Source organism: Rhineura floridana, chromosome 8 (assembly GCF_030035675.1).
Source record: "Rhineura floridana isolate rRhiFlo1 chromosome 8, rRhiFlo1.hap2, whole genome shotgun sequence".
In the NCBI taxonomy this organism is placed as follows: domain Eukaryota; kingdom Metazoa; phylum Chordata; class Lepidosauria; order Squamata; family Rhineuridae; genus Rhineura; species Rhineura floridana.
The window spans coordinates 33239613-33300573 of NC_084487.1; the positions used below are offsets into that span (position 1 = coordinate 33239613).

Below are 60961 nucleotides of genomic sequence, written 5' to 3' on the forward strand. Positions count from 1 at the left end.
CGAAAGTATGGGTGTACTGTGATGTTTAGCAGATGTAATCCTGTGCCCAGTTTCCTGGAAGTAAGACCCACTGGATGTATAGGATCGTACTGTTAATGGCCATTCAATACTTAGCTTGAAACATTTTTATCCCATCCTTTCTGAAAGGAGATGAAGTAGATATACAATGTTCTTCCATGCCATTTCATCCTCACAACAACCCTGAAAGTTAGGCTAGGCTGACAATAGCATGACTGACACAAGGTAACTCATGGAACTTCACAGCTGAGTGGGACTTTGTATCCAGCTTTCCCCAAACCTCATCTAACCCACTAACTACTCTGCCACGTTTGCTCATTAGTTAATCCTAACTTATGAAGACCTTATAATGGACCAACTATGCAGGTACGTAACTTGCTCTGCTTCCTCAATAAAAAATTTCTTACCTTTTAATAACCAAATGGTGAAATCTTGTTCTTCTTTCCAGATACGCAGCTATTTGTGTGTGATTACACTTGCTGTGGCGTTGTCTTGGGGCCCTACCTCTATGTATCAACTTTCCTCATAGCCTGAAGTACTTCCTGCTTTAAAACCTCGACCTTTCTTTTGAGATTTCAGGTTTAAGATTTTCAGAGCAATTATTTCCTGCTTTTGGAAAGCAGGTGGCTAAACCTGCAGTATCTTAACAAGTGTATAATCATAGGTTACATTACTTATTTACTTATTTTAAAATCACATTTATGGGGGGGGTGTAGGGAAGCTGGATTTTCATGAGTCACACACACACATCACCACAACACCTGTTTTCTCTTTAAAGGGCAGCATTTAAAAGAAATTGGAGAAGGAAGTACACTAGAATGACAAAAGTACAATCGCAATACCCCACCAAATGCCCTGTTCACAGCTGTTTTGAGTTGTTTGTTGTTGTTGTTGTTGTTATCAATTGCTTTTTTTCCAAGAAAGGTAAACTCAAAGCAACTTACAAAAACAAGCATTAAAAAGATAGGTGGAAAATTAAGGCCCAAAAGCCTGGGTGAATCAGAATGTTTTGCCTGACACCTAAAAACAGATAGTGATGGTGCCATGCATGTCTCCTTGGGGAGAGCATTCAGTAAACAGGGAGCCCACCACTGGGGAGGCCCACTCTCCTGTTGCCACCCACCACTCCCTCCTTGGAAAGGGCATGTGGAGAAGGGCCTCAGATTACGAATGCAGGGCCTGGACTGGCTTATGTGGGGAGAGATGGTCCTTGAGGTATTGGAGCAATGCTAAAATAAAATAAAAGGAGGGATGCTGTTTGTTAGCATCTGCTAACATCTACTACATCGACTACATCTAGATCTAGATCTACTATATCTAAAGACCAAAAATAAGGATGGGGGGAGAAAATACAGAATTGCAATAAAATAAAATTAAAATACAAAATGAGAATAACACAAAAAGACTTGGCATTCTGTTTTGAGCATGATGTATTTGCCCAGTAAAGTTTCTGGCAGCTGCAGTTGATTGAGGTGGAAACTTCTGGAAGAGAGAATATCTTATGACTAGAGAGATAATGTTGCATTTAATGGAGAATTTTTATATATCTACATAAACATAGATATTAGAAGGTATATGCTTAACACTATAAGACAATCACAAGGAATAAAGCAACAGGCCCACAGGTCTGTGAGACCCTTAAGATTCAGTGTTCACCATCTTTAGAGGGGCAAGTAAAGTTCAATCTGAACTTCTGAACTCCTGAAATGAAGCGAAAAGGCCTGTGTGTGATTAATTTTTGATTAATGAGTATATTGTTTATGAGCAAGTAAGTATGTATACATATAATTAGGAATTAGGAAAATCATAAAGAAGCAACAGGTGTGTTCTGCCTTGAACTTTCAACAAACCTGACTTAAGCAGTAACAGGTCCTTATATGGTTAACATTGGATGAATGGTCATATTGCTTAAGGGGTAGCTATGTGGAAGATGTTTCTATAACAACAAATGGACTGGGCAAGCCTGACCAATCAGGAACAGTGGTAACGTTATGGGCTGGGTATGCATGGCAAAGCAATTTCAATATTATAAGGTCATGTTTGGGAGTAATAGGCCCCAAAACATCAGTCAAGGGGACAGCAGAATAGTAGTAGCATTAGTCAAGCAGACAGAACAAAGGTACAAAGAAGTTTGCTTATGATGCATGGTGACCTGTACACGTGTTCTTGTAACTAGATATTGGGAGAGAGCTTGGAAAAGTTACTTTTTAAAACTACAACTCCCATCAGCCCCAGCCAGCATGCCCACTGGATTGGGCTGATGGGAGTTATAGTTCAAAAAAGTAACTCTTCCAAGCTCTGTATTGGAATACCTAATATTATCCGATTGGGCTAGAAATTAATGTGTAAAGTGTAACAGCTATGTAATACTGATGTGTAGCTTTCTGATTGGTGTATGTTAATTGGTGTATGTTAATGTCCCAGAACTGTATAAAAGATCCATGCAGACAGTGCCACATTGCAGTCCTCACCAGACACTCTGGGGGGACTGACCCTGCATACACTTGTATCGAATAAAGGCCTACTTTTTTGATGCAAGCCTGTGTCAATTTCTTCAGGTCCCCCGGTCCAAGGACCCAAAATTCCCCATCACATTTGCCACAAAACAGTCCCTGAAAAGAGCATCCTCACGGTGGGTTCTCCACACCCCCATGGTGATTTTTACAAATGTTTATCATATGGGAACTGCCATCCCATCGCGAACCTCCATTCTCTTCCCCCAATAAAAAAGAGTTTATTGTTTTATTGCTGGTTTGCCACCCCGCAATCCTGTGGAAGCACGAGATATAAATTTATTTATTTATTTATTATGTTCTTACATCCTTTGCAGCCATTCAATATGTATATGATGAATGTGCATGAGAGGGCACCCCCCCCGATCTGTGTGCATTCAGTGTATAGTCTGCTCTGCACAGACCTTATGCATGGACAAACTGTTAAATCTAGGGGGAGTGAAACTACTCTTCCCTTTCACTTTCTTTGCCACCATCTGCGTTTCGTGGAAGGTGGCAAAGGCCACAGCACTTTTCTGGGTGATTGTCATTTTCCTTCCCTTGGAAGCCCCCTCTGTGTTGATGTGCTGTAGCTCAGTAGTAGAACATTTGCTTTGCACACAAAGGGTCCCAGGTTCAATCCGTGGTATCTCCCCATAGGGCTGGGGATAGCCCCTGCCTGAAACCCTGGAGAGGCACTGGTGGCGGTGTAGACTCTGCAACAGTGAGCTAGATGGACCAATGGTCTGACTTGGTATAATGCAACTTCCAATGGTCCTAAGATGCTATACAGCAGGGGCTAGTCCATTAGAGCTAATGGGACACTGTCCTTCCATCCTCAATCTGCCCTCAATTATCCCTTGCCTGCTGGCCTGGTCAGTCCAGGGGGTAGCCCTGCCTGTCAGCTTCCTCCTCAGGTTCACTTTTGCCCTTGCAGAACTCAATAAGGAGGAAGATGGGGACAAAACTAGAATTAGTTGGCTCTGCCTGTCATTGGCTCTGGCTCCACCTACTGTTGGGCTCCCTGCCTCCCACCCTGCCAGTCCCAATGGACACCAGCTACTACTGATGCTGCGTCATGACAAAGCAATGTGCAGAGGGGGCTTCTGGGAGAAATAAAATGGCAGCCACCAGTAAGTGGCTGCTAGAAGGAGCTGCAGCCCCTGCTATTATTTCCAGTAAAGCCCCACCTTTCACCCCATTTCACACACCCCAAAATTGACAAAATCATGTTCACATCTGAATAGGGTGATGAAAATGGAGGAAGGGGATGTTGGCTCAGCACTACAAACTGTACATGCATAGGCAAATGTAGGGTCTTCAAAAATAAGGCCCTGATTATGTGGATGAGCCTAAGTGTGTAGTTTCTACATGTACAGTGCCTGTGCATGCAATAGTGAACATGTGCTATCCGTCAGTGCACATCACAATTCCTTCCCTTCCCATGATGTGGTCAATGTACAAACATGGAATATCTGTCAAGGGCTAAAGGGACAAACAGCAATTAAGCACTTAAGGCGCATAGAAGGAGGCCTTTGCCAGAGCCCTTGCATTTGAACTTCCAGGGAAAATGCCCTTTGCCAGTGCATTAAGAGGAAAGGGCCACTGCGTAGAGCATGTGCTCTGCATGCAGAAGGTCCCAGGTTCAATCTCTGGCATCTCCAGACATGGCTGGGAGAGGCTCATCTGAAAGAGTTGCTGTGAGTGAATGCAGACGACCCTGAGCTACATGGACCAACATATACTCAGTATAAGGCAGCTTCCAATGTTCCTGAGAACTGAGTCGGTGTTGCTAAACCTTCAGCTGTTGTTCATATGGCCCTTGTTGTCAAAAAGGAGTTGCCAGGCATGGCTATAGGAATTTCAGTTTCATGCCAGCCACATCTATTTAGCAAGCTTTATATACCACTTAATTTTTTTTTAAATCAAAGTGGTTTACATAAAATATTTATTAAAAGTAGCAATAGAAACAGACTTTAAAAATTGCAGACAAAAAAATATCAAAATATAGATAAAATCAACAGGTTTTAAAAACAAATGTACTTTAAAAAACAAATTATGTATCTGGGTAGGTCTGCTTTAACAAACAAAAATATAACAAAAGCATCCTCTTGAAATTAATGGGCAGGACATTCCAGAGAATTGGTCCAGCCACACTAAACTATTGATTTCTCACAAGTACGGAATGAACATTAAATGCCACCTGTAATGAAGCCAGTTCTATATAAACTAAGATTCCAGAGGGGCAGCTGTGGTAGTCTGTTGCAGCAAAACCAAGAATTTTCCAGCACCTTAATTTGATTTATCTCACCTTTTCCTCCAAGGAGCTCAGGGCGATACACATGGCTGTCCTCCCTCTCCATGTTGTCCTCACAACTACCCTGAGGTAGGTTAGGCCAAGAGACTATGAGTGACCCAAGGTCACCCAATAAACTTCATGGCTAAGTGGGGATTTGAATCCTCATCTCCCAGGCTCTTGTCCAACACTTTGACCACTACGCCACACTGGCACTGTTCATCTTGAAAGTGTCATAAGTCTCTTTGTTTGTGTTTACAATACAAGAGATTTATTTTTTTTAAGAGGGGAAAAGAGAGGAAGTATTTGTTTCTGGTCTGCAGCTGGTGAGCCTTCTTGTTTACATCTAGGTTTAATCATTCAAGATCCAGATCAGCCTGTTTCCCATGTGACAAAATCTCCAGCTAGTTAGTGTTAAGCTGTGGAACAATTAAGATAATATGCAGGTTCTTATAGTGACATTTATATGTTGAATGCATCCAGTCATTCCTGAATCCTGTTTGAGTGCTTCAGGTGCCAGGATAAAGAAATGTGATATTGAAGGAGACTAATGACCATTTTGTCATCTGATCAACCATGACCTTGACCTAAATCATTATCTTAGCATGTTTTCTTTGGAAAATCTTCACAAGGTGGTAAGGGAGAGAGCCACACACAAGTTGGTTTTGAACAATTTATTCCTTTATGTTATCAAACCAAAGAACAAGCAGTTTTGATTCCCCCCCCCAATACATGGGCCATGTGTTGCTCACACCATGTCATTTGGGAGTAGAGAAGTAATGGCCTATTACAGACCTAGGTTTTTCTGAATGGGTTTCAACATGCCACATCCTCTTACCACAACTGCAATTAATATTGTGAACACAAGGCTTCAAAAGGAATCCCTACATTCCTATAAGTTAGCAGCTGTAAGAGCAGGAAATTAAAGACAGGAGTATGTGAGCTCTAGACCTAAGAGTACTTACAGGAAATATGTCCCCATTAATCTTAGTAAGCCCTTCTTCTGCTTCCACCAGGGATGGGGAACCTGTGGCCCTCCAGATGTCATTGGACTTCAGCTTCCACCACCCACAGCCAGCATGGCCAAGGATCAGGAATGAAGGGAGTTGTAGTCCAACAAGGTATGGAGGGTCACAGGTTTCCCATCCCTGGCTTATGCAAATATTGGAAAGGGTTGCTGTCCCTTTAATAATTATGTAAAAGGTAGAATACTGGAAGGTTCAGTTTGTCCCATCATAACGACCCAGTAACAGGAAAAACTGCAACTTCTGAGTTTAAGTCTATGCAATTATTTAGTCACAGAAGTCAAGAGACCAGAGCCTAAGCTCTAGATATGGTTTCATTCTGGAAAAGATTCTTCAGGCCTGACCTTTTCTTGCAGAAGCAGAATGAACTTTCTGATTGATCCAGGAGCTGTTTCAGAATCTAGATTTGCTGTTTCTTCTGGAGTAATCCCTAAGACACAGTGGGTTTATTTGGCTCTCCAGCATTGTAGGCTATACTGGGCATGCACAAATGCCTCCTGCACAAGTGTGATGCTTTACTAACATCACAGGTCACATTAGCCAGGAGGCCTCTGTCTCATTAAAACTGGTGCTGCAGCCTACGATGCCAGAAAGGCATGCGCCAAGGTCATTTGTCCTTGCATGACACAATGCACCACAGGAAACTTCATCTGCACTTACTTACTCATGGGACATGCAATGCAAGGAAAGCTTTCTGAACTCGCAATGAAACTATGCAAGTGCCATTATATTCTGTTGTGGTTCTGCAGAGGGCAAAAACGCACATCTACTGGCAAATTCAATTTGTAACAGAGTTACTTGACACCCCTGGTAACTGGAGGTACATAATGTTGCTGGATTTTGGAGACTAGGAGGAGCCACACTTTGGCCATACAATTCAACATAAGCCTGCTTCTTGGCCAGTAAGGGCTGGTGGTTCCATGTCAGTGGAATCCACTCCAGGTTTTAGTCCAAACTTTCAAACAGCTGTCCAAGGTGCTGACTATTCCACTGACATGGAGCCCCCAGCCACCACTGCTCTTGGCTTGGGTGTGCTACAGTAGTGGACAGGCTGTATTGCATTCAGAGAAAACAAGGGCCTAGTTCTCACTGAGATGGTAAAACTGTGTTTGGGCTGTACCACTACAGAGTGCAGAAGAGGCTCAAAGGACTAAATGCGCCTCTCTACAAAAAAATATTCCCTGCATCTTGAAAGCTGACATAATGAGCAGAAGGCTAGGCGACAATCCTTTCCCCTAATATTAAGGGCCAAACTACACATTACATTGGACACTCCATGTTTTCAGCAACCAACATAATGTTATTATTTTGTTGAAAGCAGCCACGGTGGGCAGAGGCAATCCCAATTTGGATCAGGGCTGCAGCATGGAAGCACGTGTGTCTAACTGCTATTATCCACAGAAGAGAAAACCTGCAGGCTTAAACATGTACGTCCTCCCCAAGTTCCTTAGCTGCAGCTACCAGCTATGATGAGGGTAGGTGAGGATCTGCATCATGGGGAGGGGGAAAGACCCTGTCCTCCATTCCAAATCCCTCCCAACCTTGTAGCTACTTTAACAAAAAGAAAATTACACTGGGAGCTCCACACATGAAGCTCTGTTGCAGTCTGCCCTTGGCCCTTTACATGGAGGGGTTTCCCTCCCTTTTGGTATGGAGAGACAATCTTGAGGGTACGAAGGAGAAAAGAGCAGCAGCAGCAGCAGCAATCTTGAGGATTTTAGACTTCCATGCTCTAAACCAGTTTCATTCATCTGTTCTTTCTATGATGGCCTTAAAAGAGAATGGTGTAAATGCATAACCTGACCCAATGTAGAATTTGTTCTGGAACTCCACCCTAATGGGAGGGAAAAGAAAGATTAAATGTTCTGTGTTCCACGAGGGGTTAGTTCCGTCTCACTCATTGGTTCCCAAACATTTCCTCCCAGTAACCGCTTGAAATTTTATGACCACTTCCTGCTTTTTCTGCCTGTTGTAGCAATTGTAATGTGCTGTGCTAGGTGCTCTATGATTTTTAACTGTATTTTTATTGCTGCTTTTATTTCTTATGCCGTATTTTCCTGCATTACAAGCTGCATTCCACAGGATTCAAATTGTAAAACAATCAAACACAATAGAAGAAATAAAAGAAGTAATAAAAATACAATTAAAAATCATAATGGATATTTAACGCGGACGTGCCACGGACCACCTGAATGAAGCTAACAGACCAGTGGTGGCCACGGACCACAGTTTGGGAACCTCCGGTCTAGTTTATTATTTATAGCTTACTTTTCTATTAAACAATAATTAAAGTAGCTTACAAACGGAAATACAATAAGATTATTATTATTATTCCTACTACTACTGTTATTATTATAGCAGATTAAAATATCCATTAAAACAAGAAGTAATAAAATGGCAGAAGTTATATAAAGGCAACAGTTCCCTACCAAGGGTTGCGGAAGGGCCACCAGCACAGAGATCTTGGCAATTACTGTAGATAGAATTTATCTCTCTGTGTTTGCCTTAGACTTAGAGCAATGCCTGATCACAGCAGGGGATTTGACAAAAGAATGCTAACATTTATCAGAGATGGGCAGTCTGTGGCCCTCCAAATGTTGATGGACTCCAACTCCCATCAGCCCCATCTAACATGGCCAAGAGTCAGGAATGATAGGAGCTGTAGTCCAACAGAGCCATAGGTTCTCCACCCATGCATGAGATCAGCATTCCACAATGTTGTGTCCCTCTAGATCAGCCTTTTTCAACCAGTGTGCCTCCAGATGTTGTTGGACCACAACTCCCATCAGCCTCAGCCAGCATTGCCAATGGTCAGGAAAGATGGGAGTTGTGGTCCAACAACATCTGGAGGCACACTGGTTGAAAAAGGCTGCTCTAGATGGTTTGGGCTACAAATCTCATCATCCCTGATTATTGGCTATGCTGGCTGGGGCTGAAGGAAACTGGTGTTCAAAACACCTACAGCGCACCAGCCTAGGGAAGGGTACATTAGAAGATGGTTTCTTGTGAATATGGTTCATGAGGAATGTTTGGGTTGGAAAAGCCATCAGAGTTGGAAAAGCCATCAGCCCCCACCCTCCAATGTCAGTGGGGCAGTGAATCTGCTTTGGGTTTTAGTCCAAACTTCCAAGTAGCTATCTGAGGTGCTGAACACCCTGGACAGCTCCTTGAAAGTTTGAACTAAAACTTGGAGCGGATTCACTGCCCCACTGACTTTGGAGCCACCGTACCCCCGCCCACAGTTGTTTGAGAGAGAGTGCATGAAAGAACAAAAGAAACAATTTTGAGGGGAACTCCTAGTGGATGCAATTCCACACTGGTAAGTGCCTATGGTAAGCTGTATTTAGGGGCAGTAAGGGCAGCAAAAAAACAATATTTTGCTGCCACTATCAAATCATCAATCTGCCGCCCAGCGGAGCTCTTCAGAATTGTCTGGGGCCTATTACACTCTGGCCCCAGGGACATGGTAGAACCATCTGAGGCCCGCTGTAATGAATTTGCTAGGCATTTCCAGGATAAACTCTTTAGCATCCGCCAGGACTTAGACTCCAGTGTTATAGCAGGTGAATCAAGCGAGGTATCCAGAGCACAGCGGTGTCCCAATTTCTTGAATGAGTTTCAGTTCGTGCAGCTTGAGGACGTTGACAAGGTGCTTGGACAGGTTCGTGCAACCACTTCTGTGCTGGATCCTTGCCTTCTTGGCTAATAAAAGCTAGCAGGGATGGAACAGCCGGCTGGGCCAGGAAAGTGATTAATGCCTCTCTGCGAGAGGGGGTGGCCCCTGGCTGCCTGAAAGAGGCAGTAGTGAGACCACTCCTGAAGAGGCCCTCCCTGTACCCAGAAAATCTTAATAACTATAGGCCGGTAGCAAATGTTCCATTCCTGGGCAAGGTCCTTGAACGAGTGGTTGCAGGCCAGCTCCGCACACTCTTGGATGAGACTGATTATCTGGATCCATTTCAGTCGGGTTGCAGGCCTGGTTTTGGCACAGAAACAGCCTAGGTCGCCCTGTATGATGACATTTGTGGGGAGAGAAACAGGGGGAGTGTGACTCTGTTGATTCTCCTTGATCTCTCAGCAGCTTTCGATACCATCGACCATGGTATCCTTCTCGGAAGACTGGCTGAGTTGGGAGTGGGAGGTACTGCATTGCAGTGGTTCCGCTCCTACTTGGCAGGTCGCCTCCAGAAGGTGGTGCTTAGGGAACATTACTCGGCACCCTGGACTCTCCAGTATGGGGTTCCGCAGGGGTCAGTTCTGTCCCCCATGCTGTTCAACATCTACATGAAACCGTTGGGTGCGGTCATCCGGAGCTTTGGAGTGCATTGCCATCAGTATGCTGATGACATGCAGCTCTATTTCTCCTTTTCATCTTCTTCAGGTGAGGCTGTCAATGTGCTGAACCGGTGCCTAGCTGCGACAATGGACTGGATGAGGGCTAATAAACTGAGGCTCAGTCCAGACAAGACTGAGATGCTGCTAGTGGGTGGTTCTTCTGACCGGATGGTGGATGTCCAACCTGTCCTGGATGGGGTTGCACTCCCCCAGAAGGAGCAGGTACGTAGCTTGGGGGTTCTCCTAGAATCATCTCTGTCACTTGAGGCTCAGGTAACCTCGGTGGCACGGAGTGCCTTCTACCAACTTCGGTTGGTGGCCCAGCTACGCCCCTATCTGGACAGGGATAACCTGGCTTCAGTTGTCCATGCTCTGGTAACCTCTAAATTAGATTACTGCAATGCACTCTACGTGGGGCTGTCTTTGAAGACGGTTCGGAAACTGCAGCTTGTGCAAAATGCAGTGGCCAGACTGGTAACAGGGACCAGACGGTCCGAACATATAAACCCGATTCTGGCCCGCTTGCACTGGCTGCCTTTATGTTTCCGAGCTCAATTCAAGGTGCTGGTTTTGACCTATAAAGCCTTACACGGCTTGGGACCACAATACCTGATGGAATGCCTCTCCCGATACAAACCCACCCGTACACTACGGTCAAGATCAAAGGCCCTCCTCCGGGTGCCTACTCCGAGGGAAGCTCGGAGAATGGGAATAAGGGAGAGGGCCTTCTCAGTGGTGCCCCCGAAGTTATGGAATGATCTGTTTGGTGAGGTGCGCCTGGCGCCAACACTGTTATCTTTCTGGCGCCAGGTCAAGACTTTCCTCTTCTCCCAGGCATTTTAGCATGTGTTTTATATTGTTTTAAATTTTTAAATTGTGTTTTAAATTGTTTTTTAAAAGACGTATTTTAAATTGTATTTGTTTTTAGTTACTGTAAACCGCCCAGAGAGCTTCAGCTATGTGACGGTTTACAAGTATAATAAATAAATAAATAAAGATGCAAGGATAGAAGCAGAGTGAGCAAGCTGTGAGCTAAAGGTTGGGAGTATCTTGTGCTGTAGCCGCCACTCTCTGGAGATCTGATGTAAGGTAGTAGATCTATTGCGTGGCAGGAGTGTACACAGGGCTCGTCTCCACCTATGCTCTACTTGTATAATTGCAAGTAAACTAAACATTACAAATGCTGCATACACACCATACATTTAAAGCACATGACCTTCCCCAAAGAATCCGGGAACGGTAATTTACGCTTCACAGAGCTACAGTTCCTAGCACCATTAAACTACAGTTCCCAGTTTGGGAAAAGTCATGTGCTTTAAATGTATGGTACGTATGCAGCCAAAAATACCAAAAGTCTCCTATCCCCTGTTCTGCAGGACAGTGTCCCTGACTGGGGACATGCAGAAGTATTTCCTTTTATTATTATTTTTATTGACCCTTTTTCTCCTCAAAACCCCACCCAGGTTACCTACCAGTGAAGCCTCAGTGCATGCAGGAACGCAGAGAGGCCCTCCATGATCAGTAGAATGGCTACAGTCAAAACAGCAAAGATGGCAAAGAGGATGAAGACCGCAATGAGTCCTATCCGGTTACTGAATTGAAACCCATTTATCATCACCTGGCCCCAGAGGACCTCTGAGAGCTCTGGAGAAGCAAAAGAGAAGAGAGCACAGAAGAACATGGCAAGTGAGAAATAGTCATGAGCAACAATACAATGAAGCCCATTCAGACAGGAGATTCTTGTACAAAGGATAAAACCATAAATCCCCCCTGCCCCCAGTTCTGGGAATTGTAGCTCTGTGAGGGGTAAACTACACTTCCCAGGATTCTTGGTGTGGGGGGACTTGCTTTAAATGTATGGTATTCTGTAGCCAGCCTAGGGCTCCATCCTCTTTCTTGTAATCACACTCAATATTTGGTGTGACCACAGCTCTGTAAACCAATCAGATTTGGCTTTGCAGTGATGTCACCGAGGGCAAACAGCCAGCTCAGAGTGAGGACAATGCTGCCTGCATCGGTCATTTGGGTGAACGCAATCAATTTGGCCACTGATCACCCTTGCACTGTATGGGCGAAACGTTTTACATCCTTTCAATTCAACTCCACCAAATTGCCAAAAGGGGTGGTGGTGTTTTGTTCGCACTGCCAAAAATGTTCATAAAAGTGCTTCCCACTTTGTGGCTCACTTTTAGCTTAAATGTGCTTAACTTTGTCCCCATTGTGCCCATTGTCATCTAGTTCCTAATTATCTGTTACCAATTTAGATCCTCCATGGCACAGATGGAGAACCTGTGGTTCTCCAGATGTAGTTGGCCTTCAAGTCCCATCATCCCGGTATGGCTGATGGGAATTGGAGTCCAAAAACATCTGGAGGGTACCAGGCTCCCCACACCTGGTCTGTGGGGATGCCTAGCATTAATATTGTCTTATCCCATGCTACAACGCATTTGCTACTCTTAAAGGTGAGCACCACAACCCCAAAACTCACGTGCATGAGCCAAGCTCAGCGCCCAGAGCCGAAGGTAAGAAGCTGTGTTGGAAATGCAACCGAGACAATATTCAATGGTGTGAATGGCCTGGTGAACAAAGATGTCTCCAAAGTTGAACTGGAACAGATTTTAAGGGGAAAAAACACAAAATATATTGTGGCCAGGGGGATTCAAAGAACCCCATAATTGGTTCTCCCTCCCAAAATATTTTAAATTTAGTTTTCTCAAACAGCAGAGCACCACCACCACTACCAAAACTGCAGTCATTCTTGAGTTGTACTAATGATGTTGACTTCAACAGGAGAAGCCACTCAGCCCATTGTCCAACTGAGCCTACACACCTGGGTCTCAGAGTGACGAAGAGTTAATTTCCACAACTATTATGGAGGTGCATAGTTACCATGAGGTTTCCCACGGTGAAATGGCCTTGTCACCACTCAAATTATAAGGGGATAACAGAAAGCACAGTGCCCTTAACTTTTTTGGAAGCCCTGTTACCCTACTGTGTTTAGAAGGCTATGCAGAGCATGATTCTGAACTTGGAGTCAGGGGAGTGGTCAATCAGATGCCTTTGGGAAGCCCACAAGCAGGACATGAGCACAGTAACACCCTCCTGCTCATGTTCCCCAGCTGACATGCCCAGAGCAACAGATAGCCTTATCAATGATGAATTTGTCTAAGCCACTTATGAAGCCATATAGGTTGGTCTCCCTATCCACTTTCTCCACAGCATGCATAATCTGATGTAGCTGTTATGTTATGGCTTCTTTCCATGCCGCCTTTTGGCCAGAAAGGACCCCAAGGTGGCCCACAAAGAATACACACAAATACAAAATACAAGTAAGAAAAGAACAATACAATTTACAAAAAATTAAGACAACAAGTTATTAACACTTTAAAAAAGCTGAGCCATGTCTGTCCCCTTCTCCTTGCCGTCTAGTTTCTAAACTAAAAAGTCTCAAATGTAACTCTCTCACAGGAGAGTTTTTCCAGCCTCTTGATTATTTTGGTTGCCCTTTTCTGCCCCTTTCCCAGCTCCAAAAGATCCTTCTTAAGGTGCAGCAACCAGAACTGTTCACATCCTTCCAAGAGTGGCCACACCACTGTGGAATTCATTAAGAGTTCCCTCTACCTTTCTCCTTACATTTTCTTATTAGAATATGCAATGTAATATAGAATTTCTTTAAAAAAAAAAAGACAGCAAAATCTATGTAATCATTGCAGCCAGTATTCTGTCACAGCATACTCAGCCACACCATTTACAGGAGCACAGCCATTTTATTTAGACTGTACGTCTTTTGGGGCAGAAACTTGTTTTTATTGATTTACTTTATGGACGGTGCCATGGGCATCTGATGGCGCTATATAAATAAATGATGATGACGACGACAACAGTTGATGTGGGGTTTGCAGTGGCAAGCAAGAACACACCATGCATAGGAACATATGAAGCTGCCTTCTGCTAAGTCAGTATTGTCTACTCTGACTGGCAGCAACTCTCCAGGGTCTCAGGCAGGAGCTTTTCCCAGCCCTACCCAGAGACACCAGGGATGTAACCTGGGACCTTCTGCATGCAAGGCAGATGCTCTACCACTGAGCTACAGCCTTCCCAGCCCTCTTCATGCAAGAGAAGGAAGGTGTGTGCAAGCTCCCTTTTCACATAACTCAACTGTTCTTCACTCAATGGAGGGGGATTCAAGGAATATATAATGCAAGTTGCAGTGGCCACTGCTTGCTCTGATGTCAGTGGAGCAGTGAATCCACTCCAGGTTTCAGTGCAAACTTTCAAGGAGCTGTCCAAGGTACTGAACCTATTTTGGGAGTGGGTTTCAGCACCTTGGACAGATGTTTGAAAGTTCACACTAAACCCTGGAGAGGATTCACTACCCCACTGACATCAGAACCACCAGTTTCCACTGAATGCAAGGTTGTAGAATTCAGGCTGTATTTATTAGTATACGCACATAGGCACAAAGGGTGTGTGTGTGAAGGACAATGTGCTATTTTACAGTCTTTCCTCAAGTCTTCCTGTTCCCCAATCCTACCTCTTCCTCATGGTCGTTATGTCCTCCATGCTCACCAGCACTGTGGTCTTCTTGAACTGTTTTCTTAGAACAGTTAGACTCAATGATCTCCACTTCAATGTCTCCAGTGGGGCTCTCTGACAGTCCAGGTGAAACCAGCTTAAGAGATGTAAAACAGAGAAAGGCCGTTGTCAGCATACGGAGAGCCCTTTGGTCCCCTACTTTCTCCAAAAAGCAGATCCAGCAGAAAGTAAGGACATAAAACGAGCCTACTGGACCAGCCCAACGGCCCCTCTACAGCCCACAAGTAGGACCTGAGCACAAGGGCACCCTATCTTCCTGCGGTTTCCAGGCATGCTTCCTCCGACCATGGAGGCAGAGCATAGCCATTATGGCTAGCAGCTGAGCTGGGGGACCTTTTTCAGCCCAAGGCCAGCATTCTCCGATGTGCAGCCTTCCAGGAACTGCATGCCAGTGGTGTGTGGGGCCAGAGGTAAAAGTGGGTGTGTGGGGCAGAAGCAAAAGTGGACAGGACCTGATGCAACAGAGCAACGGATACCATTCTTACTTTTGCACAGCAGGCTACATTAGAGCCACTCAAAAGTTGAGAGAATTTTACATTCACAGAACCACACACCCCTCTTCATCCCCCATGAAGACACGCAAGGGGCATCATCGCAGTTCAATAACAGATTCCATCCAGGCAAAAAGGAGTCAAGCGGGGGAGGCATGGAGCAGGGCTGGTGTGGGGCTCAGCTTGGGAAGAATCCAGAGGGCTGGATAGAGAGGCCTTGGGGAGCATGTTGGCTCCTAGATCTGAGGTTCCCCACCCCGGTCTAAAGAGACTGAATACGTGGATTACATAGTAATCAAGACGTGTATTCCTACATGCATGAAGCGATCCATTTCTCAATCATGTTTCTGTCAAAGAATTTACTAGCCATCAATTACACATCTTAACAAGCTAGAAAAGGTTCTTATTCTTAAGCAAGGCTTTGAATGATAAATGGACGTGTAATAGTCAGCTGCTATGGGGAATGTATAAATGTGATTCAAATGTTGAAACAATGAATAACAGGGCAATGAAAACTATCTTTTAATGAAATCACCATCGAAGAAATTAATTTTGCATGTATAAGACAGACAGACAGACAGAGAATGAGAGAGAGAAGGCATTTGTTAGCAAGTCATTTTCAGTGGTTTAAGGGTTTTGCCATTAAAATACGGAGTTGCATTAGAACAGTTTTCATTTCAGATTGACTGGATTCAAGAGCCGTGTAGTCTAGTGGATAAAAAGTTAATGATGGACCAAGAAGACTTGGATTCAACCTTCTGCTCAGACATGAAGTATATTGTAGGGCCATTGATTAAATCAGTGTTTCTGCCAAAACTACCTCACAGGGTTGTTGGGAGAGTAAAACTAGACAGCCCCATGCACACGGCCTTGGGTCCTTGGGAAAAGGGTAGGATGCACAAGTACCAAATAAATAAATCCAATGTGTTTTGTATGTAAAAATCGGGGACAGTGTTACTTGTTTGTTCTGGAAGCTCAATTTGGAGAAAGGCCCGTAAATATATAAAAGTATTACCAAAAGTGCATTTCATTATATGGAGGCCAGTTTATACATTCAGCAGAACCTTGAGGAAAAGGTCTCATTTACTATACCACTTCTGGATCCAGGTTGGGGGAGGTTCATGATTGAACAGTCTCCCCACTGAGGGAGGGAAAACCCTTCCCTGCATATAGAAAAGTAGTGCATCATGAAGAAGGGTTTAGCCGACCCTGTCTCTGAGATCCATTTTTTTCTATCTGTAGAGAATTTTCTTTTGTACACATGAACATTCACAGATGCAAATCCCTATTCCCTGGTTTCCTAGAAACCAGAGCTAGTGGCAGTACCTGGCATCCTTAGGTAGCTGCCAAGGGGCCATCATTCCAGAGGTTCCACCCCCTCTGGTGCTCAAGTTGGAAACAACACTACATTGAGGCATTTGCGAGGAGGTCAAGATGGGGATGGCATGCAGGCACTAGTTGTAGTTTCTGTGCAGCACTACCACCAATAATAAGCCCAGAGGCATGCCAGGGGAGCACTGGATGAAACTTTGCTGTGGTCCTCTTCTAACCTGGAGCCAGCCCTTATGGAAACAGGGAATAACTATTCAAGCAGTTTAAACTGGTTTGGTATATATGCTTGAATCCAGAAGCAGTTATCACAATCAACTATATAATTGTGTTGCTTGCCACATAACCTTGGCTGAAGGGCAGTCTGCTGATAATAACAGGGAAAGTCCCACTGTCCCACAGTTTGGATTCCAAACTGCCTGAGGCATCACCAAAACATACTGGGTTCATTCAGATGTAACACCAAATTGTGGTTTGTTTTAACTCCAAATCGTTACTTGTGTCTCAAGCATATAGGTAAACCATGATTTGTGCTTGATCCTTCTTCCTCTGCCTTCCTGGAATATTCCCAGATGTTATCCCAATTGGCAGCCTTTCAAGATAGAGCAATATCACAACTCATGACCAGTTGGTTCAGAAGTAACACCAAAGTATGGTTTGCAAACCAGCTTCAAACCATGTTACAGTGCTGCTCAAAAGTAGATAAGATTGCCCTGGAAGGTGATTGTCAAGGACTAGCTCCCAAAACCTGGGAAGTGTTGTCAGCAGTTACCCAATGTCTTGGTTCTAAAACCAACCCTGCAAGGTAGTATACTGCCACCACTCCTTATGTCCAACCAGACTGGGCCAGTAGACTTCCAGACTTTACTGGAGATCCCTTCAATTCCAAAGAAGAAAAAGCTAAAAAACTGATTTTCTGCTTCCTGAGCCTTAGGCTAACAAAATTACCCAGTAGCAGACAACCAAGAAGGAAGGAAACAATAAATTTGTCCTAGCTCTATACATATCAGAAAGAGCATTTGACCCAACAGGAACAAAACACACAGCACAGCAGAGATCATCAAGGTATCAGACAAAAGTGTGAGGCACAAGAACCAAGAATAGGCCTAGCTTTACACCAAAAAAAAAGCATAGGAACTAGATGAATCTTACAGTCAGAAGGCTTCTAGCCTGGAACTTTCCAGCAGTTTGTTATACTGCACACTGGATTCCACGCCCCCACTAATAGGAAGCGACCAGCTGCCACTGCTTCCCGGTGTATGATTCTATGCCTTCAGAGCCTGATTTTGGAATGGCTTGCAAACCATGATTTGGCATTGTGTCTGAGCCATCCCAGCATTATCTTAATTCCGTCCTGCAGAAGGACTGGTAAATGTCAGATAAGGAAAGAGAGGACTCAACTGTGGGAGTGGCATTTTTTCACTCCTGATCTTCATTTAAGCTAACTTGACCCCAAATTGTCTTTACCCAAGCAAGGAGGCAAAATGTTACAAGACATCTTTGTACTTACCATACGCTGAGCTCTCTGATGCCTGGCTCGAAGGATGAAGGGCTTAATCAAGAGCATCCAAGGAATAGAAATCAGGGCAAAAATGACGAGAAAGGTTTGTACTTCTTGCTAGGAGGAAAGAAGACAGATAGAAAGATAATCAATATATACATATAAATCTGCTTAAAGCAAAGTTCAGTGTCCATTATCTTTCAAAAAAGGAACTGTGCTGTAACACTGCAAAATAACAGCACTGTCCCATTCAATGGAATTATGCAAAGTCTGGATTCAAAACCTTATCAGATTCCTGGGTGGGAAGGAGAAGGTGAGTGCAGATGACAGTGTCACCACACATTTTGCCACATAGCTACAACTGGGATTATTCTTACTCCTGGCAGTATGGTTTAGGTCATTGAGATCCCAGAGCTTGCCCTGAGATAGTTTCGATGTGCATGTATTTAAAGCAAAGATACAAATTACCATCTGGCCATATGTCTGCACATAATGTGCAGTAGTAAAGTCCTTCTTACCACATATCAGCATGCTACAGCCCTCTTTCACTCACTTGGGAGGTACAATCCATGGATTTTTATTATTTATTTATTATTTAATTTGTATCCCGCCCTTCCGCCCAGCAGGAGCCCAGGGCGGCAAACAAAGTGCTAAAAACACTTTACAACATCATAAAAACAGATCTTAAATACATTAAAACAAAACAGCGTTAAAAACATTTTTTAAAAACAACTTTAAAAAAGGGTTAAATACATTATTAAAAAACGTATTAAGCAATTCTAACACAGATGTAGACTGGGATATGTCTCAACCTAAAAGGCTTGTTGAAAGAGGAAAGTCTTCAAAAGGCGCCGAAAAGATAGCAGATAGATAGAAAGATAGCCTGCCTAATATTCAAAGGGAGGGAATGTGACAGAAGTGTATGTGTGTGAATATCACAACCACATGGGTGGCATTAACTGCACATGTATTTCCACTGAGGGCCATCCTGCTTGCAAGGGATGGCAATGATCAGATAGGAGCCCCCTCCACTAACTGCTCAACTCACATGGCTGTAGTATCTACATGCATACCTTAGCCTCATCATATACTGTTATATCACTGGGAAACTGCTGTATGGGAAATAGACCAGAAGATTGGTGAGGAGATAAGATGGCCTGTGACAATTGTTCCTTCATGTTTGATTTTCTGGCTGTCTGACTTGACTCTCTAACTATGAATTTAGCAGCCAGGCCCTTTAGGAGACTGCAAGCCTGTTTGAGGCTTAACTGGCTATTTGCCCAAAGAGATTGTAAGCTTGCTAGCTTAATTAGGTGTTTTCTTAAAAGTAGCCACCTGTTCAGGACAACATCCTTGAAGTTTGGGAGAAGTCCTTATCTGTTGAGGTGGATAGTTGATGTTCTTGGCTCATCTGCAAAAATATTCATAAACGTTGATAAAGGTTGGGAATCTGACCTTCCAGCCAGATGCAACTAATTAAGTTGGTTCAAACTAAGTGCAACCAATTAAGTTGGAGCTTAACAACCAAGAACGTGACCATCACGACAGGTGTGATTGATGAGGTTGTTGTTGAGAATCAGCATCCAGCCTTTGGAGCTTTTAATTATATACAGTAAGTACCAGAGCTTGGAAAAGTTACTTTTTTGAACTACAACTCCCATCAGCCCCAGCCAGCATGGCCACTGGATTGGGCTGATGGGAGTTGTAGTTCAAAAAAGTAACTTTTCCAAGCTCTGGTAAGTACCTAATATTTGTTTGGTGCAGACCTGGACCGGTGAGGTGCTACGTACTAGCCATTAGCTGGGGTCTCTCCGTTGTCATTCACTTGGAGATCCCAACAACTAAATGGAGAAAGTAAGCTCAGTAGATTTTGCTGTCTGTATCCTTTTGCCTGCTACTGAGTAAAATCTTTGACTTTCACCTACCTGTGTGTTTATCGCCTCTGAATCCAGAAGAACTCTTGCCAGTTGGCAATACAACTGCTTCCACACACACAGTGTGTGTGTGTGTAAGTTGGTTGTAGGGATGGGGAAGCAATTCGCTTTGGTTCCCATTTAAAGCCAAATTTATCAAATTCGCACTTTCCAAAACAACATGAGAACCGAACCATGGCTATTATTTGAAATTCACACATCCGAATTTTGCAGTGCAGTTCTCCAACTAAGCAATGTTTGCAAAACATCATATATTAGGGGGAAGTGTGCATAAAAATGAAGATATTAATGAAAATAACATACAAAGATGCATTATATTGGGAGAAATAGCTTGCAAAAATGTGTACATTAGTCAAAACGGCATACAAAAATGTGTTGAGAAATTCTCACTAAAGTGCTAGAGAATTTTCATAAGTTTTTTTTTAATTCAAATTGCTGCAGATATGTGGAGAACTGAATTGAAGATTGGAAAATGAAAAACTCAGAGAACCGAAACGGACAGATCTTTCCATCCCTAGTTGATTATCTATATGGGCTCATTTGCCTTAAAACTGTGGGGGGGGGAGGGAGTTGAACAGTTTCTGCTTCATTTTGGGCACCTCCCACTGCAGGTTAGTAGCATTTACAAGCCTTTTGCAAGAGAATTCAAAGAGACTACACAGAGATGGTGACAGGTAGCATTGAGTGGGCAGGATCTTGCCACTGAGAAATTTGACATTTATAGGCCCAAATTCATATAGAAAATGTTCCTTCTTTCTAGCTGCCTTAATTTGCTCGCCTTGCCATCACTGCCACCCCCACCCCCACTCTGCAGTACCATTTCCAGATCCTAGTCTAGTTTATTGTCATTCAACCTGAATGACTGGTTTAAGTCAAGCCAGCTTACGTAAGTCATTAGAAAGCCATTTTCGGTGCTTATTGCTCATTCAGTTGCAGCTATGACGAAAGCCTTCCACTAGGGCGCTGGGTTCCATTTTTTAACAGCACTCATCAGTCTGATGAACAGGACAGTTGTCCAGAGCACCAGGTGTATAGGAGGTAGGGATGGGAAGTTCTGTCAGTTTTGGTTCTCTCAGTTTCTCATTTTTCCAATTTTAAATTAAGTTCTCCACATTTCTGCAGAAATTTATGATTTTTTAAAAAAGATCCTCATGAAAATTCTCCAGCATTTTCGTGCGAATTTCTCCAAATAAATAATTTTTATATGCAGTTTTGACTTAATGTACACATTTTTGCAAGCAATTTCTCCTAACATAATGTTGGAAGTGGGGCAAGAGCAACTCCTGTTTTGTTCTTTTGTTTATGTTCCAGAAGGGAGACAGAGCTAGGGTCCTCCAGATGGATAGGCTTGTTTACCTTTACCTGTGATGCTCTGACTGACTTCCTTCCGGCTGCTAGACTGTGACGTCTTTAGGGAAGCTTACCTGCCCCTCCTCCTTCCGCCCTTTCTTTTTTTCTTTCTTCTCTGACTGTCTGGGAGAGAGGAGACATCTCTTTGTCTCTGCTCTCTCCAAGCCATAAGGCTAACTTCCACACCTGGGCGTTACGCCTCCAACTTAGCTAGTTAGTTAGAACTGGGTATGCCTTTCTGTCTACAATGTATTTCTATAAATAAAGTAGTTTTTCTTATTTTACTAAGTCTCCAGTCTCAGTGATGCTGATGCAGGGTAAAAGCCTGCTTTCTTAGGTAAATGCACGCACACGCTGGCACAATCGCATTTCAACATCTACTGTTACTCTGCTGCTGTGATGTTGCTTTAAACTAAATTAAGCACACACAATACACACAGCGCAACACATAATGCATTTCTGTATGCTATTGTCATTAATATATTCATTTTGTGTACACTTTCCCCTAATATATGCCTTATTGTCTGCATTGCAAAATTCGGATGAGTGTGAATTTTGAAGGATGGCTGTGTTTTGGTTTTCATATTGTTTCAGAAAGTCCAAATTTGACACATTCAGCTTCAAATGTTAACTGAATTTAATTTCTCGCCCATCCTCACCTAATAGGAGGATGGGACTTATATGGCCAACTGCCCAGTCTTCTAGCCATCCCATATCCATCCTCTTGTCCAGCTACATTAATACTGATTCCAAGGGCCAAAATAGACCTAGAAGGGGCAGGACTTCTACATAGCATATGCCGGAGTGTAGGGATGAATGACAAATCTGCTGAATTCAGATTTACCACCAGATTATAATCGACATATTCTCCATCTTAATTCTTCTTCTTTTTCTTCTTCTGACACAACAACATACATGACTTGTTTTGGGACATTTTACTATCCCCAGAATTTAGCTTAGGGGAGTAAAATGTCCCCAAAACGTGTCTATGTAACTTGATTGGACGTTGAGGAAAAGGGGTTTAAGTTGGAAATGCAGTTTGTTAAAAGAAATGATCCTATGCCTTCTGAAAAATGCAATGGTTGTGGCTATAGATCAGTGTAGTTACTATTTGAGAAACACAAAGATACCCTGGGAAACCACTGAACTTTGAAAGTGCCTATTGACAATTAATTGGGACTTCGTTTATTTATTTATTTATTTATTTATTTATTTGTTATATTTAGATCCTGCCCTTCCTCCCAGTAGGAACCCAGGGCGGGATATAAAAATATCCCCCTCTGTTCGGGGGGGAGGGAAATTTCCAACTTTCGAGCTTCTTGCTCAACAGCATGATGATAAATCAAGAGTGCTTGCTAATAATTCACTAATCTATTTCATGCAAGCTCATGTACGTAGCCTGAAACTGAGTGATTTTGTGACATTACAGGACACACTAAGTCTGTTACAGAATAGCTGCTTTTTGCTCCTGAGATGAAACTTCTGAATACAGTGAAGTTCATCTGTAACATCTGAAGTCTCTGCTTGTCTGATTTCTCAATGTCAGTTTTTTATAAGGAGGAGAGCCCTCTTGCAGTACTGGCAGATCCAGGGCTCTTATACAATAACATGCCAGTTTCCAACAGAATACAGCTACCACACAGTTCCTCTCCCTTATTCCCTAATAAACAGTCGATAGCTGTGCCTAAATCACCCTTCCTCAACTTGGTGCCCTCCATATGCTTTGGACTACAATTCCCATCAGCCTGAGCAGCATTTTACGTTAAATTATTTTGTGAGAACATTTTCCTGTAAAAATGTTAACACATAAATTCACTGTATGTTTGATTGAAGTGTACTTCCTCAAGTTAATAACAAGGTTCCTAGGGGAAGGCAAAGAGTCCATACCTGATGCTCGTATAGGGGAAGATTTGTCTTGTCGTTGTAACTAAACAGAAACATGTTGATAAAATGGATGAGGATGCTTGGGGCATCTTGGGCGACAGTGGCATCGTATTGGCACCACTTGAAAATAATCATGAAAACCAGGTAACCAAAGAGGGAGAGGATGAAAATCATCTCTGGAATGAATTGCAGGATGATGTTGATGGTTTGCTTGAAATAACTGGAAAGACATGAGCCAAGACAAGGAAAAGCATCAGCGTGGATGGTCAGTGGTCACACTGTGGAAGCGAAGAGAGTTTTATAGCAGCTTCCCCAAATGTGTTGTCCTCCAAATCATTGCTACACTACAACTACCATCATTGCTTGACCATTGGCTATGCCGGCTGGGCCTGCTGGCAGTCGTAGTCCAACAACATCTAGAGGGCACCATGCTGGGAAAAGCTGGTTTACAGGATGATGTGGAAGGATGGAGAAAACTTGGGTCACATTAAATCATCGGTTTGGTGTGGTGATGCCAACAGAAACCACCTTCACCATGTAGAGGCCCTCTGACTTGATCTGATCACAGGCCTCTCTTGACAGGAGTTTAATTAATTAATTCAGTCTATCAGGCACACTGAGGAGTGAAACCCAACATTCTTCTTTGTGAGGGATCTGGGCACTGAAGATGTAGACAGGTGAAAATAAGGATGAGATGGCAGAGATCACAAATGAGGAACAAAGGCAGCTGGGCCTGGGACTTTGAGCTCTCCTAGGCATGGCAGCGAAATAGGAATCCAATTTGGAACTCCCAGCAAGCCTACCAATGAATCACACAGTAGTGTACCACAACAAGCAATATTTGCATTAAATGTGGGGCAGTCATACTTACATGTGGTTGAAGAGACTGAGCACCACGCCAAAGACCATGTGTGAGATCCCCATGACAACAGACATCTTCATTTTGTAGGAGTTTAAAAAAGTCAGCTTGTTGTTCGCAATGTTCCAGATCTTGGAGAAACAGGGAAGAAGACAAACAGAACAGAAAGAAAATAAAAAGTTATAAGTTAGTGTGCTTAAGGTCACATGATCACAAAGAAAGAAGGCATCATCCCGCTAATTTTAAAATAATGTCACTCATCCAATGCAAAAACGTTTGAAAACTCAAACTCTTCTGAAAACACTTCAGCAGGAACCATTGGCATTACTGCTAAATTATTTTATTGAGAAGACATGATTCACTAGAAAAGACCATAACGCTGGCAAAAACAGAAGGGAGTAGAAAAAGAGGAAGGCCAAACAAGAGATGGATTGATTCCATAAAGGAAGCCACAGACCTGAACTTACAAGATCTGAACAAGGTGGTTCACGACAGATAGATGCTGTTGGAGATCGCTGATTCATAGGGTCACCATAAGTCATAGTCGACTTGAAGGCACATAACAACAACAAATAGTAAACAAGCTATTGACATAATCTCTCATTTAATATCAGCTGCAAAAAATGTTGATAACCCCAAAATAAAAGGAGTTAGAAACTCCTAGTATAGTGAACTGAGAGATTAAACGTTAGAGTTTATTGGGGGAAAGTTGAAGTTGACTTTAGGCGAGGAGTAAAGCAGAAGATTGAGGCTAGGGATTTATATTTTCAATAGTGAGATAACAGAGAGGTCTTAGAAAATAATTGGATGGGGTTTTTTTAGATTTGAATTATTTTGTAATTTGTACTGATAATGAAGCAAAATTGTAGGAACATAATTGTATAATGTTATATGAATTATCTACCTTGAGTTTTAAAAACTCACACACATACACACACTTCTGTGAACCTACATAAATATTCTGCATCCTCCTCTGGATCCAAGAAAACATTCTTGAAAACACAGGAAAACATTCACCTCATTTTAACAATAGGAAAGCAAAGGCAGAATATAACCAGGCCGGGCAAAGGGTTCACAATGAAAATCTCTTGAGTTGATTGGACAGCAAAAGGTAAAGGTAAAGGTGTCCCCACACTTATAGTGCGAGTCATTTCCAACTCTTAGGGTGACGTCTTGTGACGTTTACTAGGCAGACCGTATATATGGGGTGGGATTGCCAGTTCCTTCCCTGGCCTTTCTTTACCCCCCAGCATATGCCGGGTACTCATTTTACCGACCACGGATGGATGGAAGGCTGAGTGAACCTCGACCCCTTTTACCAGAGATTTGACTTCCTCCTTCCGTTGGAATCGAATTCCGGCTGTGAGCAGAGCTTCGGCTGCGTTACCGCCGCTTACCACTCTGCGCCACGGAGGATCTTGGTTGGACAGCAAGCAGAACCCAAATGTTCTAAGAAGGATGATAGCTCAGTGGTAGAGCATCTGCTTTGCATGCGAAAGGTCACAGGTTCAATCCCTGGTGTCTCCAAGCAGAGCTGGGAATGTCCCCTGTCTGAAACCCTGGAGATCTGCTACAGGTCCGTGGAGAAGTATTGAGCTAGATGGCACAATGGTCTGACTCACCATAAACAGCCATAGCATTTGATGAGAATGAGAGAGAGAGAGGGAGAGAGAGAGATCTTGGACAATTTTTAAAATGTAGCTGCCCCTGCTTCTTAACACTAGTTGACAAAGACTTGATTTAAGACTGAAAAAATGAAAAACGGAGAGAACTGAAATGGACAGATCTTTCCATCCCTTCCTGGAACATAGAGCTCCTTTGATCTTGCCTCGCCCCATCCTGCCAAGTGCTAGCATCACTGCCGCTGGGAGGGTTCCACTACCACTTCACACACACACCCCTCACACACTTCTGCTGCATTGATACACATACACAGGGACCCTTTCACACTAATGCTGAATACACAGTTGCTGGGGTTGTGGCAACTAGATACAATCCTGCTCTCCATTCCCCCCCCCCCACTGTTTGTGGGAGGGGGTTGAGGGTGGATGCATATTCCTCACGCAAATGTCTACATTGTTTTAAAAGTGCTGTTTATATCTTGTAAGTCTACAGACTGCCTTAACTGAAAGGCAGCACAGAAATCTGACAATTGAACCAGGATGAGCTTGCAGGTCCATCCACAGTCTACTACTGTATGGCTGATATTAGTCACCAAGGAGGACCGTTTATTTGCAACCAATGCTGCCATCTAGTGGCCATATATAACAGTCACCATGATTCAAACATTCAAACGTGCTTCAAAAAGCCTCAAAAAGGAACCAGTACTGAGTTCTTTTAGTGGAAGGCAGCAGTGATGTGGAGTGGAAAATCTCCTGGAAAATGTTTCACTGCTCTATTTTCCTATTTCTAAAATAAATCAATAAAAAGCATAGCTTCATAGAGTTAATCAGCATCTTAATGAATGGATACAATACCAGACAATTTGGGGAGTTGCAAAGTTGAAATTAAGTTTTTTTAAGTGACAATTACTGACATGTAAATGCCAGGGCTCAAATTAACATTAACATTTCCAATTTACACTGCCATCTTTCACCCTCCCCACCTTAAAATCTAACAATGCAATCCTTGGAAATGTGAGGAATGGTGCCCTGGGAAAGGGCTTTCTCTGGGGCATCCCCTAAATTGTGAAACTCCTTCCCTACAGAGGTGCACATCTAGCATCTTTGTTGTACAGCTAGAGATGCTGGAGAATTTTGACAGAAACAGAAATGGAAATTCCCAATGTTCGCTTATCCGTCCCAGGCCCAGAACAGAAATCAATCCAGCGAATACGATCAGTATTGGCTGTTGTCATTGCTTTCAGTCCACAAATGATACGGAAACAGTTACTTTCCCCCCATTTGCATTGCATTTCCTTTCCAGTGAAATGATTTGGGTGGAATAACGTAATGGCAACATAATTAATTACATAAATTATGTCAATTATGCAATTTTGCCACAGCAGACAGCGAGATGAGGAAGTGCTATGCTTTTATCAGCTGCGTGACAGGCAGAAATTCAACAAGCAAAGCTATTCCCCAGCATGGTAATGTGGTAAAGACCTTTACCAGCTGGAATTCTGCTTATATTTCAGTTATTAAAAGATATAAAAAGGCAAAGCTGGCAATCCTAATCTATTACTTGATACCTTTTGACACCTTCGTGGAAAACACTAGGTTGCCCCAATAAATCATCCCTTATCCCTCCACCACAATCTGCTACCAGGTGAATGACATGGGGATTTTTGATTACCGGATCAATTCCAAAAGGATATGGGTTTCCAGAGTACACTCCCGGTGATACTGGGTTCAGCTGGAGGATCCCTGCATTATGAACAATTTCATCCCTATGAATGAAAATAAAAATGTGAGGTGCTTAAATTGCCCAAAGTTCAAGGTTCTGGTTTTGGGGTACAAAGCCCTATACAGCTTGGGACCAGGATTCCTGAAAGTTCATCTTACCACTTGTATACCCAGCTGATCACTACGCTCTGCAGGTGAGGGCCTCCTGCAGGTACCATCTTATCAGGAGTCCATTCCGCACAACATAGGAAGCGGACCTTTAGTATAATGGCACCTACCCTTTGGAATTCCCTTCCCTGAAATAATTAGACAGGCACCATCTCTGTTATCTTTTCAGTGCCTACTGAAGACCTTCCTCTTTCAACAAGCCTTTTAAGTAGAGACCTTATCCCAGTCTGCGTCTGGGTTGGAATTACTTTTAAAGATGTTTTTAAAGCTTTTTTTAAAAAATATTTTTACAGATGTTTTGTTTTAATATGTTTTAAAGTCTTTTGTTTTTAAGATGTTTTAGAGGGTGTTTAGTGTTTTTGTTTGTCACGCTGGGCTCCTTCTGGAAGGAAGAGCAGGATATTAAATAAATAAATAAATGAGATGGGCTTTCATCATGGCTTGATGTTTTAAAAATAATGAACCCAAAAACCACTGCTTACAGTACCTCAGCCTTCCCTAACATGGTGCCCTATATCTGTTTTAGACCACAATGCCTGTCAGCTGTGCTGGCTGGGCCTGATGGGAGTTGTTCTCCAAAACAAGCTATGCTAGGTTGGGGAAGGCACTAGTTGTACAGCCTCCATGTGAAAAACTCATATTGATGAATCAGTGCCTTATTTTATGTGCATTCTTACTTTTTCTGTTCCACTAGCCATAGCCTTCCATTTGTTCAACAGGGTTGTGGAGGGACACAGGGGAGACTGCACATGTAGCTGCCATTTTCTGCAGCTGCCATGCACTTAGAGTAGCATCTAGCTTGGCTCACAAGCACCCAGTTCACCACTTACGTCCATACACCATTGTTGTACATGGGGCGGACACGCCAGGAAGACCCAAATATATTGAATGACTTGGAGAAGCAATCATTGTAGATGAAGCCGGTATAGATGGAGAAGATACTCATGAGTAGGATCAGGTAGCGGCCACTGAAAAAGGTGTTCCAGATCTGCACGGGAAGATTACCAGGGTAAAGATAACATCAGGAACAGGAAGGGTACATGAGGGATGTGGAGCCTTGGACCTGTGGGCCAAATTCAGCCCTTTCAGCTCTCTCTATCTAGCCCTCAGAACTCTTCCCAGGCCACACCCCCTCTCTGGTCCTGCTTCACACCCCAAGTGTTGCCTCACTGGAATGTGTCCTTGAATTCTGATAATGCCTCTCACTTATCTGGATGCAGGAGAGAGGTGTGTGTAACTGCAGTGGAGATGGGTGGCTTTCAGCACCTTGGACAGCCCCTCAAAAGTTCCGACTAAAACCCAGAGCGGATTCACTGCCTCACTGATGTCAGAACCACCAGACGCCTACTGTACAAAGGGAAAATTTACATTTGTTGCTCTGCCCACTTTTGCTGCTGGCTCCACCCACCACTGGCATGTGGCCCTCTGAAGATTGCCCAGAGGGGAATGCGGCCCCTTGGACAGAAAATGTTTTCCCATCTCTGCAGTATTCAAAGTGTTCTGCTATCTACAAGGGCATCTCTTCACCCAGCTATTCCCTCTCCCCCTCCTCCCAGTTTTGTATTACTGGTTTGGGGAAAAAATAATTCCCTGTCTCTGGAACAACCCCCTTGAAAGTGTTCAATTCTACCCGAGGTCACTCACCTCATTATCACTTTTCTGGGCTAACAGGGACTTCTCATTGGAGATCATCCAGAGAGCAAAGGCCAACATAACGGTACCATGACCACAATCGCCAAACATCACCGCAAACAGAAAAGGGAAGGTGATTATAATGTATGGGGCTGTGGGAAAGAGAAAGACTTTAAGATCATTCATTAAAAGGAGGTGGATTGTTCTAGTGCAATAGTAATAATTTGCATAGAAGCCAGTTGCAGGCTTGAGTGCTATGGTTGTTCTGGGCATTTGTCACAGTCGGTGTACACATCATACATTTAAAGCATGTTTAAAGTACATGACTTCACCTGAAGAATCCTGGGAATTGTCATTTTTAAGGGTGCTGGGAATTACAGTTCTGTAAAGGGTAAACTACAGTTCCCAGGATTCTTTGGGAAAAGCCATGTGCTTTAAGTATATGGTATGTATACACAGGCATCATGTGGAGGGATGGCCCTGAAATTCAGAACCGGGTGATTTAGAAATGAAGTCCTCCAGCTGGACAACAATGCACCAAGCACAAACGCTACTGAATTATCGGCTCAGCTAATATTGGCTCACTCTGACACCAATACTCTCTGCTACTACACACCCCCATCCTGCAATTGGTTCCACCCTCTTTCCCCAAATTTACCCTTCTAAGGGGCAAAGAAGAGAAAGGAGGGCTGGGAAGAAGCATTTTTCCAGAGACCTCATCTTCAAGCCAGGCATGGATTCAATTGCTGCCAAGGAACCTAAAGAGGGGAGTAACCAATCCCTCTGCTTAATAGATTAAACCAGAGAAGGGAACTCGATTTCCCAGATTCCCAAGAGGCAATTGATGCTTCTGAACACCTCTTGCTGCCAAGATAATGGAGTTTCCAATACCTCCTAGCTCAATCAATGGGGCCAAGAAGCATTGGGAACTCCATTTTCCCAGGCTCCCTAAGGGCAATGGATAATCTCGCCATCTGCCAGTGTAGTCATTGCTTAAATTATGGAGAGGCCTGGCACCTTTTGTGACAGCCTTAGTTTAGAGAAAAGGCAAGTAAGAGGTGACATGATAGAAAATTAGAAAATTATGCATAGCATTGGAGAGAGTGGACAGAGAGAAGTTTTTCTCCCTCTCTGGAACTCATGGACACCCAATGAAGCTGAATGCTGGAAAATTTAGACAGATCAAATAAAGTACATCTTCACGCAGCAGATAGTTAAGCTGTGGAACTCACTCCCAGAGGAGGCAGTAATGGCCCCCAACTTGGAGGGCTTTAAAAGATTAGACAAATTCATGGAGGATAAGGCTATCAATGGCTACTAGCCACAATAGCTATGCTCTGCCTCCATAGCTGAAGGCAGTATGCTTCTGAATACTAGTTGCTGGAAACCGCAGGGGGGGAGGAAGAGTGCTCTTGTGCTCAGGTCCTGCTTGCAGGCTTCCCACAGGCATCTGGTTGGCCACTGTGAGAACAGAATGCTGGTCTAGATTGGCCACTGGCCTGATCCAGCAGCCAGTCTCTTCTTATGTTCTTAGCCTTTATTTTAAAAGGCTACAGGATTTGACTAAAATTAGGGAGGAGTCACAGGATATGCTTGTTGGTTTCATTAAAGCCCTCGCTAGGTTTCCCCTGTAATTCGAGTATTGATTTCAGTATATAAATTAAATTAGCATGCGAGGACTAACTGAAATCACCAGGTGGCACTGTTACACATACAGAGCGAAGGAATGACGTTAATCTTGCAAGGAAGTCTCCTTTTGGCAAGCTGGAGGAAGGACATTTTCACTACCAGACATTAGTTACCATTGACAATTAGTGTAATTCTCTTTTGAAAGCTGGGCACTGGTGATTGCACTGAATGTCCTGTCAAAAAGCATATGCCTAACTGATTGCACTTTTTGTTCACCTCTTTATGACAATGGCATTCAACAAAAAAAGTATGTGCGGGGTCCATATTGCTATTTTTTTCCTACTTCAGATAAAACATTTTATCTACAAAGACCCAAATGTCACTGCATGCCAGACAAGCAGCCCTGGTTTAAGTGCAAGTGAAAGGAATCAAAAGGAATGATGGCACCTCACATTTCATTTCAAATCTTCAATCTTCAAAAACCAGTTACAGCAAAAATTAAAACAAGAGTCCATTTACCTGGATTAAGCTCTCTGTAATTGCCCACACCATAGGAATTTACAATAGTTTGAAAACCTGCAGTGAACTTATTGGTTCTGTTAAAGGTAGGAGGAGACATCTTAGTATGTATTGCAGTCAGGATTGGGTTGATCGTAGAGCCACTACGTTCCTACAAGCAGAGTAATGATGATTAGGATAATCTCTACAACAAAGCTTTATACCGATTTAGTTGTCATAGCATCTGCCAAGGAATCCTGGAAATTTTAGACTTTTGGAAAAGGCCAATGTGTTTCTAACACACATCACAAGTGCTTTTACTAAACTATAATTCCCAGGGTTCTTTGTAAGGGAAACCCTTGCAATTAAACAAGGTTGATCTGTAATGTGTGGATGTGCTAAACTGGTCAAAGAATTCTGTATCCCATTTATTAACATGGAGTCCCAAACTCATTCTGTCCTGAAGATATAAGGTGGGTAACATAACTAAACCTGGCAACAAAATAAAATGCTGAATATGTAAAATTAACAAATGAGGATAGACTCCTCTAGGACACTGTCCCCCACTTTTTTTCCTGTGTCTGAGACCACATATGATTATACCTCAAGAACCCCATATCTCTCATTCTACACACTAGCTTTTGTTACAAACCATGGCCCAAATACTTGCTATATGTTAAAAACAGCAGCTTATATGATGGGCCAGTTGCACTATAAAGTTTTGCCATATACAGCAAAGTGAAGGTCAGAGAACAGTAAAATGATATGAGTAAGAAATAATAAAAATGGAAACAGCTACTGTCAGCAAATTCTACAGATTATATATTTCATTTTGAGCTTCTTTTTCTAAGCACCAGGGGCATTTCTGCTATAATGTTTCCAAAATTAGCTATCATGAAGCTGAGACCAGCTGTTTTCTTTTTCTCCAACAAAAGCATGAACGCTTGTTATAAAGACTTTCTGCCATGGAAGATTACTTACAAAATATCGAATAATCACGGCCTGGTTCAGATGAGCTTAAAGCAGCCTTCACCAACTTGGTGCCCTCCAGGTGTTTTAGACTACAACTCCCATCAGCCGAATGATGGGTGGACTTGAAGGGAGTTGCAGTCCAAAACATCTGGAAGGCACCAAGTTGGTGAGAGTCTGTCTCATCACACATTGGGTGTGCCTGTCCTGCCTCTGGCACACATGGATACCACCTTTGCATAGGGCAAATTCCCTGGAAACTGAAAACAACTGCACAATTTGGACCTATCTCGGTTAGATTTTATGCATGTAACTTGGATGCCTTTAAAAGACGATTAGCCAAATTCATGAAGGATAAAGCTATCAATGTCTACTAGCCATAATGGCTGTCTCCACTGTTGGAGGCCGTATGTCTCTGAATGACAGTTGCTGGGAATCACAAGTGGAGAAACCGCTGCTATGCTCAGGTCCTACTTGCGGCCTTCTCATAGGCATCAGCTCAGCCACTGTGAGAACAGAATGTACCATTGGTCTCACCTGAAAGGTGATTTTCATAGGAGTGGGCCATCACCGTGGGGAAATAGTTCCACCTATCGTGCGAAGGCAAGAATGTTTTTGAAGTCAAGACTAGGGACGTCATGCCCCTCCCACTCTCCAGTTCATTCGTAGTGAGTCTAAAAAGAGATATCTAAAAATACAAGAACAAGGCCAACAGGCCCGCCAGGAAAATAACATAATAGTCACATGCATAACAACATGACTCTAACATAACTACATAACATAACAGAACTAAAAGTCTTGACTTCACTCTTACATTTAAATATAATAGCGTAACAATAACATGTAACCCATTGATAAAAAGTCTAGTCATCCTCCAACTGGGAGGGTCGTGATGGCCCACTCCTATGAAAATCACCTTTCAGGTGAGACCAATGGTACATTTTCCATAGGAGGTGGGCCATCACCGTGGGATGTACCAAAGCAACCCATATAGGGAGGGACCACCCACATGTTAATCCTCATTAAGAACCTGTTGCAACACTCGTCTGCCAAAAGATGCATCAGCAGAGGCATAACGATCAATTTTATAATGCCTTATAAACGAGTGTGGGGTAGACCAGACTGCAGCCCTACAAATATCGGCAACAGGAGCATTAGTGGCAAAAGCAGCCGAGGTGGCAGCTGACCTGGTAGAATGAGCCGTTATACTAGCTGGAACTGACAGCTTCAGGGACTCTTATGCTAAAGTAATGCATGCCCTTAACCAACGGGATAAGGTAGGATTGGATACTTTATGCCCCATAGACCTTGGATGAAAGGATACAAACAGAGACTCCGTTCGTCGAATCTCTTGGGTCCTAGACAGGTAGGTCTTGAGAGCCCTCCGGACATCCAACGAATGCCAAGCCTTCTCGAGAGGATGGGTAGGATTCGGGCAAAAGGAAGGCAAAACAATGTCCTGGTTGCAATGAAAAACTGAATCGACCTTGGGACGAAAGGAAGGGTCAGTCTTCAGCACAACAGAGTCCTTATGGAAGACGCAGAGGTGTCTAGCAGAAGACAATGCGCCCAACTCCAAAACGCGTCTGGCAGATGTGATTGCGATCAGAAACAGGACCTTGAAGGACAGTATACGTAGGGGCACAGTCCTGATGGGTTCAAACGGAGGGCGTTGCAAAGCCTGCAGAACTTTCGGCAAACTCCATGAGGGGAACCGATGGACAACAGCCGGAGAGCGTAGGGCGACTCCCCTCAAAAAACGTTTGATGAACGGATGTGAGGAAATATGATCTCCAGGAGAGGACACTGAGAGAATGGATGACAGAGTAGACGCATGTCGACGTAGAGTGTTGGGTCGAAGTCCCATCATAAAGCCACTATGGAGAAATTGGAGCACCTGGTGCACATTGGCCTGGGATGGATCGTGGTGGTGGGACTGACACCACTTGGAGAAAGCCACCCAGGTATGTTGATAAATGCGAGTGGTAGATGGTCTTCTCGAGGCCAAAATAATATCAATCACAGCGTCAGACAGTCCAGCTGACCTCAAGTGTCTCCGTTCAAACGCCACGCTGTTAGATTGAGCCAAGTAGGGTCCTGGTGCAGTACTGGACCCTGGGATAGGAGGTCTGGCGTTACTGGAAGTGTCCAAGGATCCATCATTGACATTGCCAGAAGATCTGAGAACCACGGACGGCGTGGCCAAAATGGTGCTATCAGAACCAGCTGTGCCCTTTCGGTTCGCGCCTTCCTCAAGGTTTTGGCTAACAATGATATGGGAGGAAAGGCGTACAATAGACCGTCTGGCCACGGTGTTGTCAGAGCATCCACTGCTTCTGCTGTTGAGTCCAGGTATCGGGCAAAGTACCTTGGAAGCTGGCAATTGTGACTGGAAGCAAACAGGTCGACTGAGAGGGCGCCGAACCGACACTGGAGACGATGGAAAATGGCTGGATGAAGTTTCCATTCTCCCGGGAAGACCTGTTGTCTGCTGAGCCAGTCTGCTGTCACATTCCAAATCCCTCTGAGGTGCTCTGCTTTCAGGGATTGTAGATGTTGTTCTGCCCAGACAAAGATGAGGGAGGCTAAGTCCTGCAGAGGACGAGACCTGGTGCCCCCCTGTCTGTTCAAATGTGATTTTACACACGTGTTGTCTGTTCGAATGAGCACATGATGCAAAGGGAACAGAGACTGAAAATGACATAGAGCCAAGTGGACAGCCTTTAGTTCCAGCCAGTTGATGCTTCGAGATTGCTCTGCGTTGGGCCAAACCCCCTGAACGTACTGGGAGTTGCAGTGGGCTCCCCAACCTATGAGACTGGCGTCTGTGGTCACGACGGTTCTGCGGGGTTCTCTGAACGACGTGCCCTTGGAGAGATGTTGAACCTTGGTCCACCAACAGAAGGAGAGGCGCAGAGCGGGGCTCAAACGAACTTTGCGATGGTTGGAGCTGGCAATGTCTTTTTGAAAAGGCAACAGAGTCCACTGAAGGGGCCGAGTGTGGGCTCGAGCCCAGGGCACAATGTGGATTGTGGAGATAAACATCCCGAGCGCTCTGGCGAGAAGCATGACGTCTGCGGATGTTTGTTGCATCAGGGACCTTGCGATGCTTGTGATGGCAGTGATGCGATCTGGAGCCAGGAAGACCATTGCCTGCAGGGTGTCCAACATTGCCCCAAGGTTTAGTAGGCGTTGGGTTGGTTGGAGATGGCTTTTGTCGAAGTTGACAAGCCAGCCGTAGGTCTGCAAAACATTGAGGGTGATCATTAAATGATGATGAGCCAGCTCTTCAGACTTGGACCGTATCAGCAGATCATCCAAATATGGGTAGATATGAACCCCTTGGGTCCGAAGGTAAGCCACTAGGATGAGTAGCACCTTGGTAAATACTCTTGGAGCAGAGGAGAGGCCAAATGGCATCGCTCTATATTGAAAATGTTGGTGGCCAAAGGCAAACCGAAGAAACTTTCTGTGGGCTATGCAAATGGGCACATGGAGATACGCTTCCTTAAGGTCGATAGAAGCCAGGAAGTCTCCTTCATGCAGACTCTCGGTAATGGGATGGAGAGATTCCATTTTGAACCTGCGGTATGTTACAAAACGGTTGACAAACTTGAGGTCCAATACCGCCCTCCAAGATAAATCTCGTTTTGGCACAGCAAATAGGAGGGAGTACACCCCTTCCGACCTCTCAGTTGTGGGAACTGGCTCTATTGCCGCTATGTCCAAGAGGTGATGTATAGCTGTCTGCATGATGTTGTGCCTGGGTGGTGCCCTTGGGCAAGGAGACGGATGGAATCTGTCTGATGGGGTTGCCCAGAACTCTATGGTATAGCCGTAAGTGAAAAGGTCCCTGATCCAGGAGACCGTAGTAAGGCACAGCCATCGATCTCCAAAATTAAGTAATCTGCCACCTATGGGGAGGGCGTTAATACTACTTGTGTAGGCGAGGGCCTCCCCTATATGAGGACGATGAGTTGCCCCTGCGCCCTTGGTACTGACCTCTGCCCTGGAAGTGTCGGTTCCAGGAGCCCCTGAATGCGTTGGAGTCATAGGGTCTGAAGTCGTGGCCTCGTCCTCCTGGCCGCGTTCCTCAAAAGGACTGGTTAGAACGAAAGGAGGGAAATCGCCTGAAGGGCCTGTGGTCGATGTTCTTGACTGTGGCCAGAACCGGTTTTTGGGCGTCTTTTGGATCAACCAGAACTGCCTTTAGAGCTTCCTCGCCGAAGAGTAGAGATCCGGAGTAAGGAGCCTTGGACAGGTTCAGTCTGGCCGCTGAATCAGCTTGCCAGTGGTGAAGCCAGAGGGTGCGACGAGCGACTATTTGAGTCGTCATGGCTCGTGCCCCTAATTGAGTGGCATCCAAAGTGGCATCGGCCACAAAAGCTGCTGTCTTACATAATTTCGATAGTGCTCTTCTGAAGGCGACAGGATCAGGGTTAGCATCCTCTAGAAGGTCATCCATCCACATCATAGAGGCTCTGGAGAATATGGAGGCTGAAGCGGAGGCACGCATGGCTAAGGCAGTGGCCTCGTGATTCTTGCGGAGGCCGAAGTCTATTCGTCGCTCAGTAGTATCTTTTAGGTGGGATTCCCCTTCCCTGGGCAAAAGAGATCTTGAAACGAGGCGAGCGATTGGTTCATCTATGCCAGGGACATCTAACTTGGTGGCAAAGTCTGGGGCTAGGGCGTACAATCTGTCAGCCAGGTTCTTGAAGCGTCGGGCTTTGAGTGGATGAGCCCATTCTTCGGAGGCTAATTTGGCAATTGGGTCCGGCACCGGGATGTAGTGTTCAGTAGGTGCAGGGGATTTGAGGACCTTGGCCCCTTTGATAGCTGGGGCAGACGAAGTTGAAGGTGCAGTCTGGAGACCAAGGGTATGAAGTACCCTCCGTGCTAGCGGTTGATAATCTGAGGTATCGAACAAGCGATACGAAGTATCCTCCTCATGATCTGAATAGTCGCTCCAGTCGTCTCCTTCAACATGGTCAGTGAAAGTTGACTCCTCCGCATACGAGGCTTCATCCGTACATCTGCCTCTGGCTACATCAAAGGGATCTGGTGAAGAGGAAGGATGAGCTTCATGGAACGCACGTTGGTCCATGTTGAGTGGGGGTATGGCAGGAACTTGTGGTAGTGACTGCATTCGCATGAAAAAAGCCAGCATGGCTTGGAGTTGGGAGAGAAAATCAGGAGACAGCTGCAGACCAGATGTGGGAGATGTATGTGCCTGGTGAACTATTGGAACAGATGTTTGAGGCGGTAAACCAGAGGTAGGTTCGTTAGGCGAACAGTGAGCGGGAAAGCCAACAAACTCTTCCTCGTCAGAGGCAGTAGTAGGAGAATGGAAAATGTCACTTATGTGTGTCTGTGCTGTGGCGTTGGTTGGCACAGAGACATAACGAGGGCGCTTTGGTTTACTATGGCTGGAAAGATGTTTTGTCTTAGCCAGTGCTTTGGCATGTCTGGTCTTAGACGTGTTAGGATGTTGTGGCTTGGCTGATTGTGGCATGTCTGGCTGATCTGGCACCATGTGTGTTGATGGTGACATGCCTGGCTGTTCTGCCATCTTATATAAACCTGGGTGCAGTACACTGCCACGGAGGGGGCAGGATGTAAAGACCCGAACTGGCACAGCGTACTACCACGGAGGGGGTAGGATACACTGGCAGATGGCGAAATGCACTGCCACAGAGGGGGCAGAATGCACTGAGGTATCAGCGTTAATATAATATAGGCTGTTTTAGAGTTGGCACACTCAGATTAGTGCTGTAGGCTGGGTTTTTGGCTTGTTCACGGCCCCAGAGGGGGCAGGATATACAATGTAAATCAGATTTAATACAAGTCAGCCACTGATATTAAAGCTCCAGCCTTGATAATGTAATCCAGCCACTAGGATTAAAGCTCCAGCCTTGATAATGTAATCCAGCCACTAGGATTAAAGCTCCAGCCTTGATAATACAATCCAGCCCACTAGGATTGGAGCTCCAGCCTTGATAATATAATTCAGCCACAAGGATTACAGCCACAGTAAAAATGTGTGTAAATCAGCCTTGTGTAAGTTTGTCAGCAGCACAAACATACAGATAGATAGCCTGCAGGGGAGGTATCCGATGCTTAATAAATGGTAACAAAAAAGGCGGGAATTTTGAATTTCAAAAAATGGCGCCCGGAAAAACGGGCAGGAAAAAACGATCAAAAAGGGGCTGAGGGAGAAGGAGCAATGGCGGCCGTCGGAAGCGAACTGGGGGAAGGGCTGCCCAGCACGGACTCGCTGAAAGCCGCAGTAGCGGCTCTGGAAAAACTCTGGAAGAAGCAGGTAGAGGAAAAAACGGCAGCCGCCGCAGAGAGAGCCGCCGTCGCGGTCTGTAAAGCCCTTCGCAGTGGGATTTAAGCCACGTAGCGAGGGCGATCTGAGGTAAAGGAGTAACGGCGGGAGCCGCAGCTGCAAGCTCCCGCTGAGATCGGATCAGCCGCAGCCGCGGCAACGATCAGGGGGGAGGAGGGAGGGGGATTCCCCTTCCCTCACAAGCGATCAAAAGCGATCAAAAAGAGAACCGCAGCCGCGGTCACTGAGGGAGCCCCCTGGCTACGGATACGACAGAGCCGGGGGGGGGAGGGGGCTTGAAACTGCCAAAACAAAGAGAGCTGCAGCCGCGGTCTCAGAGGGAGCCCCCAGTCAAGGAAATAAAAGAAATTAAATAGCTCTGAGGAAAGGGGGAAGAGAGCCGCAGCCGCGGTCTCTGAGGGGATCCTCAGTAGGCTAGACACAAAAAACGGAAAAAAGGCTTTAAAGAGAAATAGACAAACAAATACGAGACTTAGCTAAATGCTACGTGAAATTCCAATCTTGTTCGTACGAAGGCAAGAATGAACTGGAGAGTGGGAGGGGCATGACGTCCCTAGTCTTGACTTCAAAAACATTCTTGCCTTCGCACGATAGGTGGAACTATTTCCCCACGGTGATGGCCCACCTCCTATGGAAAATGCTGGACTAGATGGGCTTTTTGTCTGATCCTGCAGGGCTCTCCTCATGTTCTTAGGTCCTATACAAATGTTATGTCCATTCATGAACATCCCGTGGACCTGGAGGCAGAAGAGGTGAATGGGGGGGGGAGTGGGCACTAGAGATTGTATCCACTTGGTGATGCTGGTTATGGTCCACTTCCATTAATTTTCCGCTACCTTTGCTTTTACCAATCCTTTTTTTCCTTCCAAAAATAACATTTTGTTATCAGTATTTCTAACAATGTTTTCCTTTTAGAAAGGAAAGCGGCTTTCTCTCTGTCCCGTGCCACCCACCTAATCCCCTCCTTCCTCCTGCCCCCAAATTGTATTAATTTCCCTATCCCCCAGCCCTAGGAGAAAGCAAGAGATCGCCTGGACAATTTTATGTTAGCAAAGCAAGGAAGCATGCTGATGAGTTTAACATTAATAAAGCCAAGACCCATGCTGATCAATTTCACATTACCAAAGATGCTGATCAGTTTAATGTTAGCAAAGACTTATCCTAGTCAGTTTCATCCTAGCAAAGCAAAGGCACATGCTGGTTAGTTTCACCTTAGCACAGCAAAGACCAATGCTGGTTAATTTCAAGTCAGCTCAGCAATACAGCACACAGAATGTTGTTACATTCTGTGTGGGTTTTTTTAAATCCAGTGTCAGGAAAAGTGGCAGAAGTTTGCAGCATTCAAGATTGATCCACAAAGACAGCAAATGCACAAACTATATGGAAATCTGGTGCTATGTTCAGTTTTAGCCATGCCTAGTGGGCATAGTCTCACTCTTGCACCATTCTTGCACCATGCATAGCCTCTCATGCATAGCCTCTAAGTTTGTCCAAACCAAGGCCAGCATCAGAATGCAACATCCCCATTATTTTTTGCTGGAAAGATCTCTGAACAGCATTATTAATATTATTATTATTATTATTATTATTATTATTATTATTATTATTATTATTTAGTCCTTGCAAATGCAATCCAAAGCGATGTACAACAATAATAAAACACTAAAACCAATTATAAGAAACCAATAATAATAATAAAATATCTAAAAACATCAGTACAGATAAAAGACAGATCTTACAAAAACTGCCATACTAAAAGAGGCCACCAATATCTGAAGCCTTTCAAATTAAGGGCGAAAAGCTTGGATAAAAAGGGTTTTGTCTGGTGCCTAAAATGAGATAATGATGGCGCCAAGCATGCCTCCCTGGGAAGAGTATTTTGCAAACAAGTGAGGCAAGAGTCTCTTGATCACAGATCTTTCCAACACAAACCATGTAGGTTTTGCTGAATTCCAACGTGACAGGTACTCCACCAACATGTAGAAGGAAAATGGAAGAATTCATTAGAATTGGCAGTTTTCAAGTGAAAACAAACTCAGAAAAAGTCATGAGAACAAGAAAGTGATAAAAAATGATGAATTCTGAGTCTGCAACCAATTAGGATTGCAAGAACCTGCCTTAGACTGACCATGGTCACCCTCACTCACTTTTTTCTACCCTGATGGGCAGCAGCTCTCCAGATCCTAACTGGAGTAGCTGGGGACTGAGCATAGGACCTTTTGCATGCAAACCATGTGCTCTACCACTGAGCTGTGGCTGTTCATCCAAAGCATGCTAATGAAGATCCTCTGGAAATCAGCTAAGGCATTCCAGATGCAGCATCTTACCATTCCTCGATTCAGAGCCCTTTTTATATTGATTGTGTCTACCACGGGGAACCAGATCTCAGCAATGACGCACTGCTGGGTGACATCAATGTTACAAGAATTCAGGATGTGGTAGATGGCTTTCATTTTCTTCACCTTGATCCCCCAGCTCCACAGGTTTGCTGATGCTTCCTTCAGCAGCCCCTGCCGATGGGACTCAGTTTGGGTGATCACCTGTAAACAAAGCATGGATGAAAGCTTATGACATACCTAATTAAAATTTAGGTTCACCCTAATACCTCAGATACTAAGTTGTAACCCATGTCGTCTCCACCCATCGGACCAGATCACTCTTATTTCTGCATCCAATTGCCACAGTCATTGCCTGAAGTTTGCTTCCTTCCTTTCATAAACATGCCTATCATCCTACCCTTACCACAGTTTGAGGAGCTTTTGAGTTTAGAAAAAAGGCAAGTAATTTCATAATATATTTACTTATGTCAAATATTTATATACCACTGAATCATTTGCATTTCTAAGCAGAATACATAAAAACAAGCCATACATTAAATTTTTTTAAATTATCTTATCTTACTATCTAATAAAAATTTAAGCATCATGCTACAGTGGCACTGAAAACTACAGCATGATCACCTGCAGCATTCCATGGTGATGACCAAGCCAGGCACAATGGGAGAGCTAGCGTGGCAGGTGCATGGCTGACAGATGTGCATGAGTTCACGTGCCCAAGGAGCAGGAGACAAACGGAGAGAGGCAGGAGTAAACACAGGGTAGGAAGGCTTAGCGGAAGAGACAAATGAAGACTGGCAGAAGTAAAGAGAGGGTGGGATGGTTTAACAGAGGAAAAACAGAGACGGTGTGGCCATGAGGGTGGCAGCAGTAGAGGAACAGGTGAGGCAAGCAGGTGGGAGCACAAGCTGGTCCATGGGGGCCGAGGTGCACCAATACCTGGAGGCACTTGGGGTTTTGGCAAGGGGAGCAGGGTGCCTGGGGTGGGGGTGGGGTGAAGCCCATAGGGACAAAATGCCTGCTGGAACAAGAAAGTCTTAGTCATATGTAAGAGTAAGAGGTGACATGATAGAAGTGTATGAAATTATACATGGTGTGGAGAAAGTGGATGGAGAAAAGCTTTGCTCTCTCTCATAACATTAGAACACACGGATATCCAAATGATGCTGAATGTCGGAAGGTTCAGGACAGGCAAAAGAAAGTGCTTCACACAGCGCATAGTTACATTAAGGAATTTGCTCCCACAAGAGGCAGTGATGGCCACCAACCTGGATGACTTCAAAAGAGGATTAGACAAATTCATGGAGCGTAAGGTTCTCAATGGCTACTAGCCACAATGGCTATGTTTTACCTCTACTGTCGGAGGCAGTATGCCTCTCCATGCTGGTTGCTGGGAATCACAAATGGGGAGTGTGCTGTTGCACTCAGGTCCTGCTTGCAGACTTCCCATAGGTATCTGGCTGACCACAGTGCTGGACTTGATGAGGCTTTGGCCTGATTCAGCAGGGCTCTTCTTATGTTCTTATATGTTTAGTAATAATTGCTATAATTTAACTAGGTAACTGCATGCCAACTCAGTCTGCTGCCCAGGCCCTAAATGTTGTTGATGGGCAAACTCAAAGTCTCTGCTGCCCTCCCTTCTTACTTTTTTTTTTAATCTTGAAACTGGAAAGCCATTCAAATAGAGGATATTTTCAAATAGAGGGCTGTCTTCTGTAAAGTAGGGCTGCATACACACCACACATTTAAAGCACATTTAAACACACATACACACAACCAAACAACCCTGGAAACTGTAGTTTGTTAAGGGTGCTGGGAATTGTAGCTCTGTGAGGGGTAAGCTATATTTCCCAGATAGGTATGTACGCAGCCTAGACACATGGGTTCCCCAGCCGGGCCTGACTGACCAGTGAGTCAGAAGAGCAAAGGCAATGGCTACCTACTGTGTTTAGATCCTCAATCCTTGTATTCACACCAGCAGCAATTTCTCGACGCTCTCCAGCGGACTCAGGGCAGGGGTACACTGTGGCACGGAATCTAGCAAGGAGACAAGGCAAAACAAACAAGCCAGTGGCAACCATTGTACAACAGCGTTTGCTATGTACTAAGAACTAGAATGCTCTCCTGCCCAAACCAGGGCAAAGGTTTCTGTATAAATTAGATATGCTGCATACTAGCCAACAGGTGCCACCATCAGGCCACTGTGCAGTCACAGCAATCCTTCCATGGTATCTTTGGCTACTACTGCAAAAAACAAGAGTGAATGACTCACTTGGCCATGCTCAGACCATAGTGGCCCAATTCCAAAGAAATGCCTTTATCTGGCACAGCTGAGTGGCACAAGAGCTGTTAAGGGAGGGCTAGCCATCACTGTTAGCAGGGATGGGTAGAGTTTGCTTCCTCTGCAACATTATTCCTCAAGTGCATTGCTGTAGATCTAGATAACCTGTATGTGTGAATATAAGCTGCTGTGTACTTAGTGTCCCTGGTTCAGGAACTAAACCTACCCCTTCCTCTCAGTGAACCCAGAATCTGGGACAAAGGTCAGCATTTTCCCTCTCTCAACAATGTCCTCAGTTGCTGCCTGACTCCAGGACTCCATAGCACTACATAAGAACCACTAGGAACTTAACCAGACCCTGTCTGGAGAGGTTGCCATTTCCCGGTGTAATGGAACCTGGGAACAGGCTTCATTATGTTTATTCTGCACAGAACAGCAGCAACTCGGCTTCCCATTCCAAACAAGAAAGGTAAACTGTTTTGGTGACACAGGGTGGTATGGTTTTCAATGGCAGATTTGTGTTCTTTGTAACATTGTTGTGCTCTAAGTAGCCTGCTCCTCAAAGCAGTATTAGGTCATTAAAACAGTGTGGCCAGTTGTTGTAATCACGAATAGACATGAACAAATCTGTCGATCTAGGTTTCTTTCAGTTTTTTGGTTTTCCAAAGTTAAATTCATCATATTTCTGCATCAATTTGCATTTTAAGTCCTGACAAACATTTATCAGCATTTTAGTTCTCCTGATATAACCACTTTTGTATGCAATTTGATCTAATATACACATTTCTGCAAGCAGCTTTCCCTAATATAATGCATTTTGGTATGCATTTATTTTCACTAATATGTGCATTTTGATGCACCCTTTCCCCTAATATATGCATGATTGTGCAGTTTTTTTGGTTGGCAAATGGCATAGCAAAATTTGGAAAAGTGTAAATTTTGAAGGATAACTACGTTTCAGTGCATGTATTGTTTCTAAATTGTGAATTAGGTAGGCTTGAGTTAAAATAAAAAAACTGAATCGAATTTCAGCTCCATTCCTAAATGATAAGTACGCAGTAGCCCTAATAAGCCCACCTGAAGGACCATGTGCTTTGCTCCAATAATACATGGAGTGGCTAGATTGCCCATCATTTGCCAAGCTACAATCTGATCACAAGACAGTCCTTGCATATATACATGAACAAGAGTACAAGGCAAAGTTAAGAATCCATACAGTACTTTGCTCCTTCATTTTAGGCAGAAAGTGCCATGAATTCATAATAAATGTTCATTCCAATTTCAACTCTGAAATGGGATCTCCAACAAAATATTCTAAAAAAAGATAACTCAAGCCTCCTAGCCCTCTTTCATTATTATTTCAGTTTCATATACTTCTGAGTTCTGAACTCATATTTATATCAGATTTTTAAATCATGCTGAAAAGATTATTCCTTTTTACTGCAGTCCACAGATTTTGCACATTTTCCACATTATCATATCAACATGGCTTTGATCTTCTAACAGTCCTTTTGCATACAGAATATCACTTTTACCCGAATGACATCTAGGAAAACTCTAGGAGAATTTGCTAGGGAGCCTTCTCAGATGGATAAATCTGCAGCTGTATTCAGCATCTGAGCATCTTCAAGTGAAAGACAGCAGGATGGGGAAAATGCCCATCATTTTTGTTCCACCTTCTCTTTTTGATAAGCCTACATGTGGGTTTACCACTCATGAAACTAGCAGAGCAACGCCACTAATTCAGAACTTGTAGTAAAAAAAACAAGAGGCACAAGATCATTGTAATACATGGACAACCCTGCTTTGGAGTTGTACTGCTGTCTCAGACCTCTAATTCCTGAAAAATATTTGCTGTTTGCAGTTGCACCATACCAAAAACAATGTGCCAGCATCTCCAATAGACTACAGAAGCACATGCCCAATGTGGGCATTCCTGAAGGTGACTGGTACAGCTAGGAGACAGGATGTTGCATGGCAAGTACTTGGTTTCCTCATGCTTAGGGTCTGAGAGATCGACATATTTAGCCTTGACCGGCCATGAGGCTGCATGTTGATGACTGGCACAGCTAAGAGGCAAGATGTTGCATGGTGGTTTCCTTGCGCTCAGGGTCTGACAGACCGGGATATTTAGTTAGGATCATCTTTCCTGAAGAAAATGCTGGGGGAGGACGTGAGGCATTAAAGGGCAAAGCTGTGTGTGCTACACAGCCTGCCCTGCACCCTCTAAGTTAGCTTGCTGTCCTCAAAGTGTGGTGAAGGATCCTGTCCAATAGCGGCCAGTGAGGTGGGGCACTGCTTCTCTCCTGGCTTCCAAACTCAGCCAGTCACTCCTGCTCACCAAGGAGGGAGAAGGGGAGGGCAAGAGCTTGGCACAGTGTGGCACCCAGTGGCAGAAGCGTCAGATTGGTGCTACCACCATGCACCACGCCAAGCTCCTGCACTTTGCACTTCCTCCTCTCCGTCAGTGGCAGTGACCTGCTATGTTCAGAAGCCCGAAAAGCAGCAGCACCCCACCCACATTGCCTCACCAGCCACTACTGATGCTGTCCCACATCACTAGTGTTCAAGTGAGATTCATCTGCCATTCCAGTTAGTTTCTGTATGTGGAACTGAAATGGGGGGGGGCGCCATTTTGTCCTTCACCTCTGGCAGCAAGACATCTTGGGCCAGCCCTTTTTTCAGTGTTATGAAGGATTTCCCTGCCTCCAGGTCAGATTGGCTAGTGATTCAGGGAAAGAGAGACGGAACGCCTTCTGCTGACTGTGTACATAGGGTCTGAATGCCACTCTGCATACGACTCTTATTTCTGCCTCGCACTTTGTTTATCACAATAGAAAAACACCTCCATTAGAGCCAATGCTGTTTTCTCAACAGCAGTTCTTTTTACCCTTCACAAATCTTCTTGATTTTCTGTCGGAGTTGCTCTCCTTGATAGAAGATAATGAACACGTTCTTTTTCATCTCTTCTTTCTGGAGAAAACAAATGCAGCCTAAGTAGAGTTTTAAAATACTCACAGGCAACAAAATACTGTGCTAGCAATTTAACAGTACTGCATACCAAATACAATGCTAGAAGTGACAAAAGTGAAAACCCATCTACACCTACAGTAATAGGGTCTTCCAGGGGTGTGTCCATTTCACTGAATTTCAGATAGATGTTTCCTCGGCAGGCTCTCCACAGCAAACGCTCAAAAGGCACCATCCTTTCCCTTTTGATCACACCGGCTATGAATCTATGTGTAACACAAACAAAATGCATAAACTGCGAGTCTACACTCTCTCTGTGCTAGGTAATACACATCCATGAAAAACAGAATTTAAAATGTGTAAGAAGGTATATATGGGCATGTATGTTTGGTCTTAGAGCTGATTTACACATGACTGCACATCATTTGATGTTGCATCGTTCAGTTATCCGAGCATTCATATTAGCTGCTGAAGAGCCACCGTTGAAATGTTCTGTTTAGCAGTAACAAAAACTTTCTGCTTGTTCCATTAGTATCAACTGCTTAACATCGAAAGTCATCACTTGATAGTTGCAGTTGTCACTTGATCTTCCAGCGAAGGCCATCAAGGGATAAGACCACCAATTGATGAGTCACTAAGCTTGGTAATACATAATTAAATTAGGCAGGGCTGGCCCTGGGTTTGAGAGAAGCCTGGGCAATGCCCTTGCAGTGGCTAGGGATTCGAAAGATCTGGCGATTTCAGTTCTCTCAGTTTCTCATTTTTCTAGTCTTAAATTCAGTTCTTCATGTGTCAACAGCAATCTGCATTTTTAAAAAATCCTCATGAAAATTCTTCGGCATTTTAGTGTGAATTTCTCCTAATAAACATATTTTGTATGCAAATTTCCTAATATAATGCATTTTATATAATTTTCATTCACATATTCATTTTTATGCACACTTTCCCCTAAAATGTGCATTTTGTAAACATTGTTTGATTGGATAACGGTATTGCAAAATTTGGATACATAAGAATTTCAAATGATGGCTGTGTTTTGGTTCTCATACTGTTTCAGAAAGCGCAGATTTGATATATTCAGCTTTAAATGTCAGCTGAATCAAATTTCTCACCCATCCCTAGCGATGGCCTTTTCTTACATCAGTGGCATCCCCTGGCAGGCTTACCGAACAGTGGCTGCAGTGGTCACAGAAACCAGCAACCCTCCAATCAGAACTAGGTAGCTGGATCTGGTAGCTGTGATGTTAATTTCCCACAATGTTCTGAAGTGATACAGGGGCCATAGTGAGAAAAGTAGAATGGCAGTTCCAGACCCAGCCACCTGATGCTTATCTGAGTGCCACAAACAAAATATGTTTTTACAGTGAGGGTTCAGGGCAGGTGTTAGCAGTATGCCCTACCAGGGTGATTGGGCACCAGCAAGTGCCCCAAGGATCCCCCATGTGGATACTGGGCCTACAGGGATCTCAGAATTTCACTATGTGTTCTGAAGGACCATAGTTTCCGCACTCCAGTTTGCAATCATTTCTGTTTGTTTTCTTTATTTAACGAACTTGTGCAGCACCCTTCATACAAATATATCCCAAGGCAATTCCCAATAAGCAATGACAATGAAATAATTATATAATTAAAATACTACCAAAACAAAAACACCCACAGGATTAAAACAAAAGCACTTTAGAAATTCACTACAACTTAAGAATCCATTCAGATAGCAGAATGGATGACTCAATTACAGTGTTTAAAATATAGCTTCCATTTCTGTCAGATCTAAAAAGTTAATTTTGTTTAAAGTGCCTGAGAGAATAAAAATGTCTTAACCTAGCACCTACAAAACAACAATGTAGATGTCAGATGATCTTCCCTGGGGATGAAATTCCATAAACGGGGTATCACAGATGAAAAGCTGCCTCTTGCTGCCACTCATTTGATTTCTTAGAAGGATCCGTTGTGTTTGTAACATAAAACAAGTACAGCTACCTTGCTTTGTCAAGTGAACTCTAGAGCACAGGTTCCCAAACTGTGGTCCGTGGACCACTAGTAGTTCATGAGCTTCATTCAGGTGGTCTGTGGCATGTCCACATTAAACACTCATATTGATTTTTAATTGCATTTTTCTTGCTTCTTTTAATTCTTTTTTGTATTTTATTGTATTAGAATTTGAATTCTATGGAAATAAAAGAAGCAATAAAATTCAAAATCATACTGCACCTAGCACAGCACATAACAATTGCTCCAACAGGCAGAAAAATAATTAAGTGGTCCACCAAGACCCTCAGCAATTTTCAAGTGGTCAGTGGGGAAAAAGGTTTAGCAATCATTGCTTTAGAGATTTGATTTGCAGAACGAAATAAACAGAGATATATTCAGCTTGGGACCAGGATACATAAAAGATTGTCTCATCCTTTATATACCAAACCAATCACGTCCTGCAGATACCAGGTTATCAGGAGATCTATTCCATTCAGTGTAGGAATTGGGCCTTTAGTGTGGCAGCTGGAACTCCCTCCCCATAAACATCAGACAGGTGCCATCACTATTGTCTTTTCAGCATCTACTGAAGTCCTTCATTTTTCAACAAGCTTTTTAAGTGGGCATCTTTATCCCATTCTATATCTGTACTGGATTTAGAACTGTTTTTACAGATGGAATTGTTTTCAATTGCTGACATTTTTACTGTGAAATCGCTTCAGACTCATTAATGGAATCAAATAAATAAATAAACCATATGTGATCTATTCCTGGGTCATCAACCCAATCCCTTTTTTTCCCCTAGCAACTGCTGACCAAACCAGGAATAACTTCTCTGCTTTTAGTATTAATGATGAAAAGAGGTGGTTGACAACAATGCAGAATGAACAATGGTTCTAGCTGTATAAAACACAGAGTAGGTTGGTACCTAGGCAATAATGCTCCAAAACTGTAACTAACCTAGGGCGAGGAATGGTACAGTGCACAGTGAAATGCCTCCTCAAGGTGTTAGTCATTAAGCCGGAGCAGGTTGTTCAGCTAAAATACTCCAGGGCATTGGTCTTCAGCTGGTGGGTTGGGACTCACTACGTGGTCCCAACTACTAGGCCACTACCTAATCCAAGGTAGGTCGCAACAGCAGCACTACCACCATACAAATAAATGGTAAGATATTAAGAAATGGGTCCCCAAATGTATGTTTGGGTTTAAACTGGGTTTCAGGTAGGGATGGAAGGATCCATCAATCTTGCTCCTCTCAGTTTCTCATTTTTCCAACCTTAAATTCAGTTCTATAGCACATTTCTATAGCAATTTGCTGTTTTTTTAAAAAAAATTCTTCATGAAAATTCTTCATCATTTTAGCACAAATTTCTCCCAATAAACACATTTTTGAATGCTGTTTTGACTTGTATGCAGTTTTGACTGCAGTCCCCATCCCTGCCTTAGAAGGAAGAGAAAGAATCAGTCTCTTTCATGGTTGCTAGATAACCACAGGAAGGTCTTTTTGATCCGTGTTGGGCCAAGCCAGCACTGAGGTGCTTGGACACAGCTCCAGTGGATTATGTACTGGCTATTTGGGGAAGAGGGCAAGAAGCTTTCTGCATGAAAATAAATCAACACAAAAGCTACTGACCCCAATTTTGCAGCAACTGCTGCAGGAGAGCTTCTTAACTCCAACAGCCCTGAAGTGTCTTCGTTGAAGAAATCATCTGGCAAATTTGTTTCCGTCTGAAACAAGGAATAATATTTATCTTACAGGTCTGCTTTGAAAGTCAACAGAACGGAAAAATGTATGTATGTATTATTTAAATTATTTTTAACCAGCCTTCATCAGGAGATTCCAGGGCACTGCACAAAAATGTGAATGCAACTATTCGCACATCACATGACAAGAAAATATTGAAAAGCAGAAAACAAAAACAAAAAACAAGAAGATGAAAAACAGGCTAAAAACATTAAGCTAAGGAAGAAAAAAAAGGCAGCTCCAACTCAGATACCATCTGAAATGTCTGGGGTTATAGGAAGATCTTAACCTGGCACCAAAATGGCAACTATCAATGGCTACTATGCATGATGTTTATGGTCTACCTCCAGTATCAGAGGTTTTACACCTCTGAATACCAGTTGTGGGGAGCACAAATGGAGAAAGAGCTTGAATTCAAGACAGCCATACCTGCAGGCTTCCCTTTGGGACATATGGTTGGCCATTGTGAGAACAGGATGCTGGACTTTGGCCTGTTCCAGCAGAGATCTTCATATGTACAAAAAATGATGGTGCCAGACCCATGTCTCCTTGGCAACCATGTCATGCCTCAATATTGGTAGCATAACTCCCAGCCATGTTGTTTTAGGGTAGAGGTGGGGAACCTTTGGCCTTCCAGATGTTGCTGAACTCCAACTCCCATCAGCTGCAGCCAGCATGGCCAATGTTCAGGGATGATGGGAGCTGTAGGAGTTGTAGTTTAGCAACACGTGGAGAGCCGCAGGTTGACCATCCTTGCTTTAGGGCATATTTAGACTACAGACTCAGGTTCTTTGAGAGGGGAAATGTGCTTCATATGTGCTTTAGAGGTATGTTGTGTACACAGCCTCATACTCATTTAGTAGACATTTGCTCTTCTGAGGGAAGCTTGAGAACTCTGTGATGAATTGGATGGACTGCAAATCTCTTGTATATAATCCTCTGGACTATGACCTGGTAGACCAGGGTTTAAATCCCCACACAGCCATGAAGCTTACTGGGTGACCTTGGGCCAGTGACTGCCTCTCAGCCTCAGAGGAAGGCAATGGTAAACCCCCTCTGAATACCACTTACCATGAAAACCCTATTCATAGGATCGCCATAAGTCGGAATCAACTTGAAGGCAGTCCATTTCATTTTTCAACCTCATCAAACTACAGTTCACAGGAGGTTTTGAAGGACTTCATGACAGTTAAACTGGTATAAACTTGTGTCTAAGACTTGACATTTCAGAGATTACAGAGAAATGTGCCACCTTACATGACATACTTTCTCAAAAACTACATCCCAGAATTCCTTAGTTCCTGCAGGTGTTTTCTGAGCCTAAACAGGAGGATGCCAGCTGAGTGTGGTAGCTGACAGGCAAGAGGAGGGAAAGCAGCAGAATAATCAGGCATTGAGATCTCTGAGGCATTACAGCTCTGTCCAGGTGTTCTGCTTGCCCTATATAATCGGGGTTCTAAATGGCCAGAGAGCCTCCATGAGTACAGGAGGCTCCCGCTTCAAACATTCCCCCTCTTCAAGTTGGAGGGTGATGGGGATGGTCTTGGGGCAGAGCTGGCCACATTGGTTCCCGCTGTCCCTCTTCCTGTGTAGGCTTTACATGCAAGCAAATGCACACATAGGGATAGGAAGCCAGTGCTGCCCACAGGATTTACAGGTGCCAGGACCTATGTGAGTAAAAGAGTTAGGTTTCTTTCATTACACCTTGGTATCATGGCCAGGAAAATTGTGCTTGGACAATGATCACATACAGCATATTTCTCCGCCTGAGGGCCAGATTCCCTTTCAAGCAACCTTCTGGGGGCCATCTGCCAGCGGCGGGCAGGACAAGAGGCAAACATGGGTGGAGTAATGCATGTATATTTTACACACACACAGTCACAAAACCCTCTCTATCCTCCATCCAGGCAAGCAAATGTAAAGACTTATCCCAGTCTGTGTCTGTGCTGGAATTGCTTTTTAAGATTTTTTTAAAGATGTTTTTAAGATGTTTTGTTTTAATATGTTTTAAAGTCTTTTGCTTTTAAAGTGCTTTTAGTGTTTTTGTTTGCTGCCCTGGGCTCCTTCTGGGAGGAAAGGTGGGATATAAATTTCATAAATAAATTATTCCAGCCAGTGGCAGCTGATGGCTCAATGTCAGTGGGCAATGGAATCCGCTCCGGGTTTTAGTCAGAACTTTCAAAGAGCTGCCCAAGGTGCTGAATACTAAAACCCAGAGAGCATTCCCCTACTCCTCTGACCACCAGCCGCCACTGATTCCAGCCATGCAAAAACACTCAAGGAGAGTGTGACTAGGGAACGGGTGTGACCAAGGGAAAGTTCTGGGGGCCAGACAGAAAGGTCTGGAGGGCCACATTTGGCCCATAGGCCTGAGGTTTCCCACCACTGACAAAGCAGCCTGACCCTGCAAAGATAGGGTTGAAAACACTTAAAGAAGTTAGGTTGTATTCAATGAAGTCCTACTCAGAGTAGACAAACCTAAATTAACCATCTCTAAACTTTCATGGATCTATCCTGAGTAGGACTAGCGATGAATACCACCTGTTGTTCCTAACCAGAAGCATATTCCAAAAAACCAACAGCACATTTGAAGATTACATCACCTCAAAGAAGTCCTGAGTTTTTTTCAGGAGATGTTTCAGTTCAGTGAGTTCTAGAAAGTTCTGTCTCAAGGCCTGCAGATTCTTGTTGGCCTCTTCCAGCTCCCCCTCCAGTTTCTCCAAAACTGCCTGTTTATAGCCAGAGCAAAAAAAAGGCATGCCCAATTATTCCTTCATGCACCTCACTGCTGACAAAACAGATAACTATAAAGATGGATTAGTATGTTGTAAACATTTCAAAATATGTATCAGCATGTTAGGCCATCTTGCAGTGAATATTAAATTCTCAGCGCTGTTCCCAAGAATGAATTATTCATGAACTTCTCAAGATATGTGTAGACATAAAACATGTAACAGAAAACACAACAAATCTTTACTCTGCATTAGCTAAAATGATGAATGGTGATGACAATGTTTTTAACAAATATTGTAGCCAAGGCTCTTTTAGGCTTCAAAGTTCTCCTATATTTCTTCACTCATTCAGGCTATTATCCTAAAGTGGGGGAACCTATGGCCCCCCAGTTATTGCTGGACTCCAATTCCCTCCAGCTCCAGACCAGCACGGCCAATGGTCAGGGATGATGGGGAGCTAAAGTCCAATAATATCTGGAGGGCACCACTTGGACTACTCTCAGTATAGAAAAAGTAGACAGACCTTTTCTCCCATTCTTATTACACCAGATCTCAAGATTAACCACTGAAATTTACTGGGGATACAGGAGGGATAATAGAAAGTACTTGATTGCTTGATGATCCACCAACGTTCTTATGTTCTCATGACGGAAAGCCACAGACACTTTCTTCTGCATTTACTGTTTTGCTTTCCAAGAAGCAGATGTAACAATACCCTTATTAGCAGGACCAATGAAAAGTTTACAAAGAACTAAGTATGCTGCTGAGTTCATCACAATTTTTCGTGTTTATCTTTGGTCCCATTAAGTGCATAGCCCAAGTGTTAATTTTGGATTCCCTCTCCCAATGGACCAATACAACTCGTTGCAATGTTTCCCTATCAAGAACCAGATGGTTCTCCTAATATATAAAATGAGTCAGATGGCAATGCCTCCCTAGCACATGACTGATGCATGGGTACTGGTCCTGAATCCCTTACCTCTAAGTCAATCATTTCTCGAGGTAGTGGAGTCTCTGGGTATTTTTCAGGCTTCAGAAGCAGTATATCATCCCCCATCTCACTCTCCAGAAAGCCTATGAGCAAACCAGAAAGAAGCATGTCATCTAATTTCCACATGAATATAAAAGGTATACATATATGCATGAGTCAAGAGTCACCAACATGGTGCCCACAGGGCCCCATGAGGCCACAGAGCCCTTCCTTGATGAGCTACCTCTCTGAAATTATGCTTGAAAGAGGGAAGGGTTACCTGCAGGAGGCAGGTAAGCACTTAAGGCAGGGCAGCAGGTGGCAGCAGCCCTTGCAGGCAACAGACAGTTAAACAGGGTGGCAGTGGGTTCCTGACAGGCCATTTTGAGAGTTGCCTGGGGAGTGTTTTGGGAGTTGCCTGGGGGTGGGACTATTGGGGTTGGCACACAAAGCACACATGGCTGAAACCCTTAGTGTTTTTATATCGCTGTAACCTCTCCTGGTACTGCCACTGGCATGCCAGTGTGATATAGTGGTTAAGGTGTTGGATTATGACCTGGGAGCCCAGGGTTTGAATCCCCACACAGCCATGAAGCTCACTGGGTGACCTTGGGCCAGTCACTGCAAATCTCCTCTGAATACCGCTTACCATGAAAACCCTATTCATAGGGTCACCATAAGTCAGAATCGACTTGAAGGCAGTCCCAACCTGCCCTGGGACCTTACAGCAGGTAAGAAATCCAATAAATAATAATAAATAATAATATACACATACTGTATTACAAAGCCACCACAAGTCCTGAGGACTCACTTCTTGAAGGAAGCTTACCATATAAAACTGCCCTAGATCTTTCTGCTGCTTGGTACCAAACTACAAATGACAACAGCGCACCTGTGGGCTGTTGTTTTCAAAGGGTCTGCACAGTCATGTAGAAAGTAGAGTAGGGTCCAATTTTATGACCACAGGTGAACAAAGACAAGGAGTACAAAACTCTCACTGCATCCACAATCTACATCTCTGCAGGCTTTCTTCCTAAGTGATTTTCTTGCAGGTAAGCACACTTCTTACATCTAAGTTCAGCTTACGAGAAAAGCACCCAGAAGAATGGGAAAGAGGGAAACTCATGAGCATACTCCTTTATAAAAAGACACCTCCCTTTCTATTTGATTGGGGCACACCTGCTCCTAAACTAATGAGCCTGTCACTGTCAGATGGCCACTACAGAACTGTGGATCATATAATGATGCAGTGGAGTAGATCTTGCCATGCACACATAGGAAGGTGCCGTATACCAGGCCAGACTATTTCTCCATGTGGCCCAGTGTTGTCTACTCTGACTGGCAGTGACTGTCCAGGATCTCAGGCAGAGAAGGATCTTTCTCATCACCTGCAACTTGGGGCAGTTCCAGACTGTTGCTATTTTCGGGTGGGATTCAATCGCATATGGGCAAATTTAAGTTGCACAATTATAGTTGATCAGGAGGTCTTTTTGCACAATAAACCCGCTTCCTCAATAGATAAAAGACTTTTTGCGATAAGGAAAATGACTGGAAAGTGTAGGATAAGATTTGCTTTGACACAATATCAAACAAATCAGAATGAATGCTCATTAAGTAGCCAACACAGTCTAATCTCCTTACAAACAAATCGGGATGAATGCTCATCTGGAAGCGTCACTGACTTTAAAAAAAGCAACACCTGGAGATACCAGGAATCAAACCTAGGATCTTCAACATGCCAAAGCATGTGGTCTATCATTGAGTGATGCACCCTCTCTGCTAATACTGACTTCTGTTCCATTTTATATGCTATTTGGGGGGACGTTTAAAGTGCTAAAACAAAAAAAAAAGGCTCTAAAAATAGAGGTAGCAATCTTTACTACTACAACATCCCTGATTGTTTTAAAACTACTATTGTTTTAAAAAAGCAGAAAACCATTCCGCGGTTTGTTTTACTAAGAACAGCAGGGTAAAAGAAGTTACAAATCTACTTACGAAGGATCCTTTCCAAGGATTCACATCTTCTTACTTCGTTCACAAACTTTCTCTGGAAGCTGTTCACGTTTGCATTCAACTAAAGAATATTTATACAACAACAAAATAAAATAAAAGCAACGGGCTGTTGCCATCTATCCATCCATCTATATGCACAGATAGTGCAACCTCAGAATAAAATCCTGAAAAACATTTGATAACAGCTGCTCACCAGACTGAGCAGAGACACATATGAAGTTATCAGAACCAACATGGGCATTTCCTATCTTAGGTAAAGAAGAACCATTTGTAGTTTAGCTGTTTGAGGGGACAACTCTCTGGCTGTGGCTGCCCTGTCCCCCTAGCCTAGACATTGTTGCCTGTTCTGCTCCTGTCCCGGATATCATCGGAGGACAAGGTGCTACAGGAGGGAGTTGTTCTTTGTCAGGGCCAAGACACACAAAACTGCCAGTGATGTAGGCGAGGTGGAGGACAGCTCTCTTATGTTCCTTCCTGTGAAGATTCCAAGTGCCATCAAGTCAACTGTCTGAGGGAAAAACTGTGTGGCAGAAGGAGTATATCTCTCTGAACCAGAAGAGACTGTTCAGTGCAGGAGAGGCTGTTTGGTATCTGGAGGCAGCAATGAGCTGGATTATGGCCAATAAACTGAGGCTGAATCCCAACAAGATGAAGGAGTTGGGTAGCCTACCTGGATGGAGTTACAGTCCCCCTGAAAGAACCAGTTCATACTTCAGAGTTCTCCTAGAATTATCATCATCACTTGAGTCTCAAGTAGACTCAGTGTCCAGGACTGCCTATTCCCAGCTTTGGCTGATTTAACTTCTATGGCCCTACCTGAACTGGGATAGCCTAGATACAGTAGTGCACACTTTGTTAGCCTCACATTTAGACTACTACAATCCACTCGACATGGGCTGACCTTGTGAGGTGACAGAAAAAGACACCAAATTTTAAAAGTGCAAATTCAAGCTAGAAAGGATGTCTAACGCAAGAAAACCTTCTGAGGAAACTCCTGCCCTTGCTGTTGGCTCTTGGAAGTGCAATTTACACCCTTACCCCCCACTCAATGGGTTTCCATGTCTACTCACATCTCTGAACTGAACCAGACCCAGCTCTCCAAGTTCTGCCACACAGCAATAGGCAGACTCCACCTGTAGAAAAAGTTGTGTCAGACACATCTCTTCGCTCCGGAACATGGACACCATCTTGCATGCTCTTCTGTGAGAACATTGAAAGAAATATTGGAAATAATGGCTTTGTATAAGGACTATTTCACACACAAACATTCATCTCAGAATTTATTACCCACTGAAGGGCAGATAATAAATCAAATAACATTATTATTATTATTATTATTATTATTATTATTATTATTACAGCCACATATACCATCACTTCATCCATCAAATGAAGTGTTAATGTTTATTTTGCCAGAAATAAATGGACCAGGAATCCACTTTTGCACATCAGTTTCCTGTTTCAGTTGCCTAGCAGACCCCTTCAGAGAGTATGAACGTCACATGCAAAGTGGCTCTGAAGCCACCATTCTATATCCACTTGCCCAGGAGTAAGCCTCATTGAACTCAATGGGGCTTACTTTTGAGTAGAAAAACATAGGATTGTGCTGTAAGCGAATAAGGAGTTCAGAGCAGGGAGCAAGCCAGATGAGAAGCTCCTTCCATGAGGACTAGTAGCACTGCTGAAGAAAGACATTTTGCTACATTAGTTATTAGTTACATTAGTTATGAGTTATAATGAACTCATATGTACTGATTGTCACAGACACCAAAATTAAATTACCCAGGCTTTCAATAAGCAAAGATACAAGATCCATTTTCCCATATAAGGTAAACCAGGGGTGTAGAACCTGTGGCCCTCCAGATGTTTGGACTCCAACTCCCATTAGTCCTTCCCAGTCAGCATGGCCAAAGGTCAGGGATAATAGGAGTTGTAGTCCAACAACATCTGAAAGGCCATAGGTTCCCCATCCCTGAGATGGACAATAGTGCTATTCCAACCAAAGGAGGAAGTACAAATTCATTATCTACCAGAATAGGTACTATGTAGGCATAATTGGAGGATATGTTTTTAAATCAGGACTGCAAGGTTTAATTCATTTAACTGGCAGATTAATCAAATAAAGCTTTAGTTGATTAAAAAGTAAGGGCGCATTTTAATTGGACTGAGAGTTAAGAGCACATGCTCTTAGTTTTGATTCTGGTGTCTTACTTCAATAAGGCATAATTTGGAAAAAGAAGATATCAACATAGCCCTTTCCTCTAACAATGAATGACAGCTTTTGTTTATTAAACTGTTTCACACTTCCTTCAATAAGCCACCCAATATCAAAGTTTGGGCAATATGCAAAGATTTTTCAGTATAAATGATAAATTGAACAATTCATCAGTTAAAGGCAGTTGATTAATCAACTAAAATCACTTAATTAAACCTACTTTTAATGAATTCACAATGAAATTAATGTGAATGTTGACAACGTCTAGAAAAATATTCTAAGTTTTTCCAAGGTCCTATCAGCAGATTTTTTAAGAAACAAAAAGTTAGGCATAATATTAGCACAGCACTGGAAAATATATTTCAGATCCCTAGGAACCACCAGGATTCAATATTAGGATACCTTGGCAACCAGAGGCCTGGGATTTGTTCAGGCCTGGAATTATGTAAAGTGCTTTTCATTCCTCATTCTGCAAATTTCATAGCTATGGTGGTGGGGAGCTGTCAAAACAAGACAACAGACACTGAGAGAAAGCAGATACTGGCCTGCTCCGTAGAAACTTCCTACACACTTCTCAAAACCTTTCTCTTTTTGTCCCATCCCTGCTGCAACAAAGGGGAACAAGAGAGGGTGGGGGATATGGCTAAGAGGTGGCAAAGCACAGCATCCCTTTCAGGGAAGGAGGAAGCCCTGCAATGCTGAGGTACTTCCATAACACTTTGTCTTTCCCTTGAAAAACAAAGCAGGAGCATGGCTACCTGACAAGGCCTGTAAGACCTTCTGCTGTTTCCATCCCTGCTAGCTATAGTCTGTGCTACAATCAATTAATAGTTAAATTTTAACTCATCTGGGATACTGCAGTTGTTCAGCATCAGAAGTTCACAAGTATGACCTGAAGCAACGGGTAGTAGTCAATGCTATTCCTACTCAAAGGAGCAGGGATGTAGTTGTCTGGGGCCTCAGGGGTACTTAGACCCCTTACTTTTTTGGGAGCAGGAACCCAGCAGGGTCCCTATGTCTCCATACCATCCTATGAGCCAATCAAAGGGGAGGGAAAGGGGAGTGTACTTCTGTAAAACTTGGTGTTTCCCTGAGCCTGCTGAAACCTTCCTCCTGTTTCTCGTTGGTGCCATTTTGGCCCCACTGCTGTTGGCACTCATCAGCTGAGTTTGCGATTAGAGTTCAGCCACCCCCCTGCCCAGAGCAGGAATCCTAGAAATATGGCAGAACATCTTCTATTCAATGCTCCTGCCTCATTGATTGAATCTACATAAACCAGGAGAGAAACTGTAGCTCAATGGTAGAGCGCATGCTTTGCACCCAGAAGGTTCAGTTCTTGGCATCTCCGGTTAAAAAGAATCAGGGAGCAGGTGATGGAAAAGAATTGCAGCTCTGTGAGGTCAGCACCCTTAACAAACTACACTCCCCAGGATTCTTGCGGGGGGGGGAGGAGAGAGCCATGCCTATTAAAGTGGAATGCTTTAAATGAATGGTGTAGATGTGACCAAGATCCGAATGTGGGAGATTCCAATAAACCTCCTTGTTCCAGGGCTCTTCTACTCAGAGAGGATTCAGACATTACAATCAACGCATATCCAGGCACATGTGATTCTACTACTAGCACTTTTCAGACCTTCTTGTAACATATGGAGGGTGGAGTGGAGTGGCATACACTATCCCTGCCCCTCTGACTTCAATGTATCCATTTGAATGTCAGAATAGTACCTGCCTGCATGCAACTGGACATGTAATAGGACTCTCTGCACAAGAGCCAGAACCCTGAAAAAGCTGATCCAGGCACTTCCATCCAGGAACTAACCACATCAGGAGGAACTTCTTTTCAGCAAGGCTGTGCTGTGTGCCTCCCAATTGTGACATGCTAAACCACACCAGAGCTTGGAAAAGTTACTTTTTTGAACTACAACTCCCATCAACCCAATCCAGTGGCCATGCTGCCTGGGGCTGATGGGAGTTGTAGTTTAAAAAAGTAACTTTTCCAAGCTCTGAACCACACAGAATGGGCATGCAAAGGGCAATAATTTGGGTTTTTAAAGGAAGGAGGAGATTTGCTATTGGACTCTTATCCATAGTTTTATTGGATTTCAAATAAGATAAAATAAATGCACAGTATTGCATATTGAATGAGCATTTAAAGACAATTCTGCCATTTTAAGGATCACGTCCCTTCCTTCCTCTCCTCTGTTCCACTGCTAAAGAGCAAATCAGCAAAGCTGAAGGACACCTTGAAAGAAGAAAAGAGGGAGGGGGAAAGAGAAAAGTGCATTGATGTATCTTCTTCACTCTATAAAAGAAAGGGTTCTAGGGATGGGTCCAGATTCTGTCATGGGTTTCCATCAGCCTAAGCCATTTTTCATTTTCAGAATCTTAAGTACATCCTGGCTTCTCAGCTTCAAATTTATTCTGGTTTTTAAATTCAAATTTAAAATCTTTGAGAGGCTTTTGCCTTATAAAGCAGGATAAAAAAAATAAGAAAAATGGACGTATGCAGCCAAGAGGACTTGAAACCTGAAACATTAAAACTGGAATTTACCAGACAACAGATGTTATAGCCACAATCCACAGCCTGCATATGCAAAGGAAATCCCAAGAGCTAAGGAAGCCACCTTATACTAGGTCAGACTCTTTGCTCATCCTCCCAGTACTGTCTAATCTGCCTCAGTTGTTCTCTAGAGTCTCAGAAAGAGGGTCCTTCCCACCACTTGCTCTCTGATCCTTTTAAGGGGCAATGCCAGAACTTGAACCTGGGATTTTCTGCATGCAATGCATGTCCTCTGCCACTGAGCTATGCTTTCTCCCAGCATGAAAAGGAGATACTGTACAAAATAAGTGTAATTCATCTGAGACTTTTACCCCACCACACATTTACCTAGAACCTTGAAGGATGCTTCCAACACAAATGAGCTGTGGACTCCAGTCTAAAAGTCCATGGACTAGCTTCTTAAAAAGGAGAAAAAATCATCCCAGTGTAAATATTATTAAACTAATCCTTCATCATCACTGCATTAACCT

At 43.7% G+C, this 60961-nt stretch overlaps 1 protein-coding gene across 3 annotated transcripts; it reads right to left on the reverse strand.

The window, feature by feature from the left end:
- Positions 1–5521: 5521 nt before the first annotated feature.
- Positions 5522–56903, reverse strand: ATP6V0A4 (ATPase H+ transporting V0 subunit a4). 3 transcript variants are annotated; one of them, XM_061638823.1, is made up of 22 exons: positions 56787–56903; positions 55699–55777; positions 53713–53807; positions 52605–52730; positions 49891–49985; positions 46426–46552; positions 46207–46289; positions 42979–43072; positions 41027–41239; positions 31403–31553; positions 29267–29406; positions 28453–28610; positions 27405–27498; positions 24123–24241; positions 23255–23471; positions 18089–18200; positions 17105–17122; positions 16772–16795; positions 14701–14792; positions 12655–12772; positions 11639–11810; positions 5522–7665 (listed from the first exon to the last, which is right to left on the reverse strand). In XM_061638823.1, the coding sequence occupies exons 1-22, from the start codon at positions 56901–56903 to the stop codon at positions 7575–7577; spliced, it is 2535 nt and encodes an 844-aa protein (XP_061494807.1). In that variant the 3' UTR covers positions 5522–7574. The 3 variants fall into 3 exon arrangements, with proteins under 3 accessions (XP_061494807.1, XP_061494806.1, XP_061494808.1); XM_061638822.1 differs by lacking the exons at positions 16772–16795; positions 17105–17122 and having other exon boundaries at positions 14701–14838; positions 18093–18200; XM_061638824.1 differs by lacking the exons at positions 14701–14792; positions 16772–16795; positions 17105–17122 and having other exon boundaries at positions 18093–18200.
- Between the last annotated feature and the right edge of the window lie 4058 nt (positions 56904–60961).

Coding starts and splice junctions, on each gene's coding strand:
- ATP6V0A4 (XM_061638822.1), bottom strand. CDS start 56,903: ATGGTGTCCATGTTCCGGAGCGAAGAGATGTGTCTGACACAACTTTTT. Junction 52,731..53,712: donor GAGAAATGATTGACTTAGAG/GTAAGGGATTCA, acceptor GGCTATAAACAG/GCAGTTTTGGAGAAACTGGA. Junction 41,240..42,978: donor GGATTGAGGATCTAAACACA/GTAGGTAGCCAT, acceptor CTTTGTTTACAG/GTGATCACCCAAACTGAGTC.